Source organism: Cannabis sativa, chromosome 1 (genome assembly GCF_029168945.1).
Source record: "Cannabis sativa cultivar Pink pepper isolate KNU-18-1 chromosome 1, ASM2916894v1, whole genome shotgun sequence".
In the NCBI taxonomy this organism is placed as follows: Eukaryota; Viridiplantae; Streptophyta; class Magnoliopsida; order Rosales; family Cannabaceae; genus Cannabis; species Cannabis sativa.
The window spans coordinates 14,576,551-14,641,603 of record NC_083601.1 but is presented as its reverse complement, the minus strand read 5'-3'; the positions used below and the strand labels follow the sequence as shown (position 1 = coordinate 14,641,603).

Genomic DNA, 65,053 nt, shown 5'->3' with positions numbered 1-65,053 from the left:
ATTGACAATTTGTTTTTTTATAGATGATTGCATCAGAAGATATAGGGAGACAAGTCCTGACTTATGGGAAGCGGTATGACCTGATTCATAAAATAACTGGACCTGTTTGACTTTAGCACCACGTTTGCACATTAGTGCATAAAAAATTGTTGTCTTTACCTGGCTAAGCTTTATTTTGAAAAAGACATTGTGTACTGTGATAGGATGCAAGTGGAGCATTTCTTGAAGGTTGTAGATGAAGTCACTCCAAAAGATATTGCTTCAATTGCCCAAAAGCTTCTATCGTCTCCTCTCACGATGGCATCACACGGAGATGGTACTTATCCAATCTTTTAATTATCTTGCTGTTTATGATTTTATGGTTATCTGCTTTTCTTAATAGGTCTCTTTGCAATTTTATTTGATTTTTCTCATTTTATTTTTGGTAGTCATCTATTTCCCAAGCTACGATTCAGTTAGCAGCAAGTTCGGTGCAAAGTGATTCTATTGTACAACTAAACCGGACACTGGGCAGGCACCAATCTTCTGTGACTAAAGTGTTTGAGAATTGCTTATCGTGTCAAGTTCCTTTTACAGAAAAAATCTGTTTTAAATAAGGAGAAATTTCTAATTGTCAATTACTCAATAAATTGGTGGTTCTGGCAAGCAGCCCACTAGGCCCGAGTTATTGGTGGTAGGCTTTGTCAGACAATGGGTTTGAATTCCAGCTTTTGGCTTAGTGTAATTTTTTTGCCATTAGAAAAAAAGGCTTTCCTATTTTTTTGTTCAGGGTTAAATATTTCCTCAAGCCGAATTGCAGGCATAACTATATCAGTTATATACACCATTGGATTGTTACATTAAATTCCAAGAATGCCAGGAATTTTGGATGAAAGATCTCCATTGTTGGTAAGAGCATCGATATTGATGTATTGCCTTTATTTTTTTGCTGCTAGTTGCAATTATCTTATCTTTATCTTTCTTCTTCGAAAATTGATGGTGAGTAAGTAGGTTAAGACATTTTTGATCTGAGTTGAAAGTTGGATACATATTTAAGCACACACATATCTTTATATATTTATATAAATGGGTTTAGTTAAGATTTACCTAAAATGTCTGATCTGGTGGTGCTTTGATTTGTATGAAGTTGTGGGAATTGTATCACCGTGCAATATATTATTCTTATTTGATAGGTTGAATGCATTCATTTCGGAAAGGTTGGAACTTTCTAGGGCCACTGATTTTGGATAATGTATCTGAGATCTTTTCCATGTATTAGTTAAATACGTTAGGTTGGAATAATGGCAGCAAAAAGAGAAAACAAAACATAGTAGAGATTTTTTCTTTTCCTACTTTGTTCAAGTAATAAATACAAGTTCTAATCATATCTAGTGATTAGATATCTTTGGTAAAGAAGAATTTATTTTATTTTTAAAAAAACATATTATCTTATTATTATTATTATATATGATAAATGAAAAGTGATTAGATGCATGCAATAAAGTATATGCCCAAACTTTACTTCACAAGCATTTATTTCACTTGTATTAGAGTAGAGTAGGATAAACAAAATGATTAGGAGGACAGTGCTGCATCGGAACATGCTTTGTTTTGTGCTATGATTAGTAACTTGAGGAATTAATTAGTAGTCATACATACCCCATTAGAAAAGATAGAATGTTTTACTTCATACCATGCAGAAACTGCAGATACCTAAATAAATAAACAAATAGAGAATATATTAAGGCAGAGCCGTAGTACCCGTATACCTATTCAAATCTCATAAAGAAAAAATATTATGCTTCCAAGGCTTTATTTTTTTTATTTGTTGATTGATACCCTTCTCTTTAACGGCTATGGAAGAGAAGATACTCTTTTTCTTTACTTGAAATTTAAAACTAAAAAAAAAGGGTGCAAGAATATATTCTTTGTGGTTTGTTTAGTGGTGAGTTTGGCTAAACTGTTTTCAAAAATTAAAAAAAAAGAATAGAAATTCGATAGTGAAAATTCAGTCTTAGAAGCATTGGTTGTGTACCATAATTGGATATCTCTCTTGTTTTTGTTAGGACTTAATTAGAAGAGGTTGATAGGTAAGTCAAAGACAAAAAATATTGGTGAAGTAAAAGGGAAGCGATAGCAATTGGCAGATATTAGATAAACCTAACAGGCTAACATCACTTCTTCTTCTTTCTTTTAATCTTTCCCTAGTTAGCCTTACAAGTCATACCCAACTCACATGACAAACTTGAAAATCCGTACACATATCAACACTATTACTCTTTTATCACTAGTGTGATCATCACTCTTCAATTTCCAACACTACAAAATATAGAAACATAATTTTTTTTTTCTAGAGGTCATTATTATAATCATATTACTATTAGTTTTGTCATGTAAAACTATATGGATATACATATATTAATTATTATCTATGAGTACAAAGTTGACACGTTAATATGTGATTAATTAAAATACAAACATTCATTACTACAAATTATTAATATTATTATTCTTATTATTATGAAGTTGATATTTGTCACCCTAGGTTGATTAGAGGCCATAACTTTTAATTTTCTTCCAATTTATTCTTGTCTCAGCATAGCCAAGCCCCCCTAAAAGAAAAAAGAAAAAAAGAAAAAAGAAAAAAGGGGACAATCTCTTCAGTTCTTCTCTCTCACTCTACTTCACTTTGAGTTATGATTATAAACAAGTATTGCCGACCACTCATATGTGTGGTTATAAAATAACCTATTGACAGTGAGAAAATTAGTAAAACATGCACAAACACTATAATGACAAACTCATTGATGAATGTTTTTTTGGACTATACCATATGACTTCTCTCATTCTTCTTCTTCTTCAACTTCTAATTAATAGTATATTATTTTTATTATTGTTATTTTTATTTTTATTTTACTTTATTTCATTAAAAAACAGTCTTCTTTCTCATTAGAAAGCAAAAATGTACAGAATCACATTCAATTATTATTTTTTTTTTTTTGAAAGAGGAAGAATCACATTCAAATTTAGTTTCTTATTGGAACATACTTTTCTTTTCTTTGTAGTTTTTTCCCTATTTAATTTTATTTTGTGCCAGCCTTATTAATTAACAACAATTTGTATCATAGCCCCACACTTTATCAAGATACTATCTACTAAGAGAGAACAACAAATGTATATAGGATTCAACATTTTGAAAATAATTAATGGATATGTATTATAAATTAGAACATGTGCTCAAATACCATACATATATATGTTTATTATATTATTACACATAAATGGAGCAAAATTTTGAGCCGAAGAAAATACTTAAAAATTGTATATGGAAGTATCATTACATTAGCTTTAGCTGCCACGTCCTTACTTTGGTGTGGAATTGGAACCAAACTATCTATATCTAACTATCCTTTATAAATATATATAAATAAATTTCTCAATTTCTTTCTATATAGATACATCTATATTCCTATGTATGTTCAATTAATCACCACTTGAAAGTAATAATTTGACAAAAGAAATTTTTTTGTCGAGTTGATGCAACATATTCCTCATTCGATCTAGAAAATCTAAATTATGTCTCTGAATCTTAACAAAATAATTAAATGAGTACCAAGTAAGTATTATTCTCTAGCCTTGTAGAAATATTCTCGTACATATACACATTTCAACCTATTAAAATTAAAGAAGTATTTTTCCACATAATGTTCTTCCCTAGCTAGACCTATAGCTACTTGCAGTTTTGAAGTTTTCAGAATATTTAGAATTTATATACTTTCATTATTATTATTATTATTATTATTATTATTATTATTATTATTATTATTATTATTATTATTATTTTGTTCTTGATACTCATAATAATACATATAGATATATTTAATTCCCTTTCAAAAAAGGATTTTTTTGTTTTTGAATTTTTAAACTAAAAAAATAAAAGTAAATAAAAATATAGATATGATATTGTGTAACATGCCAAGAGTGGAGAGCATAAAAACAGTGCTTAAGATCTGTGGGTTCCCCTATTCATTAGTCAAAAGTAAGACTTATTGGATATAATCCAATCTCAGCAATCTGATTCTTCCATTCCTTCTTAAGGGACAAAAAGAGAAAACTAATCAAAGGTTGTTCACTATTTTTATTTATTTTTAAATATATATTTTCTTTTTTGATTTATTTTCTACTTTTTTTTTTTTTTAAAAAAAAAAGTTGATCACTAGTGAATGGTGATTTTGGTACCTAATTAATAGAGATCTCAATTCTCTCCTCCTCCCTATAAGGACATATTCCTCAATGTCAGTGCTCTATCGACCAATACTTTACACACCTATTTTTCATTTATATATATTTAGAGAACAATTACACTAAAATCAGTCTCTATCACTACTAGGGACATTAATATTTTTTATATTTGAAAACTTAATTATATGAAAGTCTACATGATTAGTTATAGTATACATGATTTAAGTTGTTAAAAATAATTAAATAATTTACAATATTAAACAGAATTTAAAATATATATAGTCAAAAACAAACGAAATACAGTATAGGTATAATATACACAATCGTATAAAAAAATTTAAATTATATTATTTGTAAATACTAAAACTAGAGATCTCCTTATTTAAAGACAAAAGTAGTGATCTTCTACAATTTTTCTATATATATATATTTATTTAAATTTTTTTTGTTTTACATAAAAAATATTAGAGAAATGAGCAGTGTAATCATGGTGAGTTACATATATACATATACAATATATTTATATATATTCTTCAAACATCATCTTGGACCATCCATCATTTTAATTTTGACTGCCGGAATGAATGTTATAAACGTGAAGCTTAGCCCATCATCAGATATGAACACACTTTAGAGAGGAGAAAGATTTCAAGTGGGCCCCCATTGCCACTGCAGCATATGGACATAACATAATCTGTGTGTGACTGAAAGTAGCCTAGTTTTCCCTCTCTATACAAAAATATAACACAACCCCCAAAAGTAGAGAAGGATACAAAACTAATACTGCATGTAAAATGAAGTCGTTTTACCCTTTTAGATATTTAGGTAATAGTTTTTTGTTTTTGTGGGGGGTGCTTCTCCCTGAAGTTTCCTAGTAGATTTATTATTATTATTATTATTTTAGATATAAAATTAAATATTTTTTTTTTCTTTCTTTAGAGATAGATAATTTTATTTTGTAGCTCTATTAATTAGAAGGGGTGGTGGTGGTCCATCAAGTATACTGCTCATTTTGCCTTGCAAATCAAGCAACCTCTCTTAATCTCTCTCTCTCTCTCTCTCTCTCTCTCTGCAACATTCATGGCAAAAGCATCATGATCAGCACTCCAGCTCAAAACCCATGTGAGCTCTTATCATTTTTTTTTTCGTGTGTGTGTTTTTTCGTTTTTCACTATTATATTTTACATCATTAATCTATCTTTAGAAAATATTATAATTCTTTATTTTTTAAATGTAAAATTATAGCTTAGGTAATTAATTACACCAATTTTTAATTTTTAGACATATATATGACCTCAATTAGTTAAATTTATAAAGAAAGAAATACAAACCCAAGAGGTGTACGTACAATAATACTTTCATTTATTTATTTTTATTTTAACTCTAATAATAATAATCAAGTATAAAATAAGTAATACAAAGATATGGGGTTTCTCTGCTTTTGAGTGTTTGTTCCATATAGTAACAGCTGTGAAGGCCGTTTCTTGCCTTTTGCTTTTGATAGTCAAGAGACTCAAACAAAGGTGTGAGAGAGAAATAGAGAACCCCCTTGAGAAGAGCTTTATTTTATTAGCCCAAAACTATTAATTTATTATAAATAAATATAAATTCCCAAGTTGGTTTTAATTTGTTTCTATCCTACTCTCTTTCTCTTTCTCTCACATAAACCGCCTACATACATATGGCCTTCTTAAATTAGCAAAGGCAGCTTATTAAAGTTGGTATGTTTGTGTAGGTTTTGTTGAGAGAGAGAAACTTTTCCTTTTTATTTTTATTATTTATTTTTTTATTTTATATATAATATATATTTTTTTCTCACTGAGAGCTTCAGTTAAAGTAGAGAGGGATTCCATGGGTTAAAGCAGGTTTATAGCTCAAATCCTACTGTGACAGTTTCCTTTTTTCCCTCTCTCTTTTCTTCTTCAATTCATTTCTCTCTCCCTCTTCTTCTCTCTTCTTCTCTCTTCTATATTCTTCTTACTAGCACTATAGCTAATATCTTATCAATTATTTCTTAGCTAGGGAGAGATTTTATTTTTAGTTTTTATTTTCTATGTTAATACTATTATATTCTCTTCTAATCTCATCTGGGCTTTGGGAAATTTCTTGGTTTTGGTCGAATTTGGCCACTGAAAGCAATCAAAAAGATTTTTGTCTTCATTAATTTAATTTTTGAAGCTGTATTCTTGCTCTTTTAACATATAATCAGTAAGTGTACTATACCACAAAACATTATCTTTTGTATGATTTGTTTGTATCCTGTTGATTTTTTTCAAGTCACAAATCTTACTATATTATGTATTAATTGATAATGATATAATTATTTCTTTATATATTTGTATACATATATTTAACCATATGAAGTTGTTTTGTGATATAGAAGAAGAAGAAGAACAAAAAGTTGGGATTATGAGTGAGCTGATTTGTGAAGATGAAGATAATCTTGTAGAGGTAGAAGGCTTATATAATAATACTACTAAGAATAATAATAAGCTGAGTAATAATAATCAGCAGTACTATATATACTTTGAATCAGAAGTAGAAATATTTTGGATATATAATATGTAAATATTGTTGTTGATCTTGTTCTTCATCATAATCAGAAGGTGGAAACATATTAAAAGCTATGAATAAGAGTAGTAATCAGCTGGGCAGCTCAATCACCAGCTCTGATCTCATAGATGCAAAGCTTGAAGAGCATCAGATGTGTGGATCCAAACACTGCCCCGGTTGTGGTCACAAGCTCGAAGGAAAACCGGTAAATTATTACTTCAAATATTATTAAAAATTAATTTCTTATAAATATTTTGATTTTCTTCTAAGCCAAATTCAAATTTCACAAAAAAAAAAAAAAGTTATTATCTCTCTCTCTCCCTCTCCCATCTCTTTTTTGTTATTTTTTTTAAAGGTGAGAATATTTTAAATTATTGAATATATATATAAAAAAGTACTAATTAATTAATATGGTATCAAATAAATATTGTGTAGGATTGGTTAGGTCTACCAGCAGGAGTGAAATTCGACCCAACAGACCAAGAACTGATCGAACACCTCGAAGCAAAAGTAGAAGATAAAGACATGAAATCTCACCCTTTGATAGATGAGTTCATTCCCACAATTGAAGGAGAAGATGGGATTTGTTATACCCATCCTGAAAAACTTCCAGGTCCTTAATTCATTTTAATTATATATATCGATCTAAATAAATATTAATATATGTATATGTATATACATACACAAACTCCACTTTTATTAACTTTCAAAGTATATGTATAACTATTATCATTCATAATAATGACAATAATTAATAACAATCATATGTACCATGCACGCTAGAGATACACAAATATGAATACAAGTCAAACCAAACATTTTGATTATTTATGTATTTATTTTTTCTTTGGCAGGAGTGACTAGAGATGGTTTAAGCAGACATTTCTTTCACAGACCCTCGAAAGCGTACACAACAGGTACAAGAAAACGAAGAAAAATCCAAACAGAATGTGACCACTTACAACAAGGAGGAGAAACGAGGTGGCACAAGACCGGGAAGACCAGACCGGTCATGGTCAACGGAAAGCAAAAAGGGTGCAAGAAAATCCTTGTTTTGTACACCAACTTCGGTAAAAACCGCAAACCCGAAAAGACCAACTGGGTCATGCACCAATACCATTTGGGTCAACACGAGGAAGAAAAAGAAGGAGAGCTTGTTGTCTCTAAGATTTTTTACCAAACTCAGCCTAGGCAATGTAATTGGTCTGACCGTGCAGCCTCGGCCGCCGCCTCCGTGGTTGTCGCGGAAGGAATTAGTAGCGACGGAGGTGGCGGCATAGGCGGCGGTGGCGGGGGTAGGAGAGACAGTACTGGGAGTGGTAGCTGCTCTTCTAAGGAGATAAGTAGTAGTGGTAATATTATTAATAATCCTCAGAGAGATCAACATCATCATCATAATCAAATGGTTGCAGCCGCAGCTGCTGTTGCTCAGTTGTCTAGTACTGCTTATAGTGGTTCCACTATGGATATTCCCATTCATCAGTTGAAATCTGATCACTTCAGCTTTGTTCCGTTTAGAAAAAGTTTTGATGAGGTAATTAAATTATACTGTATTTATTATTTTAAATTATTAGTCATGATCATCGATATAGATATATAAGCTCTCAATAATTAAGTTGTAATTAATTTATTCTCTTTCTTTCTCCCTATAACATATAAATATCCAATATTTGGTTATGCTTGCATATACAGCGTGACAATTTCCATTGACCTTAATTGACACATTACTGTCATCTAACTCTCAAATAATATATATAGGTTTGGGAACGTTACTTGAAAATGAAGGGCTAGCTTTTTCATGGGAATATATATTTGAATTAATAATGTGAATAAGTATTATTATTTATTAATTAATGCAGGTGGGAATAGGAGATCATAGTTCAACAGTAAGGGAAGTAACAGGAGGAGGAGGAGGAGGAAGCGCGTGCGAAGATCACGTGCGTGAACACCATCAACATATCAGGCCACCAGTACACCTTAATAACATGGCTCAAGAACATCATCATCATCATCACCATCAACAACAACAGCAGCAAATACATCATCAAATGGCAACGACGTCGTTTCACATAAGCAGGCCTTCACACCCTATTTCCAATATAATCTCTCCTCCTCCTCTACACCACACCTCCATCATTCTTGATCAGGACGCCTATAGAATAATGCTCCAAAATCATGACACCACCACCACCACTACTACTAGTAATACTTCTTTCCAGGTACTACATTTATATAAACTAAATTATATTTAAATACTCTTATTAATTTATTATCAGTTATCACATTAATTAATAATCACTACGTACGTACGTAGAACAAACAAATCATGCATGTGGTGTGTGTATAGTTCTTTTTAGTTTTTAATTAATAATTTTCTTTCTTCATAATAATTTTAGTTACCCTTTAATTATACATATATATATTTATTTGTATTTTTCTTATTTACATAATAATAATAATGCAATAACCCAATAATATAATATTACAGCAGCAGCAACAACAACAACAGCATCATAAAATGGGAGGAAGGTCAGCATCTGGTTTGGAAGAACTCATAATGGGCTGCACTTCAAGTAATAATAATAATATCAAAGAAGTGAGTATATATACTTTTATTTATATTACATCATATTATATATAACTAGCTAGCTAGGTTCGATTTTTTTTGACCCTGAAATCTATGTGTATACTACTTGTTTTTTCTTGTGATCATATATATACAAATCGCCCGCTATAATACAAATAATAGCTAGGGAGCTAAAAGAAAAAGGTCAAGCAAAGAATTAAAAAGGATGAAAGAAAGAGAAATGATTATTTCTTTATTACTATTAGTTTGAATTAAAGATTGAAGCCCCAACCCAAGTAGAGAACCATCTTTTTTCTCCTTTTTCTCTTTTCCTCTCTTTGAATTTTTTCCTTTACATTATTTTAAATACATATATGGGAGTTTAGTTTGGTGGATTTTCAAGTGATATCGAATATATGGATATTGTTATAGAATATTTTAGACTCGAATATTTTTTGTCACTAACTGGAAAGACAACATTGTCGAAGAATTTTAAGGGAATAATATTTGAGCTCACTAATATATAACCATTATAACCAAGCTTTTGCAAATACTACACTTTAGTGTCATTCTTTTTTTCTTTTCTTTGGAGATACGGTAATTAATTAACTAGTTAGATCGACTATAGGTCAGATAAATTATTTATACTTCGTGGATAAGTAATGATCGTACGTATTATTGTACAAGAACATATATATATATAAGCGTCGCTATAGAGCAGCCCACAATTAATTGACGACTTATTATAGGATATGAAGTGTGAGTAGGAAAGCTTTTTTTGTTTTCTCACTCTGTAAGTTCTACTCTTTAAGAAAAGAATATTAATTGGTTAAAATGCTATTAGTTTTATTCTTTTTCTTTTCTAGTACACAATGTGAAACAACAAGCCCACAATATATTTATTTACAATACATATTGACCTCTCTTTATTTATCTTTCTCTTTCTAGAGCATTAGTTAGCCTTGTTAATATTCCTTAATAACTTGGAAAAAGAATCTTCCTTATAAGAAAATATTAGAGAATTATGAAAAGAAATAAAATTACATATAACATAAAATAAAAATATAAAAAAAAATGATCAGAAGAATTAGAAATTATAGGAATAATTAGATAACAACAACTTCTTAGTTATTATCTCTTTGATTGTGTGAACTAATTTACTGTAAAAAAATATATATAAAATTACCTCTCTATATTATTTCTTCATAGATATATACTTCAATTATTATTTTTAGATATTATGTACATGTTTTTGATTTAATTTAATTTGTTTTCAGCAGGAATCATCTATGGCAAACGTACCTCAAGAGGCAGACTGGATGAAGTACTCTTCCTTCTGGCCTGACCCTGACAATCCGGATCATCATGGGTAGGAGTGAAAAAACACAATAAAAGATTATTAAATAAAAAAGAAAAAAAAAAAGAAAAAAAGAAAGGAAGGAAAACCTCTGATAGACACCATCATCATCATCATCATCATTAGTACTTTGAAGCCTTCTCTCTCTCTTTCAACGTGAGAGGAGGCCACAATTTGCTCTTTTTCTTTCCTTTTACCCTAATAGTGATGGGGCCTTGGTTTGGACGCTCATATATATATATATATATATATATATATATACACGCCTCTCTCAACTGAACTAACTGTACAAACAGTCCATGTTGGAAAGGAAAGAGAGAAAAGAACAAAAGGGAAAGAATGAGAAAAAAAAAAGGAAGAAAAAGAAAAGAAAAGGAGAGAAAGGCTGCTCTCACTTCTGACAAAATAATATTTGAAGAAGGAGAGAACCAAAGACCCAAAACAAAGCGAAGGAAAGCAACACACCCTCCTTATGTCGATCCTTGCATGAAAATCATCACCATTATATCATTACAGTATCATATCTTTTTCTTTTTATTACATATATTATATATTATTATTTTATTTATTTTAAGAATATATATATATATAATTTATATGTCTGTATAATGTATCTCTCTTCTTTGTTGTTCTTTTTACAGAGTAAATACCAAAGAGTTTGAGCAAATTTGCAACACATGTACACTTTTGTTAAAACGTGCTGCTCTGGTTGTCAACTTATTGTGTAGTAAAAAAATCATTTATTTAGGTTCAAAAATCAGATATATATTATATACATATATGATTATTTCTCTCATTTATATAGTCTATTTATATAAGTTTGTGGTAAGGAAAAAAAAAGATATAGAAAACAAAAATTGTTCTTTCATTCTTACTTTCATGTAATTGTCAAACAAATTAATTCAAAGAATATCATGAGATCATAAATTATAATATAAATTCATCATTTCCCCATATTAAATCATGCATGTGTGTTTATACATGATTGACTGAAATTAATTTTCTGTAGATTGTATATCATAAATATCACTCAAATATATATCTAATTAACGATTTTTCTTTTATTTATGGTATAAATTGTTGGTACTCCTACAGCATATATATGTGGAAGCTGTTTTTCTTTCATTTTATATCTTTTATCTTGAATTGCTGTAACTTATCAAATTCTCTTTATAATTCAAACCATGGAATCTATACTTTTTTTTTGTCTTTTCTTTCTTTTCATGATCCTTTGGAAATGATTAAAAATCAATGAGATTTTGTTTGCTAGTTCGTTCCAATAATTAATATATTAAATACTATATGATAAATTGTTACACATGAAAAAGACAAATATATGTGTATTTATATACATAGTAAAATAAAGTTTCGTTCCTATTACCGAAACGTATACAAATATATAAACTACTAGACTTCGGTTTTATATATGTACAAATTTTCTTGTAATTTATAAGTTCTATATTATGAAACATGTATCGCTATTTGTACTTATAGTACGTGTGTCCTAAAATTACATATTATTATAAAACTGCTGTTTGACTAAATTCCTTGCTTCGAAAAAATCAACAAGTTATAAATATATGTATATATTCTTTTTATAATATTTCAAACAAATGGGACAAACTTTCCGGCTCAAATGATCAGATATTCATTGTAAATTGTGATATAAATATATGAAAAGCAAATTAGCTTTAGATTGTTACCAAAAAAAAAAAGACCTATATAGTTTCGATGGAACCCGGCAACTGTTTTCAAAATTATTAGTCGTTCACCCAAAAGAGGTCCCATGCTAAATGGACCCTATTTCTGCATGACTTTACATTAGGGAAATTTGATTTTCTATGCTTAGAAAATCAAAAAATTTGATTTCTAAACCAATAATTAAAACCCTAAAAAAACTATACCTTTTTTTTCAAAACCCCAAAAATACCCCCAAACTAAAACTATCTCTCTTTCTCTCTCTATCTAGCCGGTCCCAATAATCCCACACCCCAGGTCCGATGGTCGGACCATGGGGTCCGATGGGGTCCGACCAATCGGACCCATCGGACCCCAAGGTCCGACCATCGGACCTCTCTCTTCCCCTCTCTCTCAAATCGCAGGAAAAAAAAAAAAATTAAAGCCGGTCGGACCTTCTGGTCCGATGGGTCCGACCATCGGACCCTTTCTTCCTCTCTCTCCAAAATCGCAGAAAAAAAAAAAAAAAAAAAAAATTCAAAGGTCCGATGGTCGGACCTTGGGGGTCCGATGGGTCCGACCATCGGACCCCCAAGGTCCGACCATCGGACCTTTGTCTTCTTCCCTCTCTCAAATCGCAGGAAAAAAAAAAAAAAAGTTTCAGAGAAAATCGCAGGAAGTGGGTGGGGGCGGTCAAGAGTGGGTGGGTGCGATCTAGGGTGGGTGGGTGCGGTCTACCGTCGGTGGGTGGGTGCGGTCTACCGTGGGTGCGGTGGTTCACCGTGGGTGGTGGTCGATCGGCGTTTTGGGTGGAACGCCGGAAGTGGATCGGTTGGATTTGGTGCTTTCTTAGTTGGGTTTCGGGTGGGATTGCTTTGAGAGAGAAAGGAGGAAGAGAGAGAGATGGTTGAGAATAATGAGAGGGGTATTTTTGGGGTTTTGAAAAAAAAAGTATAGTTTTTTTAGGGTTTTAATTATTGGTTTAGAAATCAAATTTTTTGATTTTCTAAGCATAAAAAATCAAATTTCCCTTACATTATATCTTAATCATCCATGCATACACACATATACACACATTCATATTCATATAATATATACAACTTATCTAAAGAGTGTAACGATCGAACGAGCTCTCTATAGAAGTTAGTGAGTCTTTTTTTAAGGTTAAACCTCAAATCATAGTTGATGACTTTTTAGAAGTGGCTTGGCTTTCATACTTTCAAATCATTATTATTTATAGTACAGTTAAGTAATTAATTTCAATTGTTAGTATAAATAAATCTGGCTATATATATAGTCAACCATTATTAATAATTCAAAAAAGGAAGTGGAAAGTGGGGTACGTACGATACTCACAGCTTAAGTTAATAGATTTTTAATTATTGGAGAGACTGCGATAATATCTATCGAATCTTCATATAAATGCACTTGTGATCTGCCAACACATTTTTTTTTTCTTTTCAATGTTAGCTATGGTCATTTCTCTTTAATTTGAGATTTGTTACTTAAGAGAGCCTTTCTTTTTTTACTGCTTTATTCTATTCAAGATTCGATCTTTTTCTTCTGAATTTTATAGAGTATACTATAAAGATATTTATATGCTCTTAAATTCTAATCTCTCTCTAGAGTAACGTGCGTATTATCTTTTTGGTTCATGTCATGGGGACGTGCATGATATAAAGTTATATACCAACATGTAAAACTAGGCAGCTTCATCGTTATTTCGTATAAATATAAAGAGAGACAACACAGAAATTAATGATATGATAGGACAAGAATAAACTTTACCTAATGTACTTGAAATGACCAGCATTTATTAATTGCTCGCTCTATATACTATATGTACATATATACATATTGTATATGTAATAATTCTGGAACATACCTCTCTACATTCCGAATAAAATTATACAATTAAATATATGATTGAATTCTATGAGTTGCACGTAATTACAATTGCTTTTTGAAATTTCAACTACTAGTACGGACAATAAACGGACATTATATATTAGTATCTGGAGCAAAGATATATATCCATATATATTTTAATTCAAACATATTAAAACAAAGAATATTAATATGAAAACAAATACATTATATAATTATACGTACACACGCTTTATTACAAGAAAGGTGATTTTACGTAGGATAGAATATTGCGTTTCCCGATGATATAATATATTATATATATACACAAAAACTAAGGATAATTACAACAAAAAAAAGATGGACTTTACTTAATTGGGTCATTTTTATGAAGTATGCGGTAGACGAATCTTATACCTAGACATGCATATGTGGTCTGGTGCATTAATGCATGCATAATAATATATAAATATTTATGGTTCATATATAAAGAGATGCTTAATTTAAATATATTTATAGCTTGACATGCATATGTATGCATACAGTATGAGGTGCATAATATATAATTAAATATATTTTATATGTGACCAATATATATAAAACCTATAAAACAAATAATTAAAAGGAAGATCCAATAAGGGATAGTGTGAAAGGGTATAATAATAAATGAGAGTGGGAAGGAGGAAGTGTCTCTTTCCACATGGAATAGAAAAATAAAAAGGAATGACATGTACCTGTTCAACCTAAAAAGGTGATATTCAATTCTTTCTTCACTTTTTATAAGAAGATTTTGGTTGCTTTTAAAAGTTAGCTAAGGTAATATATAAGAGAGAAGAAGTATACACACACATATAGATATACAAGTAGTAGTAGTAGTAATAGAAGTAAATATATGGAAGACTTTTTTGTGGGGTTATTATAGATTAATTTGCATGATGTGCAGATTTGGTCCCATAAAGAAGTTGCAGAAGGAATTATTGTGGTAATGCGAGGAGAATATCACAACATGGCAACACTACGTACGAACCCTTTTTGGGATTCTTCCACGCACGCAAAACAATACCCAACCCTAATCTTAATTAATTAATAATTAGGCTCTCATCAACTACTCTCGCATATTTCAGCCGCTTTTCGTTTTTACCATATAATATATAAATTATAAATGTATAATATATATATATATATAGAGAGTATAAATGACAGTTAAAATTTCAACATGATGTAATTTTATATGCCGTTTTTCTTTTCTGTAAATATATATTAGGTAATGTTTCAATAATATGTTTCTGTCTAAAGTTATATACTTAGGTAGCTAGGGCATTTCGGCGCGGTCGCCAAAACATATGAAAAATATTTTTGTATAAATATCAAAACAAATTCGAGTGCAATTCATATTTAAATACTTTGGACATATAACCGCATAATCCATGATAGGGTTTGTTAAGACAGAATTAACATAGCTAATACAAGGGTCTTATTACTAATGGTGCTTAGTCATGAAAGATTCATTTTTCTGTTTTGCTATTTTGTCCCAACTAATTTTATTATACCTTTTTGTATGGGCTTTTTAACAAAAACAACATAATTACAAAAAATGTGCAAAAAAAAAAAATTATTTTAAAAACTTATACATTTTGAAAACTTATTACATGAAACTATACATTTTAATCATTAAATAATAAATGTGTTTTTTAAAACTCAAAATAAACAATTTCATAAAATTAATTAAGTAGTTTTATAAAAATAAACAAGTTAAATATTTTTTATTAAAATATAAATATTTATTATCTATTTTAGTATAAATTATTATTATTTGACAATTTTTTTTAATAAAATAGAACATCAAAATTATAAACATTAATGTATATAAATATAAATTAATACTTAAAATTACTAAAAATAAACATGACACATAGAGTGATATAATAAACATATGTGAATATTATTATTTTGTTTATTAAATTAGTATGTTTAATAAATAGAAAACAAAATAAACATATATATACAAAGTATTTTATATTATTAGTATGTTTATTATAATTGTAAACATAAAAATAGACATAACTAATTTATACTATACTAAAATAAGTATATTTTCTTTCTATTGTTCTATATATTGATTATTTTCTAATGAGTTAGTGAACGAATTTTCTATTGAAGTATAATTCTTACATCAAAAAATAAATAAACAAACATAACTTTATAAACTCAAAAAATTATTTAATTAGAAAAAATAAACACGACACAATAAACAAAGAAAAGATGAAGATAAACAATTTTTTATATATATACTATTTATTTTCTAAAAAATTACTGAAAAAATAAACATAACACACATAGAGTGATATAATAAATCTATGTGAATATTATTATTTTGTTTATTAAATCAGTATGTTTAATTAATAGAAAATAAAATAAACACATATATAAGATATTTTATATTATTAGTATGTTTATTATAATTGTAAACATAAAAATAAACATAACCAATATTACCATATATATAATAATCAATAATTATTACCATATATATTATAAAAAAAATTGAAAAAAGCTTTTAATTATATATAAAAATGTATGAGAAAATGATAATATGTTTTTTTTGCACATATTTTGTAATTAATTAATATAATGCATACACAATTGTAAAATTACCTCTAGAATGTACGGTCCCACCTTTATTATTCTTTGCTGTAATCATTTGGGCATTACGCCATTTCTATAAATGAAGTTGTCTCCCTCAATCTCGCCTTGAGCTAGCTAAGATTATTCTACAATTTACATTTTCAACTTTTCCACTTAGTATCAGAGCCAGCAAAAGTAAACGCCATGTCTATTGGAGACAATTAGACTCCACTTAAAGGAGATCAACGTGCAGGTGTAGGAGGTGATAGAGTAAACAGTACAGAATAATAGGAGTTGTTGACAAGAAGCTGACTTGTAACCATAGAAGGGCAACATCTGCTTGAGTAATGGCAAACACCCGAGCTGGAGTAAGTTTCACCTCTTATTTTTACTCTTCCTTCTTCAATTGGGAAAATCTTTCTTGAAATTCCCAACCAGACCACATTAAAAACATATTTTTTTGTTGCACTTACCAAGGTGGTGCTTCTTCCATTGACGACATTCAGGGTAGCTATGAATTTGACGACCACCTCTGCCTTGGTTCCCATGGAACCTCTTACTCTGATTTGAGCCACATGGCATCAGAAAAGTCTTCCTCTTCTGATAAATATTAGAATCACCACCATCCCTACCAAATCCTGAAGTAGGAAGAGTGGCAGTCCCACCAACACTATGAGTCCCTCGCGACTCCAATAGAAACTCAACCACACTCTTGGCTCGAAGAGCCTTTCCAACCATTTTAGTGTTTGTAGTAGTATCATTAGTAGTGATAGCCAAATCCTGTTTGATCTTAGCATTCAAACCCGCATAATATTTCTCTTTTTACTGAAATTCGTGGGTACTATACCCGAAGCCAACTCAGTGAGTCGGTCAAATTTTGTGGTATACTCTATCACTAACATAGTCTTTTGTTGAACCAACTCAGTGAACTCTTTTCTTTTTGTACTACAAACTGCCTCATTATAGTACTTGACATTGAACAAATCCTGAAATTCTTCCCAAATCATTCTAGTAACGTCCTGAGTAAGGGATACCATTTCTATTTACACCAGAGCGTCTTCCTAGAATTGAAACGTAGCACAGGTCACCCCGATCATTACCGGTGAAGCCCATAAAATTTAAGATCCTTTCAATAACTGTCAGCCACTTCTTTGCCTTTGTTAGGTTATTTTTAGTATTAATTTTAGATTAAGTTTAATATATTTTTAATTTAGTTCTACTCTTGTTTGGAGTAATTCTACGTTTTTTATCTTTTATTTTTGCATATTTAAAATAGAAGAAGATTAGAAAATATCAAAGGAATAAGATGAAAAAAAGATAAAAAAATCTCACAAAAAGATTATATATAAAATAGAGAAAATTGTGCAAGAAAATAAAGCTGAAAATTTCAAGCCTGAATTCGACTATCTTTTGATTAGATTTTGGAAAAATTTAAAACGTAAAGTTCTATATCTCTCTTTTATCTTTCCAGAACATCTTGAATCATCTAATTCCGAGCAATATCAAGAGAGTTATGGCCAAAATACTATCAGTTAACGCAATAGAAAAATCACCATCGAAACGAAGCCATGTAGGGAAACTCCAACACGAGCCCCGGCCCAGCCCTTGTGGGGCCGCGGACCGCCCCCCTAAACTCCACAAGAATTGTTTTATTCTCTCACGTGGGTTTTGGTGGTTTTCCAATTCGAATAGGCATTTAACATGTGCATTTTTATATCTTTTTAGTCTCTGAAAGCCTATATAAAAGGTGAACTGGAGTTAATTTCAGTGAAGCAATTCAAAAAGAAACAAGAGTACGAATTTCAGAGACCGAAGTCAGTACTGGAGGCATTCTACAGAGTGTTTTCAGCATTATTGTATTCTCTATCTTCTTCTATTTTCTAAAGTTAATATGTGTGATTTTGCTTTCCATGAACATGTGTAGCTAAACACTTGATTAGGGTCTAGATGGATGTTGTTTGACACTGCTTTATGATTTATTTTCCCAATAATTTCTATGTATTCTATTTTATTCGTGCTTAATTATTTTTAATTGTCTGGCCATCAATTAACTGTTTTATGATTTCGATACGAGATCTGAGAAGTGAGTGTCGATTATGCTATAGTGAAATAGAACTAAATTTTGATATAAAACGAGAGTACCTATATAGTTTAGATAGCTTATAGGATTTCTATGTTTAATGCATGTTGCATGTTAATAAATTTATCACGAGAGTAGAAAGTTTGCATGTGATTGAGATTTATATATTTGAGAAGACTATAAATTACTTTAGTAAACCTGTTATATCATAGAAATTAATAATAAGAAGATAATCATATTAAGCCATATTCAATAAATGCAATTGAAATCGAAGCCCTAGTTTTTATTAACTGTTAATTTCCTTAAATTGTTTCTCCTTTCACTGTTTTTATTATTTTCTAGTTTTAACCTATTCTTAATTTTTATTTAACCAAATAGAAAAAAAAGTTTAATTTTAACATACTTAACTACAATCCTCGTGGGATCGACCTTACTCTTAGTGAGTCTATTACTTGTAAAAGATACCATGACATCATGACCTCCCAAAAAGGCTGGAGGTGCTTGCTTACAGAACCGTTCATATAAAGGCTCCACGCGGTTACCAGCAACAAGTTGTTTTGCTTGCTCCACTAAAACCAAAGTGGTTGGCACTTACTGAGGATGCATAGAAGGAAGACCATGTTGCCTTAGCCTCTGAATCTCTTCATCTTAGGAGCATGTGGTGGATTTTCATAAACACCTCTTTTGAATCTACATCGACCTCTTTTAAGTTCACGGGGATGTGGGAGATTTTAACCTCCCTGACCCCCTCTGGTGTCAACCATATTGCCCTAACTTCTTATGTTTTATCGGGCGTCCATATTAAAAGACTTAACCTCGAACCCATAAGTCAGGTAGGTGTAACACCTTAACTAGAATAGACGTGTTACGTGATTTTTAAACGTACTGTGCAGCTCGTTGCTAATCAACGAGGTTTATGGAAATCGTGATTAATTAAAATTTTTGCTTATTTAATTAAATACTTATAACATTTCATACAAAATACTTTGGGATCCCATTTACAAAATACTTTACAAAAAGTTTACTGTTCATTACAAAATACTTGTCGCCCAGCGACTAACTACAGAAGCCCTGATGTCCCGAGGATCGTACGCTCCAGGCCTAACTGCCCCGACATGTACAACCTTCATCTGCTCGTCCTCACGGTTCCTCAGCTTTGGCCTTGCCCTTACCTACACATAAACATAGCACTGTGAGTCGACAGACTCAGTAAGAAAAGCATAAATCATAAAACATACATATATCCCGGGTTATGATCAGACGCCCATACCCCTGACCACAACCCTAATCCCCGTGTCCCACACGATACTGAGTCTCGAACGCTCGTACGACGGTACTTTTAACAGAGTAACAGCCTATACTCGATATGCTAGTCATACTCTAGCCTTACCGATTTGTTACAGTATCAGCCTATACTCGGTACGCTAGTCATACTCTAGCTGCTAGTCATACTCTAGCCTTACCGATGTGATATAGTCAAACAGTACAGTACCATCGACTATAATATCAGCCTATACTCGGTACGCTAGTCATAGTCTAGCCGTACCGATGTGATACTGTCAGATGGTACGAAGCCAACATACATATCTAATGTAATCTAACAGGCTTCCTAACATGCACGCTAAATATGTAAATACATATGCATACTGTTATACTAATCTTACCTCGATTCTGAATTCAGGTGTGCCGGTCAACCTGAGTGGAACGAACTGCTCGGCGAATTACAGGCTCCTAAACCATAATAATCACAACACTGATAAGAGACACGCTAAATCACTTCTCGGGGACTTAAACTAGAAACTAAAAGTTTTCCTATCGATAAAAAGCATGGCAATACCCTAAACAACTCAAAAATGGGAAGAACTAGGGTTCCCAATTTTTCCCCAACCGGCAGACCGGTTCTACAACCGGAATTATCCGGTTCTGGGAGGAACCTAGAACACCAACTGGAATTCGGGTTCCTACAGGCCATACTGAACCGGAATTCCGGTTCAGTGCAGGAAACCTTAAAAATTTCATTTCTCAACCAAATCAACCCCAAACTTCATGCAACCTTCCAGACCTGCTCTAAATACCCCAAATAACATAACCTAAGTAATAAAACCAAGCTTCATACACAGAAATGCATTTCACCATTAAAGGTTCAAGATTGAGTTCAAAAACTCAAAACTTGACTAACCCCTCAAACAACCACTACTTCATGCATAAATCAACCTATTCCAACATAATTCAACTTCAGAAAACATAATTAAACAATAACAATGTTGGAAATTATTTTACCAGGATCTTAGATCTACTCACAAGTATGTTGATTAACATCCTAAATATGAACTTTCTAAAACGATGAAATAAACACATATAAAGTTAAAGAAACCTTACATTGGGTGTAGCGGAATAATATGACTCCTTCCGTTCAGATATCTAGCCCTTGATTCCTTTCTGTAGCAGAGCATTATCAATATCTGAACCTGGATCTCTTTCTCTGAATCTTTGATGCTGAAACCTCCTTCTTGCTGAAAGTCTTTCTTCACGATCTTCCTCACTATGATTGAGGTATCACTTGCTGTGTGTGGGCACTACTCATACACTAAGATTTTCGAAATTGAAGGAAGAAGAAAGAGAGAGTGGGTTCGGCCAAAGATAGGGAGAGAGAAGGCTCAGGTTTTTCTGATTCAGAAAGTGTCAGAAGAAAAGTGTGATTTTCCTGAAGCCTTCACTATCTATTTATAGCATTCCACTAGGGTTAGGTTTGAATTATTTGGCATTAAAATAATGAAAATATCAGAGGGAAAACCCTACAAAAGTGGCCGGCCATGCAAGGTGGATTTGGGCCTCACTTTTGCAATTTTGCAGTTTTATCTTTTCTGCATCTGATTTTCTCAAAAACGCCAATTTTCTAATTCAACCATTTAAATGCCAATTCTAAATATTTAATAACTATAAATAATTATTAAATAATATTGTCATTTATCATATTTATTAATTGAACCATACAAAGTATCATAATTAACAAATATGCCCCTAAAACTCTTTCTTTACAATTTCGCCCATACTTAGTGAAAAATTCACAAATAGACATAGTCTAATTTGAGAATTATAATTGATTAATCAAAACCAATTACATGAGTCTTACAAGCAATATTATCTCAACTAGTGGGGGGACCATGGGTCTATATAACCGAGCTTCCAATAAGTAGATCAAGAATTTAGCACTAAAATTCACTAACTTATTAATTCTTCGTTGAATCCACGCATAGAACTTAGAATTGCACTCTCAGTATATAGAATGCTCTATATGTTCCACCATATAGACACATCATTAGTTATCCATTGTTATAATCCTAATGTGATCAATGATCCTCTATATGAATGATCTACACTGTAAAGGGATTAAATTACCGTTACACCCTACAATGCATTTTATCCTTAAAACACTTGACCACGTATAAATGATATTTCAGCTTATGTGAAATGAGTACTCCACCATTTATGTTCGTTTGGTCAAGCTCGAAGGAGATCATCCTTTGCTTACTATTCGCCAGATAGAAGCTATAGATTCCATGTTTATGCTAGTGCTCCCACTCAATTGCACTACCGTGTTCCCAAAATGTACGTATCACCCTGACCTAAAAGTAGGCTTAACTAACAAATCAAAGAACACGAATAGCCTTTCAAGATTGAGCCTAATCATAACAGGATTAAGAACATTTGATCTAGGATCAACTTGGCGATATTGACTTGAATAGATTTTACGGTAAGTTTAATTAAATCTAAGTCAAAGTTCAATATCGATCCCTTCCGATGCATACTCCATGCATCCAACCTGAGCTTTACTTTAACCAATGCTCTGGAAAGAACATAGCACTTCTCCAAATGCAAGTAAACTCTGTTGTAGATTATCATATCAGTAAAACCCCATGTATGATAAATCTAGGAAACTTTATTCACATAGTCATGTTTACTTTCCAATGTGTTGACGGCACAATAAACAGGATCAAGTATGTGAAAAGGGTTTCAGATGAATTTATACATTATGTACATATAATCATGAAATAAATCATGTGAACCATGCAACATTAAATGTTATTTCTGATCTATATTAATAAGTAAATCTGATTATATTGAAATGAGTTTTATTTAGGGCATAAAACCCAACAAACAACACCCACAGCAACAAAATTCATCATTTTACCTTGAAAACCAAAGTTTTGGGTTCAAAACTCCATACTAAGTTAAAATCAACAAACCACAACAAAATCTTGCTTGAATCAACATATTAAAACATAATTAAGCGGTCTTTACAACTATCCCCCCTTAAAAGGATTTCGTCTCCGAAATCTAACCTGAACAACTCTGGATATTGAGCTCTCATGTCTGATTCTAGTTTCCAGGTGGCTTCCTCCACCTTGCTGTTTCTCCAGAGTACCTTGACCAACGCTATGGTCTTATTCCGAAGGACTTTATCCTTTCATTCAAGGATCTGCAGTGGCTGTTCTTCATATGTCATGTCTGGCTGCAGCTCAAGGTTCTCATAACTAAGTATATGAGTAGGATCTGAAACGTATTTTCTCAACATAGAGACATGGAATACGTTGTGAACTGCTGAAAGAGCTGGAGGCAACGCTAACCGATATGCCACTTGACCAACCTTCTCGAGAATCTCGAAAGGTCCTATAAACCTAGGGCATAACTTGCCTATTTTCCCGAAACGTTTGAGCCCCCTCATTGGAGACACCCGTAAAAACACATGGTCCCCTACTTGGAACTCAACATCTCTGCGTTTCGGATCTGCATAACTCTTTTGTCTACTCTGAGAGGCAAGCATTCTAGCTTTAATTTTCTCAATTGCCTCATTGGTCCGCTGTACTGACTCTGGACCAAGGTATTTCTTTTCTCCTGTCTCATCCCAATGAATGGGAGACCTACACTTCCTACCGTATAACAACTCATGGGGAGCCATCCCTATCGTACTCTGGTAACTGTTGTTGTATGAAAATTCTATCAACGGTAGATATTTACTCCAAGAGCCTTCAAAATCCATAACACAGGCTCGTAACATGTCCTCCAATATCTGAATCGTCCTTTCAGACTGCCCATTTGTCTGAGGATGGAATGCTGTACTGAATTTCAGTTTTGTACCCATTGCTCGCTGCAAACTCTACCAAAATTTGGAGGTAAACTTCGGATCTCTATTCGAAACTATAGACTTTTGTACCCCGTGAAGCCTTACTATCTCTTTAACATACAATTCTGCCAACTGGTCCACTGAGTAGGTTGTTTTAACAGGCAGAAAATGAGCAGACTTCGAGAATCGATCCACCACAACCCAGATGGAATCGAACAAACCTGTGGTTCTAGGTAACCCAACCATGAAGTCCATCGTGATATCCTCCCACTTCCATTCAGGTAGGGTTAAAGGCTGTAACAACCTTACTGGTCTCTGATGTTCAGCCTTAATCTGCTGTCAGGTTAGGCATCTCGATACGAATTCTACCAAATTCTTCTTCATACCGCTCCACCAGAAGTAAGGTTTAAGATCTTGATACATCTTGGTGGTGCCGGGATGTAGGGAATAAGGGGTAGAATGAGCCTCTTCGAAGATTTTATTTTTGAGTTCCACACTATCTGGAACACAAACTCTAGATTTAAATAATAGCATCCCGTTGTGTGACACTGAAAAATCTCTGGCTTGACCAGCTGAAACCTCTTCTCTGAGTTTTACTAACTCTGGATCAGTCATCTGAACGACTTTAATTCTTTCTAGCAGATCAGATTGCAGCGTCAAGTTGTGAAGCTTGCCTACCACAAACTCAATGCTAGATTTGACCATGTCCTCTGCTAATTGGGGTGAGATCTGAATCATACTAGCTATCTGCCCGGGACCTTTCCTGCTCAAGGCATCGGCCACTACATTGGCCTTCCCGGGGTGATAAAGAATCTCACAATCGTAATCCTTTACTAACTCCAACCAATGCCTCTGTCTCATATTCAAGTCTTTCTGAGTAAAGAAGTATTTGAGACTTTTGTGGTCGGTATAAATTTCACACCTTTCTTCATAAAGATAATGCCGCCAGATTTTCAAAGAAAATACTACAGCGGCCAATTCTAAGTCATGTGTCGGGTATCGCTGTTCATAATCCTTCAACTGACGGGAGGCATAAGCGATAACTCGGTCGGCTTGCATCAGTACACACCCCAGACCCTGTCTGGATGCATCACAATAAACCATGAACTTTTCTTTGTTAGAAGGCAAAGCTAGTACTGGAGTTGTAATCAATCTCTGTTTCAGCTCCTGAAAACTAGCCTCACATTTGTCTGACCATACAAACTGCTGATTCTTTTTAGTAAGCTCGGTTAAGGGTGTTGAGATCTTATAAAATCCTTCCACAAACCGACGATAATAACCGGCTAGACCCAAGAAGCTTCTAATTTCTGTCACTGTTTTCGGTCTAGGCCAATCCCTGACGGATTCTATCTTCCCTGGATCCACCTTAATCCCATCCTTGCTAACAATGTGCCCTTAGAAAGACACCTGAGATAGCCAAAATTCACATTTCTTGAATTTGGCGTAAAGTTTGTGTTCTCGAAGCCGCTGCAGAACCATTCGAAGGTGTAACTCATGTTCCTCTTCTGATTGAGAGTACACAAGGATGTCATCGATAAATACAATTACACAAATATCGAGGAAATCCTTGAATACTCTATTCATTAAATCCATAAATGCTACAGGAGCATTGGTTAGTCCAAACGACATAACCAAGAATTCGTAATGTCCATACCTAGTACGAAAAGCCATCTTCGGAATGTCCTCCTCTCGAATTTTCAACTGATGATAGCCAGATCGGAGATCAATCTTGGAGAAGACCGTCTTCCCCTGAAGTTGATCAAAAAGATCATCGATCCTAGGTAATGGATATTTATTCTTAACTGTTAACTTGTTTAACTCCTGATAGTCGATGCACATTCTCATAGACCCATCCTTCTTCTTGACGAATAATATCGGAGCTCCCCAGGGTGACACACTAGGCCGAATAAACCCTATGTCAAGCAACCCTTGAAGCTGAATTTTTGATTCTTTAAGCTCAGCTAGAGCTATTCTATAAGGAGCCTTGGAAACCAGTTCCACTCCGGGTGCTAAATCTATTAAAAAGTCAATTTCCAGCTGAGTTGGTAAACCTGGAAGTTCTTCAGGAAAAACATCTAGAAATTCCCGAACCACTTTGATATTCTCTGGTCGAATGGTGTCTGGCCGAGTGGTGTCCACCACCACGGCCAGAAACCCTAGACAACCACCACACAATAATTCCCTAGCTGAAAGGGCCAAAATCACCGGGATCCGAGATCCCTGAACCGAACCGACAAAAACAAACGGTTCCTCACATTCTGGTTGGAAGATTACCATCTTCTTCTTACAGTCAATACTGGCTGAGTACTTGGATAGGAAATCCATTCCCAGTATGATATCAAAATCTACTAAACTCATCTCTATTAGGTCAGCACTTAACTCCCTATCATCAATTTTGATCGGCATAGACCTAATCCACCTTTTGGAGATAACTAACTCTCCGCCAGGTAATAGGGTTCCAAACCCTGATTCATATCTATCATGCGGTCTATCCAATTTACTAAAGATTCTGGCTGCCACATAAGAATGTGTGGCCCCAGAATCAAACAATACGGAGTAAAAAGAGTTGTTAACTGAGAGCTGACCTGTCACCATTAAAGGGCTGGCTTCTGCATCAGCCTGAGTTATGGCGAACACCCTAGCTGGAGTGGGTCTCGCCGGAGCCTTTGGTGCTTCTACTCTAAGTTGAGGGCAATCCCTCTTGTAGTGTCCTGGCATGCCATAGTTGAAGCACCCCTGCCCTCTACACTCACCCAGATGGTACCTTTTACAGCTGGGGCACTCTGGGTAGGTATACCGGGTCTCAGAACTACCCTGACGACTGCCTCGACTCTGGTTCCCTCGGAACCTCTTGTTCTGACCCGAGCCACCATTAGCAGTGGATACTTTCCTTTTCTGGTCCAATGCCGAATCACTACCTCCCTTGCTATAGCCTGATGCAGGAGGGGTAGGAGCCCTGCCAACCACTGGAGTCTTAGCTAACTCAGTCATGCACCCAACTGCGCCCTCAGCTCGCAGTGCTTTTTCCACCATCTCAACATAGGTGGTTTTGTCGTCTGTAGTAATCATCAGGTCATGTTTAATCTTCACATTCAGTCCATCCAAATACTTTTCCTTTTCACTGAAATCGGTTGGCACAATTCCCGAGGCCAACCTCGCCAACCGATCAAACTGCATTGTGTACTCAGTAACGCTCATATTTTCTTTCTGGGTTAGATTGCTGAACTCTTTTCTCTTGGCACTTCCGACGGCCTCATTGTAGTATTTGGCATTGAAAAGTTCTTGGAACTTTTCCCAGGTCATCATGGTGACATTGTGTATCATAGACACCATGTCCCACCATACCAATGCATCCTCTTGAAACTGAAATGTGGCACACACCACTCTGTCATTTCCGGTGACGCCCATGAAATTCAATATCTTGGTGATCACAGTTAGCCACTGTTCGACTTTCATGACCTCCGGACCTCCCAGAAAAACCGGAGGTGCCTGCTTGCGAAACCTTTCATACAGAGGTTCCATTCTATTCGCTGCTAACACTGGTTCGACCTGGACAATAGGGGCAGGTGCCACTGGAACTTCTGGAACAGTCACTGCAGGAGCACCCTGCTGTCTCAATCGCTGGATCTCATTATCTTGTTCCTCAATTCTGGCTTGCATGTCTGCAAACCTATTTTCCCAATTCTGGGCTTCTTGAGTAGCTTGGGCAGCCTGTGGGGGGTCAGAATCACCCCGACCAGGAGCCCTGCCCCTAGGTCCTCTACCTCGGCCCCGAGCATTTGGGGGAAACTAAGCTCCTTGACCTTCATTTGACTCGACTGAATTGTCTTGACTCCTAGTATTTCGCCTGGCGTCCATCTAGTCTGAACAACCTGCGTAACCAAGATTTGGCATATCAGATCATGATCAACGAGAGCTTACTAATGCCGCTTAATTTGGAAATTAAAAACATGTGCCTATTCTACTATCAGGCTACTAACATGCTTCCTAACAGGCTTTTCTTAATTCATAATAATTAAAATAAACTACTAAAGCAATAAAAGCTTATTGAACCGTAGAACGAGCTAACTGCTGATGATGATTGTACATGTTGTGACGATCTTCGGAAGACAACCTGGCGGCTCTGATACCAAATTGTAACACCCTAAATAGCATAGGCGTGTTACGTGATTTTTAAACGTACTGTGCAGCTCGTTGCTAATCAACGAGGTTTATGAAAATCGTGATTAATTAAAATTTTTGCTTATTTAATTAAATACTTATAACATTTCATACAAAATACTTTGGGATCCCATTTACAAAATACTTTACAAAAAGTTTACTGTTCATCTGCTCGTTCTCACGGTTCCTCAGCTTTGGCCTTGCCCTTACCTACACATAAACATAGCACTGTGAGTCGACAAACTCAGTAAGAAAAGCATAAATCATAAAACATACATATATCCCGGGTTATGATCAGACGCCCATACCCCTGACCACAACCCTAATCCCCGTGTCCCACACGGTACTGAGTCTCAAACGCTCATACGACGGTACTTTTGACAGAGTAACAGCCTATACTCGATACGCTAGTCATACTCTAGCCTTACCGATTTGTTACAGTATCAGCCTATACTCGGTACGCTAGTCATACTCTAGCCTTACCGATGTGATATAGTCAAACAGTACAGTACCATCAACTATAATATCAGCCTATACTCGGTACGCTAGTCATACTCTAGCCGTACCGATGTGATACTGTCAGATGGTAGGAAGCCAACATACATATCTAATGTAATCTAACAGACTTCCTAACATGCACGCTAAATATGTATATACATATGCATACTGTTATACTAATCTTACCTCGATTCCGAATTCAGGTGTGCCAGTCAACCTGAGTGGAACGAACTGCTCGGCGAATTACAGGCTCCTAAACCATACTAATCACAACACTGATAAGAGACACGCTAAATCACTTCTCGGGGACTTAAACTAGAAACTAAAAGTTTCCCTATCGATAAAAAGCATGGCAATACCCTAAACAACTCAAAAATGGGAAGAACTAGGGTTCCCAATTTTTCCCCAACCGGCAGACCGGTTCTACAACCGAAATTCCGGTTCTGGGAGGAACCCAGAACACCAACTAGAATTGACCTCTTCGGTTGTGTCCAAACAACAGAGGCAGTGCGATCATCATATGTCAAATAAGATGATAGAACACTTTTGGAATCAAGAAAAAAATATCTCCTATATTTTCTACTTTATTTTCAGACTTAGTCATTTTTCTTAGAAAAGTTGTATTTGTTTAAACAAACACTTTCTTATCTATTGACTATGGGATGGTCCACCCCTAATCACTTAGAATAGCTGACAAACATGCAAACCATGGTTAACAGTTCTAGCTTTTCTTAAGATTTTGATTAGGTCATCCATGAATCTAGTAATGATTTACTTTAAGTATACAACCATTGCATCATTCTGAAATTGTATTACCATAGAAGGACTTAGGCAACGACTAGTAACTAATCATCAATATGCAAATCGAAATTTCTGGGGAGGTAAGTTTGGATATAATTCAAAAATCAATTTAATGATCTTTGAACTGCATATCTACTAACTATTTCTCCACCCCTATCAGTTCGCAAGATCTTTAACCACTTACCTTAATGGTTTTTACCATTGCTAGAAATTTCTTTGCATAAGGTATAATCTAGAGTGATTGTTTTAAGAATACAACGAAAAACTCATATCCACCCCTGAATGTACATCCATCTGAGATGAATTTACTTTCAGTGGATATAGGCATATTAACTCTTTGCAGAGATTGATCTTGTAAAATCCACTATGAACAAGATACAAATGCCTTAGATTAATAAAATTGTGGTTGTGTCTTTTTGATGACTTAGGTTTAGTTACATCAAAGAGTTCTTAGAATAGTGCAAGCGGATCCTGGTCACAGAATACTAAACTCATATTCCATACAGTTTGAATCCATAGATAGAAAATGGTTATTAAACACTTGTGAAAGTGTAACTGTATTGTATTATGGAATTAGAAATATAAGAAAATTTCTATTTGGAATCTAAAATTAAAGTCAAAGACTTAAATTTATACCAAATATAATGAGTAATTCTATCTTGGACCACCACTACTAATTTAACTCTAAGTCATATTTGCCCATACAAGTAGGAGATTTTAAGATTGAGGATTTATATCATTTTGGGATAGAATTTCGAGAATATAATCATATGCGTCATTGAATTTCTTAAGATAAAATAGAATGACATGAAATGATTTATAGACCATTCATCCAATGATATGTTATTGAGCTAATTCGAAATGAATAAGCTAAGAGGAATTAGGATAATTTCGTTTATAAATAAGAATCCAACGATGCTTCGATTAGCGAGAGTCAAAGTAATCTTATTTATACAATCTTCTTGTTTCATATTGTAAAAATACTAGTCTAAGGTGTCATCAATTGATGAACAGGTAGATGTTGCATATACAATATTTATCTTTTGAGATCTAACACTATTATGTATGTCTAATGGTGAAAATCCATTAGGGATTTGTCCCATTAAAACAACAAAACATGTTAGACCAACAATCAAGATTCGAAATTAAACTACAATTTAATAACAGAAAATAACATGGTTCAATATAAATTCATACACAATTCAGAAATTATCAAACATATAGCAAATAACAAAGACACGTGAAAATACAAAACAGACACATCTTAAATAATTTCTAAGGTTTCCAACAAACTGATACAGTGTCCCGGTAGGCGAGAGTCAAAGTATCATTCATTGAATAGACTTGTCAGCTCATCTAAAATGCAAACCATTTTCGCAACCTTTTATTCGATCAAAATAAGAATCCAACGTTGTCCCAGTAGGCAAGAGTCAAGGTTATTCTCATTTTATGAGCTTCCACCATTGTTTCATGTTTTATAAGTTTATCTCTAAGTAGTCACCGTAGGGGAGAGTCTAATAGAGACGAAAACTTACAAAACACTTATCAAATGAGATCTTACGGTGTTAAATGCGTTCAACGAATAACCATCCATAAGGGGGACGAAGTCTAGCGTCTCGAGGTTATATTGAAAACATTTAACTATTGTAAGAATGGAGATCGAATGTCATAATAATAATAAAACTCATTATTTTTTTTTTTTTTAAAAAAAGATGTATTTTCTTCTAATATTTATTTTAATCAATTTATTTTAAATATATATTTATTTAATTAAAATTTCCAATTTAGAATGAAAAATTCTAAATATAAATTTTAATTTAATATTTATAAATTATACTTAGATGGATATGAAAATAAGATGAATTATTTCCATCTTAGTAATAATTTCCACTAAATATTTAGAAAAATATTCAATTTAAGTTGTTACAAAATTAATTTAAATTAATTTACAACTCAAATTTAATTTTCTATAAATATATATTGCATTTCAAAAAATTAAAGTATTTAAGAATACAATTTTCGAAATTACTTGTTAAAATAAAATAAAAATAAATCCTGGAAAAAATTATTCTAATTTAATGTTGGCCCAAAATTAATTAATAGAATTAATTTACAACAAAAAATATAATTTTCCTATTTAATTAAATATATAAGAAAAATTTCAAATATTTAAGTATCATGATGAAAATCAACTTAAATATTAATTTTCTATTTAATTAAATATATTAGAAAAATACTTCAAGCAAAACAGATAATATCTATCTAGACTTTCATTGACTAATTAATTCATTTTCTAATTAAATATATTTTACTTCATTTATTTTAATTAATCATTAAATAAAAAAATTATTGATTTAAGTTGGTCCAAAATTAAAATAAATAATTTACAACTTTAATCTATTTTTCAAATAAAATTCGAAATTAATGCATTTAAGAAATGCAATTTCGAAATTGTGGAAAAAGATTAATAAAATAAAATAAAATATATTTTGAAAATTATTCAAATTTAAGTCATATGAAATAAGATTTCAAACTTAAAATAATTTTCAATTTTAATTAAATAACATGAAAATAATAATATTTAAGTATCATGATGAAAATCAACTTAAATATTTAAATTTTCAATTTAATTAAATGTATTAAATTCAATAAATAAATAATTAAGTATAGAGGAGACTTAATTATTAATTCTAGTTTAATACTATGAAAAATATACTTTAAATTAGATTGTACCAAAATTAATTATTAAACAATTAATTTCACAATCTATAATATTTTCCTAATTAAATATTAGAAAAAATAACTAGTTCTAGAAATAACTATCTAGAATAGTTTTATTTACTAAGTGTTTTTCTAAAAAATTAACTTTAAAATATTAAATGAAAAAATAAATTTCATATATTTTAAAAGTTAATTATGTTGCTAAAGGTTAGACTAATATAATTAACCTAATACAATTATTTAAATAAGGCAAATGGGCCTTCACAATTGGGGTAGTTCATGTGAGGGGGAGTTGGGTTCAGTATGTCGTACCCACTTCTATTGGCCCCCAACTCTCACACAAGGCCCAAAAGAGAGGAATTTAACCTTTAAATAAACAATTGTTATTCATTGAATAAGCCCAAATCTAATTGGGCCTAAATAAATTTACTTATGTCAAAATTTATTTTAGCAACCTAGTCCATTTACTTAGTAAAACTTAAATGGGCTTCCTATATGCATCTAAGCCCAATAGCAAACATATAGGCTCACACATGTCAAAAGATTTGGATGGGCCCTATCATGTTACTAGGTTTACACAGATGAAAGAAATTGCAAAATTTACCTGTTACAAATTATTTATAAGATCTATTGATAATTGAACTATGATTAAAATCAGATCATTGGATCTGTCAATAAGTTAATCATAGCAATTTAGATCAAATAAATAATAGGTTTGTAAATTTTTTTTGAATACATCATAATATAATCAAACAATACAAACAATAATAACTGATCTGGAATATCTGGAAAGTAAGCTAAAATATCTCAATTTTAAAATTTAAAATAAAATTAAATTTTAAAATAAATATCTTAACTAGAATTCAAATTTATGTTGTTAGAGAATATTTGAAAAAAAAAATTCAAAATTCAACAAACTCCTAAATTTCTTAAATTCTAACAAAAAATAAAAAATATCTAACCAATTTTTCAAGTATCAAGTTTATTCAAAATTGAAATTTATTTAAAATTTCTAATAAGATAAAATAATATAATATCTTGAATTTTAAATTTAGATATTTTATTATATTCTGAGTCTTATAATTTAATAAATTTAAATATTACATAAATAAACTAATTGAAAAATAAGATATTTTATATGGTTAGAATATTTTAAAAAATAAAATAATAAGTTTGAAAAATTTATGGTTTGAAACCCTAAAATATCTATTCAAACTAAATTAACCAATTTTTCAAATCTTCATGTTATTTTTGCCAAAATATAATTTTAATAAAAAGTGTCTAATAAGATAAAATGTTAAACCTAACATATTCCTAATCTTATAATTTTAATTAATAAAATATATTTTGAAAATAACAAATTTGAAAAAGATATGATATGGTTAGCAAATTTTGAAATTAGTACAAGATTATTTTTAAAAGATAATATTTTAATATCAAAGTAAGATCATTTAAAATTTAAAATAATATCTGATCTTATAATTAAAATAAATAAAATAATCTAAAATTTCAAAAATAACCATAAGGCTCCTTTGTGAGAAATCAAATTTTCAAAATTCAAAGCCTACTAATATCATAAACTAATTTTAATTAATTAAAAAATTAATAAAAATTAATTTTCTTTTGAAAATTAGATTTTTAATTGAAAATTTAGATTCTACACAAAATTCTACCAAAATTTGGCTTTTGTTTCAATGAAAAACGATTTTTGAATCAAAAGTTATGACGAAAACAAGTTTGAGGCACAGGGGTATGCATTGCATACCCCTACGCGCGCGGAATGGGGAGTATGGCCGAGGAACGAGGCTGCAAGCAGCCTCATTTGACCGAGGATCTTGGGTGCGAGCTACCCTTTAGACAGCAGCGTGTCCGAGCAGATCCAAGGCTCGTGCGCGCGAGTGACATTCAAATCCCGATATTTTCGTTCAAATTCAAAAAATCATAACTAATTCATAAAAAATCCAAATTAGGTTCTGTAAAAGCCTAAATTTATTAATTTTTCGTCTACTTTCCAGAAAAAATAATTCCAGATCAAAATAAAAAATATTTTAGTAATATATATTGCGATTTCTAAACTATCATCAAATAGGGAAATTTACACAAAATAACAAATTTCATTTATTTTTTACATTTTTACTGTTATATAGCAGTTTTTTCTTTGAAATTTTTACATCAAAAATCCAATTTACACAATTTATTACAAAAAAACCTCTACACGCTTACATTATCATTTTTACCTTTCCTCTTTCTTTTATTACAATTATACCACTTACACATTAATTCCATGCATGCAGCCACACACGTCATTGATTGATGACTTATATCAATCACACCTTACATCATTCACTTATCTTTTTTTTTTTTTATTATTATTTTCAATTTCTTTTCAGTTTTTTTTTTTTTTTTTTTTTTTTTTTTAAAAAAATAAAACCTTCATAGCTGAACTCTTCTCCTCCCCCTTTGCCAAAGAAAAGTTCTAAAATGGGGTTGAAATCTGTAGCTAATAGGAATAAGACGATGACTCCGATTTTGCTTCTCAATTGTCGAAACGTGAGCGAGCTCCTCCTAAAAAAAATCAAAGGTTGGTGCCCAGGAAAAAATTCATCAAGATAATGCTCAAAAAATGATTAAGATGGAGCTGGTCTTCGATCTCATGTTTATTTTCGTTTTCTTTTTCGTTTCCCCCCTTTTTGAAATTTTTTTTCGTATTTGACATTAGTGTGTTTTGTGTTTATCGATTTTAATATTTTAGGTTTTTCATTTTAACATTTCTTTTAGTTTGTTTGGTTTTTTAGGGCTTCTATTTTTTTAGTTTAATTTATTTGTTCTTTTTATGAGTTTTTCATTTTCGTTTGTTTAGTCTTAATTTCTGTTTTATTTTGTTTTTTTTTCTGTTTTTTTTTTCGAGATGTTTTATTATTTTTCATTTCAGTTTCTTCATTTGATTATTTCTCATTTTGTAATAGTTTTTTCATAGTTTTTTAATAGTGTAAACACCTTCTGTATGTATTTTTTTTAATATGTTTTTTGTCTAGTTGTTTTCTGTCCATTTTTATATCATCAATGGGTAACAATGAGATTTATCATGGATGTTGATGTTCAAAGAGTTTTTCCTATATTTTAGTTTGTATACAGTTGTTTTCTAGTTTTATTATAGTTTTTCTACTTGCATATGTTATTTCATTATAAAACTAATATGCGACTATTTGCAAAAAATTTACTATGTATAACTACTATTTCTGAGTTCTCGTCAAATTAAATTCCTGCATAATATATAAACTATCATAAAACGATAATGCAACTATAAGGCAACCAAAACAAAAAATAAGCAGACTTATACGTAACTGGTTGTACCTTAATTAGAATTTGCTCTTCTTATTGTGTTTTAAAAAAATATATTCCATATTGGAAACCAGTAATCAATCAAAATACAACTGTATATAACGTAGATCTATTATTCATGAGATTTTTTACAAAAAAAAAAAATTCACAACATATTGTTTTGGATTCAGTGCATGGGAGCTCCAGATCTGTTTGTTACAGATCTACATTTCATGAATTTGGATTTCGATATTAGGGGGAGTTGTTTTGATCGAATAAAACAGAAAACAAATGTGTAATTTCAGTTTCTTCACAGTTTTTCTGATTTTTTTTTCGTCATTTTCTGTTTAGATCATTGCAAGTCTTCTTTTCCAGTTGATTTCGCCAGAATTAATGGTTGTATTTTTCTCGTTTTGGTTTTATTTTGGTTGTTTTGCGGTTTTGAAACGATCGAGGCATGTTCACCTTCAACGTTCGCTCTGTACAGCTGAAGGCTTAGTGCATGTGGTATTTTTGTAAATATTTGTATGTGGACTGTATAAATGTTTAATGGGCCGGCCCATAGTATTTTTTGTAATTTTTTTTCCTTTTTTGTATTTTTCTGTTTTTTTTCCCATTTATTATACTTTTTGCTTTCAATTATACATTTTATAAGTTATGAAATTACATTTATACGGTTTACACATAATTTTCTAGCTCTCTTTCTCTCTTCTCCTCATCCTCACGAGCCTATCTCCAAACTTTTGTTCCTCAATCGCAATACTGCGCCTCAAGCAAAACTCATCTATGCCCTCCACTGTTGCTCAAGGCCCATCTCCAACCACTCACTCTCCATCTCCATGTAATTTACTATTCATTTTCTTTTCTTTTATTTGTTTGATTTTTGGAAATAGATGCTTAGATTTAGATGTTATTGTTGTTTGTTTTGTGTAAATTAGTGAATCGTTTCAAATTCTATTTATACATATATTATTGTGGGAGTTTAGATTTTTTTTTTTGTATATGTATATATATAACAAATTTATACATCTGCCATCTATTTGATAAAATGTCTAAGAGAGTTAAACTTTTATTATATAAATTAATGAATGGTTGTAAACTCTGTTCTACACATATATTATATTGGGAGTTTGAATCTTTTGTGTGTGTATATGTATATAAATAAAGATATTATATATGTATATAAAGACACGCATACTATATATTTGATGAAATATCCAAAAGAGTTGGGTTTTCATTAGTCTAATGAAAGAGGACATCTATAATAGTATTTTTTTCTTGTTGAATTGAGCTTTTAGTATTGTTGTTATGGTGTTATTTTGGTTGCTCTAAGTCCATAACTATTAGTGAGTTTTATGTACATATTTTTAATCATTATGTTGATATATCGTTTTTTATTAGTTGTTTATAAATGCTATTATTTTTTTGTGGTATTGTGTTTGCTGCAGCTAAATATAAAAAATTGATTCCTATTGCTAATGAACTTTAAAGCTCATTGGAATACTTTTTGGTCATTTCTATTCTTTCGGTAGAATGAAGCAAGTCAAGTACATTAAAAGTGTATAAGAAAATGTCTCAAGTTTCTAAAGAATGGTGAAGCTAATGTACAAGGATTAATGATTGAATAGTCAGTTTGGTTTTGATTTTATACGCTGAAGAGCAACAATTGAAAAACGTTACTTTTATATTTTGTTAAACTTTTATTTAGTTAACAACACATAAATCTTGTATAAGATATTGAACATTATATATAATTTGTTTATATTTTAGTCAATTGAGCAGCAATTTTATTATATTTTAATTTTTGCATCAAGTATTGATAAAAATTAAGAAACTTTTAAATTTCAAAAATTAAAATTCAACGTAAAAACAACATAAATACAACATGTTTTAAAAGTAAAGGAAACAAACAACATCTTTGCAACTTTACAACAACTGCAAAACAACACAAAATGTTATTATTAAATATTTATTTTCAATTGTATTCATAACATGAGACATTAGTGTCATCATCGATATTCAGTAGCCAGTAGCATTTTCTTACTTAATAGTGTAGTTGTATGTATATTGATGCATGATTATAATTTAGTGGTTGTATCAATATAAATAAATTTTCTTTATATTTACAAAGTTTTTCCTATCAATGCCCTCTTGATTCAAACTCTTGATTCAAAATCAATATAATTTTTGTAATCATATTATTTCTCGTGTCTCTATACCAATTTTAAATGTAAAAGATGAGATGAGATTTAATTTTAAGATGTAATATTCTAAATTTTTTATATGTTGAACATATAGTGTAGTATATAAAAAACTCATAACAAACTTTACAATAACATGAAAATATTTTGTTTTGATATAATATTTTTAAGTTGACCTTAAAATATTGCAAAAACAACCGAAAAAGAAGCTTCATAACAACATAAAAACAACTTATTTATTCTTTTTAAACATTTAATAGATTTTGTTTTTGTTGACTTTTCAACTATTTCGATTTTTTGTTTCCCTTTTTAACGTTAAAAATTATGAAAATATTGATCATACTGCTTAAAAATAACTTATTCTTTTTAAATTTAGATGGGATGAGTCAAGATATTGTTGGCGACACAATGTTCTTTCTCTCTCTCTCTCTTTATTATTCTCTTGGCCAACACACTCGTCTCTTTAATCTATTTTTTATTACTCATATGAAAATATGACATTCCTTGATTTTGTGTTGTGATTTGGTTGCCTGAGCATCTTTTTATTTCATAAATGTAGAGAACAACGTAAACGAAACATGATAACAACGTGAAAACAACATAGTAATATATTAAAATTTTATCACACTCATTGTTCTCATTATACTACTCTAAAATTCAATTTAGTGGTTTTCTTTCAAGATTTTTCATAAAATTATTGGAAAACACTAAAAAATATATGTGAATCAACAAAACAACAACAATTGATGAATAAAATAATTAAAGCAAAGGAAAGATCAATTTTGTTCCTAAAATGTTTGGGCAAGTCAGTGTTCATGGAAATCTCCCATTTGCTCATCTTCTCTTGTCGGTGTTCATGGAGGCCCTCCATTAGATTTTACATGTTGAAATGATAGTATGATGTAAACAACTCATAACGAACTTTACAACAACATAAAAATAACTTAGTTTAACATAGTATTTTCAAGTTGAACATGAAATGTTGCAAAAACAACGCAAACAAAGCTTCACAACAATATGAAAATAACTTATTTACTCCTTTAAAAAAATTTTGTAATTTTTATTTATTTTTTTTTTCAACTTTTTAGTTTTTCATTTTCTTTTTCAATGTTGAATTGTGGAAAGATGGATCCTACTAGTAAATGAACAATTTTACCATTTTTTAGATTAGATGAGTCAAGATGTTGTTGATGATACAAATATTCTTTTTTTCCTCGTGGTCAACACATTTATCTCTTTATTTCATTTTTTATTATTCTAAATGAAAAAATCACACTCCTCATTGTATTTGTCTTTGTTATTGTTGTTGGGTTTTGTGCCCTAAATAAAACCCTTTACAATCTGATTAGTTATAAATATAAGAAATATGAAGTGATTTATGTTTGCATGAATTTTACATGCTAATGGTTTAATATGTTTATTACATTTACACACAAAATCAGTTAAATCCAGATCATATGTTTATTCACAATTACAGTATCGTCAACACAGTGGAATGTGATTGTGATCATATGAATCAAAAGACTAAGTCCCTGTTTCATCAGTGTTTTGGATTTACACTAATGTGATAATCAGCGATGATGTGTACTTACACTTGGAGTAAGTGTTATGTTCTTTCCAGAACATTAGTAAAGTATACTAGTTTCGAATGTATGGAGTATACATTGGACTGGACCGATATTGCAACTTATAAGATATTATAAACTTACCGTTATATCTTTCCAAATCAATATCAGTAGTTGATCTTAAGATTAAAAGAATCTAAATCCTGATATGCTTAGGCTCAACTCAGGAGTACTATTCATGTTCTTTGATTTATTAGTTAAGCCTATTTTTGGGTCAGGGTGATACGTATATTTTGGGAACATGATAGTATGATTGAGTGGGAGTGCTGAACATAAATATGGAATCTATAGCTTCTACTGGTGTATAGAAGTTAAGTGATGATTCCCTTCGAGCTTAGCAAATAGAAGTAAATGGACGAGCTCTTGTTTAAGTGACTAATTCTTAGATCACTAAACATCATTTACAGGTAGCTAAGTGTTTTAAGAGGAAAAATACATTGAGGGGTGAGAACGGTAAAATTATCCCATCTCGATGTAAATCATCTATATAGGGGATCTTTGATCACAATAAGATTATAACAATGGTTAAATGAGATAGCATATCTATATCGTGGAACATATAATATGCTCTATATAAGTCTGAGAGTGCAATTCTAAGTTCTAAGAGTGGATTCAACGAAGAATTAATAAGTAGGAATTTACTTAGTAAATTCGGTTCACTTATTGGAAGCTCAGCATATAGATCCATGGTCCCCATTCTAGTTGAGAATATACTGCTTGTAAGACTCAATAATTGATTTGTGATTAATCAATTATAATTCTAAAGTTAGACTATGTCTGATTTGTGAATTTTCACTAAGCAGGGGCGAAATTGTAAAGAAAAGAGATTCTAGGTTTATTTATTTATTAATAGACTTTATATGTCTAATTAATAATTAAATTAAATGACAATATTATTTAATAGTCTATTTTGGTTATTAAATAATTAGTTTTGGCATTTAAATGGTTAGAATTAGAAAATTGGCGTTTTTGATAAAATAGAAATAAAATTTGTGAAAACTACAAAACCAAGTGGGGCCCATTACACACACCATGGCCGGCTACTTAAAGTGGTTTTTCAAATTGATATTTTCATTATTTTAATGCCAAATAATTCCTAACCTAAACCTAGTAGTTGCCTATAAATAGAAAGTGATGGCTCAGTCAAAATAACACACTTTCATTAGTTTTCTGTCAAAAAATTTTCTCTTCAAAAAACTGAGCCTTCCCTTTTTCTCTATAGCCGAAATCAACTCTCTCTCTTTTCTTCTCCATAAATTTCGAACCTTAGTGATAGAGTAAGTGTCCACACACAGCAAGTGGTAACTCAATCATAGATTGGAAGACTGTGAAGGATCACACACAAAGAGAAGGACATTCGGGCTCAGATCTTGATAATACTCTGCGACAGAAAGGATAAAAGGGTTAGAGATCTGAGTGGAAGGAGACATTAATTCCGCTGCATCAATGTAAGGTTTTCTTAACTTTATATGTGTTTATTTATCATTTTAGAAAGTTCATATTTAGGGTGTTAAACAACATACTTGTGAGTAGATCTAAGATTCTGGTAAAATAAATTCCAACAATTGGTATCAGAGCCATGGTAATTGATTTTCTTGCAAGAAATTTGGACTTTAAAATGATTGTTTGTTATTTGGATGGTTTCATGTTGTATTGAGTGTTATATGATGATTGATTGATGTTTGTGAATTTTCGTGAAAAATAATTAAAATTTTGTTTCTGGAATTATTTTTATTGGATAGTATGGAAAAAATTAAGCAATTTACTTTTTTACAGAACTCAATTTAGATTTAATTTGAATTAGTTATGATTTTTTGAAGAATCGAAAACAATCAGGGGTGATGCATTTACGCGCGCGGACGAGGGAGACACCCTCGGACAGCACGCTTTCAGACACGACTCGACCGAGCTGCTTGTCTGAACCCACCCCATCCGCGCACAGAAATCATGCAAAAACCCCCCTGCACCGAGTTTTCTCGGCAGGCAACCCCAAGACGCGCGCACGGATAGTATGTTGTACTGTCCGTACAGCTCGCATTTTTTTTTTTCTCGTTTTTCTTCGTTTTTTCATGCTATTTCATGGATTTAACTTCCGATTTTTTGTGTAGTTTTGTATTTAGACATTTACTATTTCTATTTCAATTCTAAATATCATAATTAAATTAATTAATATTTTTTTTTAATTTAATTCATGATATTAGTGTAATTTAAATTTGAAAATAGTAAATATCTATCTTCTTGCTTAATAATCTATCTTATTTTTAAATTTGATTATATCTTATCTTATTTTTAAATTTAAGGTCAGATATTAAATTTTTTAAATTAAATATATTTTTTTTAAATAATTTGACATTATTTAAATTTAAAATAAGATAACTATAATCATGATATTTTAAATAGATGTAAGATATTTTGCTAACTTTTAAATTTTGTTATTTTATTTATTTAAATTAAATCATAAAATCTAAAAAAGATATTTATTTATTTATTTTTTATTTTTTATTTATAAAATAACATTAAATTTTGAAAAGTAGTTAGCAAATTTTGAAATGATATTTAGGTTAGTAGAAACCTAATTTTTCAAAATTGTAGGTTTAATTTTAAATATTATTTTATTTATTATTAATTTCGAAAATATGTATATAAATATTTTATTTTTTATAATTCAAAATAATTATTTTTTTATTTAATTATTTTTTCGAAATTTAATTATTTAAAATTAAATAAATCATACATCCAACTATCCAACTAACCTTGTTGCATGAGTATGTGTTTTAGCTTGTTTGTAAAATTTTTAAAACCTATTATTGCTTGATTGCAAATAGCCATGGTTAACTTGTTGACAGATCCAATGATTTGATTTTAACTCATGGCTCCCTTGGTCAAGTAAATAATTTGTAACAGGTAAATTTTACAATCTTCTTTCATCTGTGTATGACCTAGCAACATGATAGGATCCATCCAAATGTGTGCCTGTGTGAGCCTATATGTTTATTTTATTATATAGATGCATATAGGTTGTTGCTAAATAAAATGTCACACCATGATAGATTTTATTTAAGGTCCATTTAGTTATTGGACCTATTCAATTAATAACAGTTATTTATTTTAAGGTTAGATTCCTCTCTTTTGGGCCTTGTGTGAGAGTTGGGAGCCAATAGAAGTGGGTACGACATACTGAACCCAACTCCCCCTCACATGAACTACCCCAATTGTGAAGGCTCATTTGCCTGATTTGAATAACTGTGCTAGGTTAATTATATTAGTTTGACCTAATAAAATTGAATTAGCAACATAATTAACTTTTAAAATATATGAAAATTTATTTTCATTTTAATATTTTAAAGTTAATTTTAAGAAAAACACTTTTAGTTTTAGATATTATTTCTAGACAAACTATTTGTATTTTTTTGTATTTAATTAAATAAAGAATTTTAACTAACTAGATTCTTTCTGGAGCTTATTTAATTAAATATTCCTATTTAAGTTATAAATTAGTTATATCAACTGATTTTTCACATCTAACTTAAATTTGAATATTTTATTTAAATTTAAAATTAAGTTGAGGAATTCTAGACATTAGTTATTAAAGATTCTTAATATATTTTTTAAGTTAGTTTTAAACTTAAAATGGAATATTTTTCAAATTAAGTGGTTACAACTTAATTTTTGATATTTAATTAAATCTAAATTTGAAAATATTTAAGTTCTAGATTTTTTTTCTCGCAACTTAAATTAGATATTATTTCAAATTTTTGTTGAAAAGATACTTAGTCAAATAAGATATTTTCTAGATAGTTATTTCTAGACTACTTATTATTTTTAATATTCAATAGGAAAATATTATACATTGTGAAATTAATTATTTAAATAATTAATTTTGGTACAATTTTATTTAAGTATATTTTCCTAGTATTAAACTAGATTTGAATAATTAAGCTTTCTCTACACTTAATTATTTATTTCTTGAATTTAATACATTTAATTAAATTGAAAAATTAAATATCTAAGTTCATTTTTATCATGATACATAAATATTTATTTTCCATGACACTTAATTAAATAGAAAATTATTTTTAGGTTGAAATTTAATTTTTCAACTTAAATTTAAATAATTTTCAAAATATATTTTTTCTTTATTTTATTAATCAATTTCGAAATTGTATTTTAATTATGCAAGATGATTTTGAATTTATCTTGAAAAGTAGATTAAGTTGTAAATTAATTATTTATTTTAATTAATTCTTGGACCAACTTAAATCAATGATTTTTTCATTTATTGATTAATTTTAAAATAAATGAATTAAAGTATATTATTAGAAATTGAATTAATTTTGCAAATAAAAATCTAGATAAGTGATACTTTTGCTTGAAGTATTTTTTCTAAGTATTTATTATTTAGTATTTCGAAAATTAAGTTTTTATACTTTCTTTTTCAAAATACAATAAATATATTCTTATGAAAATTTATTTTAAGTTGCTAATTAATTTAAATTAATACAACTTAAATTAATTTTTCTTAATATTTATATACCAAATTACTACTAAGATGGAAATAATTCATTTTATTTTAATCACCATCTAAGTATAATTTTATAAATATTAAATTAAATTCTTATTTAGAATTTTTAATTCTAAGTTCGAAATTTAATGAATATATTTTATTAGAATAATAAAGAAAATACATTTTAAAGAATGAGCTTTATTATTATTAAGATATTCGATCTCCATTGTTGTTTTTACATCGCGTTTGTTTTAGTGAGTAATCCTCCCTAATGGAGGAACGTTCATTAGCAATTTCGCACCGTTTAATCTCGAAAGATAAGTAGTTTGTAAGTGTTTTATATGGTATGGATCATCCTAATGGTGGCGACCATATTTGACTTGCAAAATATGAAACAATGGTAGAAGCTCATAAGATAGAATAGCCTTGACTCTCGCCTAAACGGGATAACGCTGGATTCCAATCTTGATCGAATAAAAGGTTGCTAGAATGTTTCACATTTTAGATGAGCTGACAACTCTATTCAATGGATGGTAGCTTTGACTCTCGCCTAAACGGGACACTGATATCAGTTTGTTGAAAAACTTTGGAAATTATTTAGGATTGTATTTTTTTTTAGTATTTTCTCATATCATTCCTACATGTTATGTGCTTATAATTTCTGAATTGATTTTGTGTTAAACCATTATTGATTTCTATTTTATTGATTTCTATTATTTTGTAGTATCATGTATAACCATGATGAATTCCATGTTATCACTATTGACTGAAAATAAGCTAAATGGATCTAACTTTCCTAAATGGAATGAGAACATTAATATTGCTCTCATAGGAGAAAGTGCCTTGTTTGTGTTAACTGAGCCGTCTCCTGAAGTGCCGGGGGATAATGCATCCAAAGCTGTGAAAGAAAATGTAAAGCCCGCTTAGTTAATTTGGAAATTAGCAGTTATTTATGTTAATCAGGAAATTATTTATAGATATTTAAATAATTTATTATTGATATTTATGGAATTCAGATATGCATAATTATGTCATCAGCAGTTTTTATATTTCGCATTTCCGATTGTCCGTATTTTGGAACTCGGCGTTTGGCTCAGTAGAAATCACAACTTAGTATGTTAGTATTTTGGGGACGGGTTTTAGACATTGGGAATGTCGGGAATGGCCGGGAATTTAGAATGTCCCAAAAATACCCCTTTAGTATGATTTTTGTGATTTTATGGTGGAGGGGCAAAATGGTCTTTTTGCCCCATTAGTGTTTTGTCTTATATGAGTTTATTAAATGAAATAAATGTTTATTTATTTAATTGCTTTTGGCTGAAATGGGTTTAATAAAATGGCATTATTCTTCATTTCTTTCTTTTTTTCCAACACTTAGTCATTTTGAAAAGAAAATTCCAAAAATAGAAAAAACTCTCTCTCTCTCTCTTTTCCTCTCTTTTCGGCTGAGCTTGGGGGTTCAAAGCTGGGATTTTTGGTTGTGAATTCAAGTCATTTTAGCAAGATCAAAGTGAATTTTCTTTAAGGTAATTCTTGGCTTTAATCTCTTACTTGTTTTTCTTGAAAAAAATGATGAAAATGGATGAAAATGCATGTAGTTTTGGATGTTGTTGGCTGCTGTGTTTTGTGATTATTTTGTGTGATTCAAGCATGTTAAATTGATAGGAATTAAGCTATGTTGAAGCATGTAGGTTAGATTGTTAAGCTTTTAGTTTTCATGTGAAAAAGTATGAATTTTGGAAGGAAAATGTTGTGATTATTTTCTGTGTTGTTGCTGTTGTTCTTGTTAGTTTGCAGAGGTGATATTATGCTTAGTTATGTTGAATTAAGTTGGTTTGCATGCTTGTTTAGGTGGTTTGCTCAAGCTTGAGTTTCGAACTCAAAGCTTGAGCTCCAATGGCAAATTTTGTATTTGTGGTTTCTGGGTAGGTTTGTTGCCTTGGATTTGTTCTTTAGGGTATTTAGAACAGTGTCCGGAAAGTTTGGGACCAATTGGGGTCGAATTGGTCAAGTTATGAGATTTTATGGTTGCTGCCTGCGCGGAACCGGAATTCGGCTGAGCATCCGAATTCGGATGGGGGTTCAGAATTTCCCGCAACTGCATTCCGGTTGGGCAACCTGGTCTGCCGGTTGGGGATTTTTCGTAACCCTAGTTTTCCTCGTTTGTGGGTTTTTAGGGGTATTGCCATGCTTTTTATCGATGGGGAAACTTTTAGTTTCAAGTTTTAGTCCCCGGAAGTGATTTAGCGTGTCACTTATAGCGTTGTGATTTTTATGGTTTAGGAGCCGTAATCCGCCGTTCGCTTCGGCCTAGTCAGTTGACCGCACACCTAAAATCGGAATCCGGGTAAGATTAGTATAACAAGATGCATATGTAGATTACATGTTTAGCGTGCATGTAGGAAGCCCGCTAGATTACATTAGATATGTATTTAGGCTTCGAACCACCCAACCCCGTCACGTCGGTTCAGCCGGAGTATGACCAAGAATGAGTATGACCGGCTCGACCGATCAGCCGACACTTGGTTGGTGGTTCAAGCTATTGACCTATCCCGCTCTGGGACAGCCGGAGTATGACCAAGAATGAGTATGACCCGTTCGACCGATCGGGAGGATACTTGTCAATAGTACCGTCCCCCGAACGTTCAAAACTCCGCACCATGTTGGACATGGCGGTAGTGCTCGGCACCATGTTGGACATGGCGCAGCGGGACTCGGTATCGTGTTGGACCCGGCAATCGGTTTTATGTATGATATTATTATGCTTTTCTTACCGAGTCCGTCGACTCACGCTTACGTTCATGTGTAGGTAAAGGCAAGGTCAGAGCCGATGGACCGTGACCGAGCATATGAGATTGTACATGCTCGGGGCGGTTAGGCCTGGAGCGTACGATCCTCGGGACGCCAGGCCGAGATTTTTGTAATCGTCGTTAGACAACTTTCATTTTGATGTAAAAGTTAAACAGTTAAAACGTTTGTAAATATTTTTATAAATCGGGATCCCGAGACTTTTGTAAAATGGTTTATAAGTTAATGAAAAAGCAAAATTTTAATTAATCACGTTTTCCCATAAACCTCGTTGATTAGCAACGAGCTGCACAGTACGTTTAAAAATCACGTAATACGCCTAAGATAGTTAGGGTGTTACAATTTGGTATCAGAGCCGCCAGGTTGTCTTCCGAAGATCGTCACGACATGTACAATCATCATCAGCAGCTAGCTCGGTTCACGGTTCAGTAAGCCTTTATTGCTTTAGTAGTTTATTTTATTCAGTTATGAAAAAGAAAAGCCTGTTAGGAAGCATGTTAGTAGCCTGATAGTAGAATAGGCGCATGTTTCATTTTCTAATTTCCAAATTAAGCGGCATTAGTAAGCTCGCCTTGAATACGACCTGATATGCCAACTCTTGGTTTCGCAGGCGGTTCTAACTAGATGGACGCCAGGCGGACTACCGGAGAGCTCGGGGCAACTCCGTGGGGTCGAATCGGTGAGAGGGAGCTCGGTTTCCCCCACCGCTGGGGGCCGAGGTAGAGGTCCCCGAGGCAGGCTCGTGGTCGGGGTGTTGAGGACCCGCCACGGACCGCCTGTGCTCCCCGCCCGATCGTGGAGCCCCGAACCGGGAGTTGCGGTTTGCGGAGATGCAAGCCCGGATCGAAGAACAAGACCTCGAGATTCGTAGGTTGAGACGGCGGGGTGCTCCCGCAGCCCGGTGCCGCAGTTCCGGGCACCGCCCCCGCCGCCCAGCCGAGATAGTGGTGGCGGCCCATAGATTGGAACCATTGTATGAGCGATTCCGAAGCAAGCACCTCCGTATTCCTGGGAGGACCAGATGTATCGAAAGCCGAACAGTGGCTGACGGTGATCACCAGAATCTTGAACTTCATGGGTGTCACCGGTAATGACAGAGTGGTGTGCGCCACATTTCAGTTCCAGGAGGATGCCCTGGTATGGTGGGACATGGTGTCTCAGATTCACGATGTCACCACCATGTCTTGGGAAAGGTTCCAAGAACTCTTCAACGCGAAATACTATAATGAGGCGGTCAGAAGCGCCAAGAGGAAAGAGTTCGTTCACCTGACCCAGCGGGAGAACATGAGTGTCACTGAGTATACCACTCAGTTTGACCGGTTGGCGAGGTTAGCCTCGGGAATTGTGCCGACCGACTTCAGCAGGAAGGAGAAGTATCTGGACGGGTTGAGTCCCAAGATCAGGCATGACCTGATGATTACCACTGACGACAGCACCACCTATGCTCAGATGGTGGAGAAGGCACTGCGAGCTGAGGGCGCAAAGGGGGTGTATGTCGGGACCGCCCAAGATACTCCGGTTAGTGGCGGAGCTCCTACCCTTCCTGCATCAGGCTTTAGCAGGGGGAGTAGTGGTTCGGCCATTGATCAGAGGAAGAGGGCACCCACTGCTTCCGGCGGCTCGAGTCAGAACAAGAGGTTCCGGGGGAACCAGAACAGAGGGAGTCGTCCTGGTGGTAATGAGACCCGATTCTCCTATCCCGAGTGCCCTAGCTGCAAGAGGCACCATCGGGGTGAGTGCAAGGGACAGGGATGCTTTCATTGTGGCATGCCCGGGCACTTCAAGAGGGAATGTCCCCAGCTCCGGCCAGAGGCACCGAGAGCTCCAGCGATACCCACTCCAGCCAGGGTATTCGCCATCACGCAGGCTGATGCAGATGCCAGCCCATCAGTTGTTACAGGTCAGCTTTTTATTAACAACTCGCTTTATTCAGTGCTGTTTGATTCTGGGGCTACACGTTCTTATGTGGCGGCCAGAGTCTTTAGTAAGTTGGGTAGACCCTTTGATAGATATGAATCAGGGTTTGGAACCCTGTTACCTGGCGGAGAATTGGTTATCTCCAATAGGTGGATTAGGTCTATGCCGATCAGGATAGATGGTAGAGAGTTAAGCGCTGATCTGATAGAGATGAGCTTAGTCGAATTTGATATTATTTTAGGAATGGATTTCCTATCTAAATATTCGGCGAGCATTGATTGTAAGAGGAAGATGGTGGTCTTCCAACCGGAAAGTGAAGAACCGTTCGTATTTGTGGGTTCGGTTCAGGGATCTCGGATCCCGGTGATCTCGGCTATGTCAGCGAGAGAATTATTGCACGGTGGGTGCTTAGGGTTTCTGGCCGTGGTGGTGGACACCACTCGGCCAGACACCATTCGGCCAGAGGACATCAGAGTGGTTCGGGAATTTTTGGACGTTTTTCCCGAAGAACTTCCAGGGTTACCACCTCATCGGGAGATTGACTTCGTGATTGACTTGGCACCAGGGGTGGATCCGGTTTCTAAAGCCCCGTATAGGATGGCTCCACTCGAACTTAAGGAATTGAAGATTCAGCTCCAGGGGTTGCTTGACATAGGGTTCATTCGGCCCAGTGTGTCACCTTGGGGAGCCCCGGTTTTGTTCGTCAAGAAGAAGGATGGATCTATGAGGATGTGCATCGACTACAGAGAGTTGAACAAGCTGACGGTGAAGAATAAATATCCATTACCTAGGATCGATGACTTGTTCGATCAGCTTCAGGGGAAAACGGTCTTTTCTAAGATTGATCTTCGTTCGGGTTATCATCAGTTGAGGATCCGAGAGGAGGACATTCCAAAGACGGCTTTCCGCACTAGGTATGGACACTACGAGTTCCTGGTTATGTCATTCGGACTAACCAATGCTCCTGCAGCATTCATGGACCTGATGAATAGAGTATTCAAGGATTTCCTCGATATCTGTGTGATTGTGTTTATCGACGACATCCTCGTGTACTCTCAGTCAGAAGAGGAGCATGAGTTACATCTTCAAATGGTACTGCAACGACTTCGAGAACATAGACTCTACGCCAAGTTCAAGAAATGTGAGTTCTGGTTGTCTCAGGTGTCCTTCCTAGGACACATTGTGGGTGAAGACGGGATCAAGGTGGATCCCGGGAAGATCGAATCCGTCAGGGATTGGCCGAGACCGAAGACAAGGATGACAGATCGAAGCTTCTTGGGGTTAGCCGGGTACTACCGTAGGTTCGTGGAGGGGTTCTCCAAAATTTCAATGCCCCTAACCGAGCTTACAAAGAAGAATCGCCGATTTATCCGGTCGTATAAATGCGAAGCTAGTTTTCGGTGAGCCGAAACGAGAGGTTGATTACCGCTCCGTACTAGCTTTGCCTTCGGACGAGGAGAAGTTCGTGGTCTATTGTGACGCATCCAAACAGGTTTGGGGTGCGTATTGATGCAAGCCGACGGTTATCGCTTACGCCTCCCGTCGGCTAAAGGATTATGAACGGCGATACCCGACTCATGATTTAGAATTGGCCGCAGTGGTTTTTGCACTGAAGATTTGGCGGCATTACTTGTATGGTGAAAAGTGCGAGATCTATACCGACCATAAAAGTCTCAAGTATTTCTTTACTCAGAAAGATTTGAACATGAGACAAAGGCGTTGGTTGGAATTAGTGAAGGATTATGATTGCGAGATCCTCTATCATCCCGGAAAAGCCAATGTAGTGGCCGACGCCCTGAGCAGAAAGGGTCCCGGGCAGGTAGCTAGCATGGTTCAGATCTCACCCCAGCTAGCTGAGGATATGGTTAGATCCAGCATTGAGTTTGTGGTAGGTCAGCTTCACAACTTAACGCTGCAATCCGATCTCGCTAGAAAGAATAAAGGTTGCTCGACAACAGATCCGGAGTTAGTGAAGATCCGAGATGAGGTATTGGCTGGTCAAGCCAAAGACTTTTCAGTGTCAGATAGTGGGATGTTTTTGTATAAAGCCAGGGTTTGTGTCCCGAACAGTGTGGACTTGAGAAACGAGATCTTTGAGGAGGCTCATTCTACTCCATATTCTCTGCATCCCGACACCACCAATATGTACCAAGACTTGAAACCGTACTTCTGGTGGAACGGTATGAAGAAGAATTTGGTAGAATTCGTATCGAGATGCCTCACGTGTCAGCAGATCAAGGCTGAACATCAGAGACCAGCAGGGTTGTTGCAGCCTCTAACCCTACCAGAATGGAAATGGGAGGATATTACGATGGATTTTGTGGTCGGGTTACCTAGGACCACGGGTATGTATGACTCCATCTGGGTAGTGGTGGATCGATTTACGAAATCTGCTCATTTTCTGCCGGTTAGAACGACATTTTCGGGGATCGGTTGGCGAGTTATATGTCAGGGAGATAGTGAGACTTCACGGGGTACCGAAATCTATCGTTTCGGACAGGGATCCGAAATTCACCTCCAAATTTTGGCAGAGTTTGCAACGGGCAATGGGTACGAAGCTAAAATTCAAGTACGGCATTTCATCCTCGGTACGGATGGTCAGTCCGAAAGGACAATTCAGATATTGGAGGATATGCTGAGAGCCTGTGTTATGGACTTTGAGGGTTCATGGAGTAAATATCTACCGTTGATAGAGTTCTCTTACAACAACAGTTATCAGAGTACGATAGGGATGGCTCCCTATGAATTGTTGTACGGTAGGAAGTGCAGATCCCCTATCCACTGGGATGAGACAGGGGAGAGGAAATATTTAGGTCCAGAGTCAGTTCAGCGGACCAATGAGGCAATAGAGAAAATAAAAGCTAGAATGCTTGCCTCACAGAGCAGACAGAAGAGTTACGCAGATCCGAAACGTAGAGATGTTGAGTTCCGAGTAGGGGACCATGTGTTTTTGCGAGTGTCTCCGATGAAGGGGATTAAACGTTTCGGGAAAAGAGGCAAGTTATGCCCTAGATTTACAGGACCTTTCGAGATTCTCGAGAAGATAGGTCAAGTGGCATATCGGTTAGCATTGCCTCCAGCTTTATCAGCAAAGGCACAACGTATTTCATGTCTCAATGTTGAGAAAATACGTTTCGTACCCCTCTCATATACTCGCTATGAGAGTCTTCGCCCGATCCGATATGTCTTATGAGGAACAACGGTGCGGATCCCGGATAGAAAGGATAAATTCCTTCGGAATAAGACTATAGCGTTGGTCAAGGTTCTCTGGAGAAACAGTAAGGTGGAAGAAGCCACCTGGGAGCTAGAATCAGATATGCGAGCTTAATTTCCAGAGTTATTCAGGTTAGATTTCGGGGACGAAATCCTTTTAAGGGGGGGATAGTTGTAAAGCCCGCTTAGTTAATTTGGAAATTAGCAGTTATTTATGTTAATCAGGAAATTATTTATAGATATTTAAATAATTTATTATTGATATTTATGGAATTTAGATATGCATAATTATGTCATCAGCAGTTTTTATATTTCGCATTTCCGGTGTCCGGTATTTTGGAACTCGGCGTTTGGCTCAGTAGAAATCACAACTTAGTATGTTAGTATTTTGGGGACGGGTTTTAGACATTGGGAATGTCGGGAATGGCCGGGAATTTAGAATGTCCCAAAAATACCCCTTTAGTATGATTTTTGTGATTTTATGGTGGAGGGGCAAAATGGTCTTTTTGCCCCATTAGTGTTTTGTCTTATATGAGTTTATTAAATGAAATAAATGTTTATTTATTTAATTGCTTTTGGCTGAAATGGGTTTAATAAAATGGAATTATTCTTCATTTCTTTCTTTTTTTCCAACACTTAGTCATTTTGAAAAGAAAATTCCAAAAATAGAAAAAACTCTCTCTCTCTCTTTTCCTCTCTTTTCGGCTGAGCTTGGGGGTTCAAAGCTGGGATTTTTGGTTGTGAATTCAAGTCATTTTAGCAAGATCAAAGTGAATTTTCTTTAAGGTAATTCTTGGCTTTAATCTCTTACTTGTTTTTCTTGAAAAAAATGATGAAAATGGATGAAAATGCATGTAGTTTTGGATGTTGTTGGCTGCTGTGTTTTGTGATTATTTTGTGTGATTCAAGCATGTTAAATTGATAGGAATTAAGCTATGTTGAAGCATGTAGGTTAGATTGTTAAGCTTTTAGTTTTTATGTGAAAAAGTATGAATTTTGGAAGGAAAATGTTGTGATTATTTTCTGTGTTGTTGCTGTTGTTCTTGTTAGTTTGCAGAGGTGATATTATGCTTAGTTATGTTGAATTAAGTTGGTTTGCATGCTTGTTTAGGTGGTTTGCTCAAGCTTGAGTTTGGAACTCAAAGCTTGAGCTCCAATGGCAAATTTTGTATTTGTGGTTTCTGGGTAGGTTTGTTGCCTTGGATTTGTTCTTTAGGGTATTTAGAACAGGTCTGGAAAGTTTGGGACCAATTGGGGTCGAATTGGTCAAGTTATGAGATTTTATGGTTGCTGCCTGCGAGGAACCGGAATTCCGGTTGAGCATCCGGAATTCCGGATGGGGGTTCAGAATTTCCCAGAACCGGAATTCCGGTTGGGGATTTTTCAGAACCCTAGTTTTCCTCGTTTGTGGGTTTTTAGGGGTATTGCCATGCTTTTTATCGATGGGGAAACTTTTAGTTTCAAGTTTTAGTCCCCGGGAAGTGATTTAGCGTGTCACTTATAGCGTTGTGATTTTTATGGTTTAGGAGCCGCATCCGCCGTTCGGCCTTCGGGCCTACCAACAAAGTTGACGCACACCCGAAATCGAATCCGTAAGATTAGTATAACAAGATGCATATGTAGATTACATGTTTAGCGTGCATGTAGGAAGCCCGCTAGATTACATTAGATATGTATTTAGGCTTCGAACCACCCAACCCCGTCACGTCGGTACAGCCGGAGTATGACCAGCGGCGGAGTATGACCGGCTCGACCGATCGGGCCGACACTTGGTTGGTGGTTCGGTGCTATTGACCTATCCCGTCGGTACAGGCTGGAGTATGACCAGCGGCGGAGTATGACCGGTTCGACCGATCGTGAGGATACTTGTCAATAGTACCGTCCCCCGAACGTTCAAAACTCGGCACCATGTTGGACCTGGCGGTAGTGCTCAGTACCATGTTGGACATGGCAGTAGCGGGACTCGCATCGTGTTGGACCCGGCATCGGTTTTATGTATGATATTATTATGCTTTTCTTACCGAGTCCGTCGACTCACGCTTACGTTCATGTGTAGGTAAAGGCAAGGCTGTAGCTGATGGACCGTGACCGAGCATATGAGATTGTACATGTCGGGGCGGTTAGGCCTGGAGCGTACGATCCTCGGGACAGCAGGGCTGAGATTTTTGTAACTGTCGTTAGACAACTTTCATTTTGATGTAAAAGTTAAACAGTTAAAACGTTTGTAAATATTTTTATAAATCGGGATCCCGAGACTTTTGTAAAATGGTTTATAAGTTAATGAAAAAGCAAAATTTTAATTAATCACGTTTTTCCATAAACCTCGTTGATTAGCAACGAGCTGCACAGTACGTTTAAAAATCACGTAATACGCCTAAGATAGTTAGGGTGTTACAGAAAAGTATGAGTGTAAAGACCGCTTAGTTTAATTTGGAAATTAGCAGTTAATTATGTTTAATTATGGAAAATTCTTTATAGCTATTTAAATAATTATTTATACTGTTATTATTGAATTCTGAAATGCATTTTATGTCATATAGTGATTTTCATAAGTTTGCATTTCCGGTGCCCGGTAACATGGAACTCGGTGTTTGGCTCAGTAAAATCACAACTTAGTATGTTAGTATTGTGGGACGGTTTATTAGACATTGGGAATGTCGGGTTTGGCCGAGAATTTAGAATTTCCCAAAATACCCCTTTAGTGTTATTTTTGTTATTTTAACATGGAGGGGAAAATTGGTCATTTTGCCCCATTGTTATTTTGTCCTTTAGTGGACTTAATAATTGGAAAATATGTGTTTTATTATGTTATTTGTTGGCTGAAGTAAAAGGTTGTTTAGTTGCATTTCTTTCATTTATTAAAAAAATTTCAAAGGTTAGAAAAAGTTAGAAAGAAAAGCTCTCTCTCTTTTCCTCTCTATTCAACCCTCCTTGAGCAGCAAGGAATTGGAATTTTTCTTGGTGATTCAAGCTCTTTTAGCCAAGTTTTGTGATCTCTTGTTGTTGGTATGTTCCCTCTAGCTTTCTTTTAAGTTTTCTTGAAATTTTGATGAAAAAGAAGTGATGTTTGCATGCTTGTTTGAGTTGTTCTTGCTGCTGGGTTTTTGATGTTGTTTCTGAAGTTAAAGCATGATAAATTGAGGGTAATGAAGCTGCTTGTGATGCATGATAGTTAGATTGTTTAGAGTTGTGGAATTTTTAGCTCAAAAGTTTAGTTTTCAAAGTGAAAATTGAGAAATTGGTGGCTGTGATTGTTGCATGAGTTTGTGTATGTTTTCTGCAGTTTCTAAATGTTGGAAATTATTTTACCAGGATCTTAGATCTACTCACAAGTATGTTTATTAACATCCTAAATAAGAACTTTCTAAAACGATAAATTAAACACATATAAAGTTTAAGAAACCTTACATTGGGTGCAGCGGAATAATATGACTCCTTCCGTTCAGATATCTAGCCCTTGATTCCTTTCTGTAGCAGAGCATTATAAATATCTGAACCTGGATCTCTTTCTCTGAATCTTTGATGCTGAAACTCCTTTTGTTGAATGTCTTTCTTCACGATCTTCCTCACTATGATTGAGGTATCACTTGCTGTGTGTGGGCACTACTCTAATCACTAAGGATTTCGAAATTCAAAGGAAGAAGAAAGAAGAAGTGGTAGCTAAAGATAGGGAGAGAGAGGCTCAGTTTTTCTGAATCAGAAGAAGTGTTTTTCCTGAAGCCTTCACTATCTATTTATAGCATTCCACTAGGGTTAGATTTGAATTATATGGCATTAAAATAATGAAAAAATCAACTTAAAATACTACAATAGGTGGCCGGCCATACACTTAGTGGATTGGGCCTTGCTTTTTGCAATTTTACAATTTTAACACCTTTTGTATCTAATTTTCTCAAAAATGCCAATTTCCTAATTCAACCATTTAAATGCCAATTCTAACTATTTAATAACTATAAATAATTATTAAATAATATTGTCATTTATCATATTTATTAATTGAACCATACAAAGTATCATAATTAACAAATATGCCCCTATAAACTCTTTCTTTACAATTTCGCCCTTACTTAGTGAAAATTTCACAAATAGACATAGTCTAATTTGAGAATTATAATTGATTAATCAAAACCAATTACATGAGTCTTACAAGCAATATTATCTCAACTAGTGGGGGGACCATGGATCTATATAACCGAGCTTCCAATAAGTAGATCAAGAATTTAGCACTAAAATTCACTAACTTATTAATTCTTCGTTGAATCCACGCATAGAACTTAGAATTGCACTCTCAGTATATAGAATGCTCTATATGTTCCACCATATAGACACATTATTAGTTATCCATTGTTATAATCCTAATGTGATCAATGATCCTCTATATGAATGATCTACACAGTAAAGGGATTAAATTACCGTAACACCCTACTATGTATTTTATCCTTAAAACACTTGACCCCGTATAAATGATATTTCAGCTTATGTGAAATGAGATCTCCACCATTTATTTTCGTTTGGTCAAGCTCGAAGGAAATCATCCTTTGCTTACTATTCGCTAGATAGAAGTTATAGATTCCATGTTTATGCTAGCGCTCCCACTCAATTGCACTACCGTGTTCCCAAAAAGTACGTTTCACCCTGACCTAAAAGTAGGCTTAACTAACAATTCAAGGAACACGAATAGCCTTTCAAGATTGAGCCTAATCATAACAGGATTAAGATCATTTGATCTAGGATCAACTAGGCGATATTGACTTGAATAGATTTTACGGTAAGTTTAATTAAATCTAAGTCAAAGTTCAATATCGGTCCCATCCGATGCATACTCCATGCATCCAACCTGAGCTTTACTTTAACCAATGTTCTGGAAAGAACATAGTATTTCTCCAAATACAAGTAAACTCTTGTTGTAGATTATCATATCAGTAAAACCCTGTGTCTGATAAATCTAGGAAACTTTATTCACATAGTCATGTTTACTTTCCAATGTGTTGACGGCACAATAAACAGGATCAAGTATGTGAAAAGGGTTTTAGATGAATCTATACATTATGTACATATAATCATGAAATAAATCATGTGAACCATGCAACATTAAATGTTATTTCTGATCTATATTAATAAGTAAATCTGATTATATTGAAATGAGTTTTATTTAGGGCATAAAACCCAACACTAAATGCATGAATATGTAATTTTAATAAGGGTTTGATGCATGATAGGGTTGTTTAACCAAGTTTGAGTTTTGAACTCAAAGCTTGGAGCTTTAATGGCATTTTTGATATCTGTGTGTTCTGGACTGTGTAGATGCTTTAGAAATGTTCTTTGGGGTATTTAGAACAGGTTTGGAAGGTTTGGGGTAAATTGGATTTGATTTGAGCAATTGTGATTTTTTGAAAGTTTCCTGCGAGGAACCGAAATTCCGGTTGTGCATCTGGACTCCCGGATGGGGTTCAAGAATTTCCAGAACCGAAATTCTGGTTGTGCAACCGGTCTGCCGGTTGGGAAATTTTCTGGGACCCTAGACTTTCTCGTTTTTATGTTATTTGGGGTATTGCCATGCTTTTTATCGATAGGAAAACTTTTAGTTCTTAGTTTAAGTCCCCGGGAAGTGATTTAGCGTATCACTTATAGTGTTGTGATTGTTATGGTTTAGGAGCCTGTAAACCGCCGTGCAGTTCGTTCCAGTCAGGTTGACTGGCACACCTGAATTCGGAATTGAGGTAAGATTAGTATACAATATGCATATATATTACATGTTTAGCGTGCATGTAGGAAGCCTGTTAGATTACATTAGATATGTATGTTGGCTTCGAACCATCCGACTGTGTTACATCGGTACAGGCTAGAGTATGACTAGCAACTGGAGTATGACCAGTGTACCGAGTATAGGCTGACACTGTATCACATCGGTACAGGCTGGAGTATGACTAGCAGCTGGAGTATGACCAGTGTACCGAGTATAGGCTGATACTAGGGTTGGTGGTTCTGTACTATTTGACGTATCACATCAGTACAGGCTAGAGTATGACTAGCAGCTGGAGTATGACCAGTGTACTGAGTATAGGCTGATACTGTAACACATCGGTATAGGCTAGAGTATGACTAGCAGCTGGATTATGACTAGTGTACCGAGTATAGGCTGTTACTTGTCAATAGTACCGTCTTATGAACGTTCATGACTCAGTATCGTGTGGGACACGGCAGTTAGGGTTAGGGTCAGGGGTATGGGTGTCTGATCATAACTCGGGATTTATGTAGGATATTTGATTATGCTTTTCTTACTGAGTCTGTCGACTGACAGTGTTATGTTTATGTAGGTAAGGGCAAGGCTAAGGCTGAAGGACCGTGAGAGCGAGCCGGTGAAGATTGTACATGTCGGTGCGGTTAGGCCTAGAGCGTACGATCCTCGGGACAGCAAGGCTATTTTTGTAATTAGTCGCTAGGCGACAAGTATTTTGATTAGTCAGTAAACTTTTGTAAATTGTTTTGTAATCGGGATCCTGAGTATTTTTGTATAAATATTTTATAAGTTTAATTAAAAAGCAAAAATTTTAATTAATCACAATTTCCATAAACCTCGTTGATTAGCAACGAGCTGCACAGTATGTTTAAAAATCACGTAATACGCCTATGCTAGTTAGGGTGTTACAATGAGGGTTGGCAGAAAGCAAATGACAAAGCTCTATACTTTATGCTTTCCAGCATGGTTGACACCCTCAAAACTCGGTTTTCTAAAACCGAAAAGGCTGCTGAAGTAATGACAAAGTTAACTGAGCTATTCGGTACGGCATCTCTTCAATCTCGCTTTGACGCGACTAAGAAGTACATCAATGCACGGATGGAACCCCATCAAAACGTGCGTGATCATGTTCTCCTCATGGCAAGTTATTTCCAAGAAGCCCAGGATCATGGTGCTGAAATGGATCACACTACTCAAGTGAGCCTTATCTTGAATAGTCTGACTCCAGCAATTCTGCCCTATACATCAAATTATGTCATGAATAAGAAGGACATAGACTTTCATGAGTTAGTCAATGACCTTCAGACTTATGAAAATTTGATTGGAGGACCCAAGAAGGAAGGGAGCAAGCCTCAAAATTCTGGGAATGGTAATGGAACGGTCAAACCTGAAGCAAATGTTGCATCTACTTCTAAACCCAAATCGAAGAAGAAGTGGAAAAACACCAAGAAGCGTGCAAAAGCCATGAAAAACAAAAAGGTTGCTGCTTCTGGTGAGACACTCAAAGGAAAGTGTTTCTATTGCAATGAGAAAGGTCATTGGAAACCCCAGTGTCCTAAACTTCTTGCAAAGAAACAAGGTATTTCTTTTTATAAACTTTAAGAGTTTTAGTGAATTATTATCCATTTGGATTATTGATTCTGGACTAACTTTGTTTATTTGTTTCTTCTTCTTATAGGCCAAACTACTTGAACTTAAATGAGTTGGATCAGAAAGCTGGATAAAGGGTGAAGATCGTCCAAGATGAAGATGAAGCTCTTTTATCTAATTTTGAATTAATTATTTAAGTTTAAAGACAATTTGGATTTCGAATTTTAGTTAGGAATTTTTATCCCTGTTTTTCTCATATTGTTGCAATATTTTTTTTTATTATTAATAAAGTTTATTTTATTTTCTATTCAAACAAATTGCAATTTATGAGATTGAGCTTTATTTACTTTATCTTAAACAACAATTACCACATTATATTTATATATTTGTATGTGTAAGTGTTTTTATTATTGATGCAAATTCTATAATATTTACAACTCTTCATAGAGTTATATTTAAATAAACACTAGAAATTATTTCTATGTTCATTAATAATTGTTAATCCTAATACAATTATTAAGAATTTGTTTAATAAAATGATCTTTTGATCTGATAGGGGTGGAGAAAAGTTAAGAAAACTATGCAGTTCAACGATCTTTTATATCTAATGAACTCTGGATTGTATTCAACTCCACATAAACTCTATCACACTTAAAGAATCATGATCTTTACAACCTTTAGGGGTGGATCATAATCTCTTTATACTTAGGGGTGGAGTTTACTCCACAATACCTTATGTAACACATATTTTCTGTAAACATGGAAGTAATATAATGACTTAGCTATTATCAATATAAATCCTTAATCTTGATTGTACGTTCCAATTTAGTTTTACTGTTGTAGTAAAAATTTTGATACCTATAAAAGTTCTTTGATAATATTTCACACTACCTTAATTGAGTGGGAGAATTTTAAAATTCTATACCCATCTTCATTAGGTTGACACTTGTGATAGGAACTTAAGAACACTGCTGAAAAGCAAATCTAACCATTCATGTGGATAGACATAACTTATCAGAATTATGAGAATAAGATAAAAGAACTCTAGTTCAGTCTATTCAAATGACTTGAACCAAGAATTCTTAATCCTCATAAAATTTTATGGTATCTTAATTTTGATTACTTAATCTCTAGTAAGTATTTTTCACTTCAAATACTAGTCTGCTATGTTAATGACTTAGTCTTAACTTAAAGTTTCAGACTAATACAAAAGTCACAACTAGATAACTCTCCAAACAATAAAGAGGTTAAATGCATTATTTAACCAGACATCTGCTATTGAGTGGGAGCTATCTGAGATGTAATCAAATAAGGAACATTAGAAGATATTCAAGAAAGATTTATGAAAGTGATCTATATGTTAGATATTAAGGAACTGTATATCAGTTTTCCTTGTATCTTCACCAATTCATTCGAAAATTATGAGATGCTAGTTACTTTGGGGGTGGAGGAGTTATTCTACAATAATTCAAGCTCTACCAGAGAAGATTTATAACTTTGTAAATTCGAAATTACCAGAAAGTTATATTACTGAAGAAAAGTCTACGCTGTATTATCTCAATTACATATTTTAAAATATGAGAGATATGTCTTCTGTTTATTCAGATGTACTTTAAAACAGTAAGGATTGCAGTGTCCCTTGATGAGTAATGCATATAATAAAGGATGTTTCGTAAATGTTTTTATGAACTAGTTTCCAGAAGTTTGGGTGGATTCAAATATACTACACTTGATCTGAAGATCAAGACATCAGATTAACTTATTTGCACACTTTGTTTTATGTTAGTGCAAGTGGGAGTTTGTTGGGTTTTGTTCCCTAAATAAAACCCTTTACAATATGATTAGTTATCAATATAAGAAATATGAAGTGATTTATGTTTGCATGAATTTTTCATGCCAATGGTTTAATATGTTTATTACATTTACACAAAAAATCAGTTAAATCCAGATCATATGTTTATTCACAATTACAGTATCGTCAACACAGTGGAATGTGATTGTGATCATATGAATCAAAAGACTAAGTCCCTGTTTCATCAGTATTTTGGATTTACACTAATTTGATAATCAGCGATGATGTGTACTTACACTTGGAGTAAGTGTTATGTTCTTTCCAGAACATTAGTAAAGTATACTAGTTTCGAATGTATGGAGTATACATTGGACTGGACCGATATTGTAACTTAGTTAAGATATTATAAACTTACCGTTATGTCTTTCGAAGTCAATATCAGTAGTTGATCTTAAGATTAAAAGAATCTAAATCCTGATATGCTTAGGCTCAACTCAGGAGTACTATTTATGTTCTTTGATTTATTAGTTAAGCCTACTTTTGGGTCAGGGTGATACGTATATTTTGGGAACATGATAGTATGATTGAGTGGGAGTGCTGAACATAAATATGGAATCTATAGCTTCTACTGGTGTATAGAAGTTAAGTGATGATTCCCTTCGAGCTTAGCAAATAGAAGTAAATGGATGAGCTCTTGTTTAACTGACTAATTCTTGGATCACTAAACATCATTTACAGGTAGCTAAGTGTTTTAAGGGGCAAAATACATTGAGGGGTGAGAACGGTAAAATTATCCCATCTCGATGTAAATCATCTATATAGAGGATCTTTGATCACAATAAGATTATAACAATGGTTAAATGAGATAGCATATCTATATCATGGAACATATAATATGCTCTATATAAGTCTGAGAGTGCAATTCTATGTTCTAAGAGTGGATTCAACGACGAATTAATATGTAGGAATTTACTTAGTAAATTTGGTTCACTTATTGGAAGCTCAGCATATAGATCCATGGTCCCCATTCTAGTTGAGAATATACTGCTTGTAAGACTCAATAATTGATTTGTGATTAATCAATTATAATTCTAAAGTTAGACTATGTCTGATTTGTGAATTTTCACTAAGCACGGGCGAAATTGTAAAGAAAAGAGATTCTAGGTTTATTTATTTATTAATAGACTTTATATGTCTAATTAATAATTAAATTAAATGACAATATTATTTAATAGTCTATTTTGGTTATTAAATAATTAGTTTTGGCATTTAAATGGTTAGAATTGGAAAATTGGCGTTTTTGAGAAAATAAAAATAAAATTTGTGAAAACTGCAAAACCAAGTGGGGCCCATTCCACACACCATGGCCGGCCACTTAAAGTGGTTTTTCAAATTGATATTTTTATTATTTTAATGTCAAATAATTCCTAACCTAAACCTAGTAGTTTCCTATAAATAGAAAGTGATGGCTCAGTCAAAATAACACACTTTCATTAGTTTTCCGTCAGAAAATTTTCTCTTCAGAAAACTGAGCCTTCCCTTTCTGTCTATAGCCCAAATCAACTCTCTCTATTTTCTTCTTCATAAATTTCGAACCTTAGTGATAGAGTAAGTGCCCACACACAGTAAGTGGTAACTCAATCATAGATTGGAAGACTGTGAAGGATCACACACAACGAGAACGACATTCGGGCTCAGATCTTGATAATACTCTGCGACAGAAAGGATACAAGGGTTAGAGATCTGAGTGGAAGGAGACATTAATTCCGCTGCATCAATGTAAGTTTTTCTTAACTTTATATGTGTTTATTTATCGTTTTAGAAAGTTCATATTTAGTGTGTTAAACAACATACTTGTGAGTAGATCTAAGATCCTGGTAAAATAAATTCCAACAATTGTGTACCTTGTATAATTTTTATTCTGCGATTATGGACAACTACCAAAAGCAAACATGACAGCAACGTTAAAACAACATAATTTATTTTGAAATTTTAACACGCATTTACTGTTCAGATTATACTACCCAGAAAATTTAATTTACTGGTTTTCATTTGAGATTTTCCAAAATACTAAAAAATACTGAAAATACATGAACAAACACAAGTATATGTGAAGCAACTAAATAACAAGAACTAAGTAAGAAAATAACTAAATCAAACACACTAAATAACATTAGATTTGTTTTTTTTTTATTTAAAAAAAAAACTGATTTTTTGGGCAAGTAAGCATTGAAGGAGATCTCTCCTTAATAGTTGATCTTTTCTCTCTTCGACTTTTATGGAGATCTCTCATTGTTGGTAGCTCTTACCATGGCTAAATATTGAAGCAAAGCTTCTCATTGACATCCATGGAGATTGAAAAAGCTTCTCATCAGCATTCATGGTGATCGGCAAAGCTTCTACATCGTTGGTGGTGGTGTTGGTTTCAGATCTAGGATTGTTTGGAGAAGCTACCGATTATGGAGGAGCTAACTTATTTTGAAGGAGAAGAAATCATTCTGGGAAGGTTTGTAGATACCGTATTTTTGAAAAAGAAAGTTTTTGTTTTCTAATTTTGTTTATTTTTCTAAATAGCAATAAAAAAGTAAACTTTAGACCTAATAAGTGTATAATAGAAAAAATCCCCATCAAATAAGCACATAAACCACATGAAACCATCCAAATCAACACATAACATCAATTTAATTCATATTTCATGAAAGTAAATCATTACCATGGCTCTGAGGCCAGTTATTGGATATTATTTTACCAGGATCTAGATTTACTAACAAGTATGTTTCATTAACATCCTAATATGAATTCTAAAATAATGAAATAAACACATATAAAGTTTAGTAAACCTTACATTGAGTGCAGCGGAATATAATGACTCCTTCCGTTCAGATATCTAGCCCTTGATTCCTTTCTGTAGCAGAGCATCATCAATATCTGAACCTGGATCTCTTTCTCTCCTTCATTTGATGCTGAATCTCCTTCTTGTTGGTTGATTTTCCACAGTCTTACACACTATGATTGAGATACCACTTGATGTGTGTGGGCACTCACTCATTCACTCAAGGAATTCAAAATTTAGAGAAGAAAAGAAGAGGGAAGAGGTTCGGCCTATAGAGAAAAGATAGAGGCTCAGTTTTCATCTGACAGAAGTTCAAGTGTGAATGAGAGCCATCACTATCTATTTATAGGTAACCACCTAGGTTTAGGTTAGAATTATTTGGCATTAAAATAATGAAAAAAAAATAAATGATAAAACCCATAAAATGTGGCCGGCCATGGGCTTGGATAATGGGCCTTACTTATGCAATTTTGCTGTTTTATCATTCCTGCATCTGATTTTCTCAAAAACGCCAATTTTCAAATTCAACCATTTAAATGCCAATTCTAATTATTTAATAACTAAAATAAATTATTAAATAATATTGTCATTTAATTTAATTATTAATTAGACATATAAAGTCTCTTAATTAATAAATAAACCTAGAATCTCTTTTCTTTACAATTTCGCCCTTACTTAGTGAAAATTCACAAAGTAGACATAGTCTAACTTTAGAATTATAATTGATAAATCAAAATCAATTAACTGAGTCTTACAAGCAGTATGGTCTCAACTAGAATGGGGACCATGGGTCTATATATTCGAGCTTCCAATAAGTAGATCAAGAATTTATATCTTAAATTCACTTGACCCATTCAAATCACTTCGGGATCTGGTTCATAATAATACTCCTAGTTATTATTGTTATAACCATTATTCTCAAGATCATCGTTTTATTCATCATGTTCCTCCTCATTAATGGGATCCTCATCAAAAATTTATCATGTTGTTAATTCTTCTTGGCAGGGCGGCTATCCACTTCTGACGTCTCTCCATCCCCAACAACTCCCATCTTTGCGTGTGTGGTGGGACAAGGATTAACATAATTCTTGGTGGTATTCCCATCACGAGCGAAAAGTTTGTTAATGGTGGTTCTAGTGGTTAGCATTGTTGTAGTGTACAATGTCGGTATAAACTTTTTCTTCAACTCTCAATGAAAGCACTAAAATATATGTCGAATTTTTTGGAAACTGATTTAAAATATAATAAATTTAAAGAA

The 65,053-nt window shown here is 33.3% G+C and overlaps 2 protein-coding genes and 1 long non-coding RNA gene across 13 annotated transcripts in view; all 3 read left to right on the top strand.

Moving 5' to 3' along the window:
- Positions 1-874, top strand: part of LOC115704985 (mitochondrial-processing peptidase subunit alpha) — a 4,484-nt gene extending 3,610 nt beyond the window's left edge. The window contains exons 11-13 of the mRNA XM_030632213.2: positions 24-73; positions 204-316; positions 429-874. Coding sequence (XP_030488073.2) covers positions 24-73; positions 204-316; positions 429-481 — 216 coding nt within the window. The 3' untranslated portion in view covers positions 482-874. The remainder of the gene's footprint in view (positions 1-23; positions 74-203; positions 317-428) is intronic.
- A 4,111-nt stretch (positions 875-4,985) lies between these two features.
- On the top strand, positions 4,986-11,373 carry LOC115704983 (NAC domain-containing protein 75). Of its 11 annotated transcripts, none has more exons than XM_061104524.1 (8): positions 4,986-5,343; positions 6,602-6,672; positions 6,828-6,979; positions 7,210-7,387; positions 7,629-8,308; positions 8,634-8,993; positions 9,263-9,370; positions 10,618-11,373. In XM_061104524.1, exons 3-8 carry the CDS (start codon positions 6,848-6,850, stop codon positions 10,711-10,713), a joined length of 1,554 nt encoding a protein of 517 aa, XP_060960507.1. In that variant the 5' UTR covers positions 4,986-5,343; positions 6,602-6,672; positions 6,828-6,847; the 3' UTR covers positions 10,714-11,373. The 11 variants fall into 11 exon arrangements, with proteins under 11 accessions (XP_060960507.1, XP_030488067.1, XP_060960513.1 ...); XM_030632207.2 differs by having other exon boundaries at positions 4,987-5,343; positions 6,825-6,979; XM_061104530.1 differs by lacking the exon at positions 4,986-5,343 and adding an exon at positions 5,622-6,429 and having other exon boundaries at positions 9,266-9,370; positions 10,621-11,373.
- A 959-nt stretch (positions 11,374-12,332) lies between these two features.
- On the top strand, positions 12,333-13,058 carry LOC133031142 (uncharacterized). The gene is made up of 2 exons (XR_009684635.1): positions 12,333-12,917; positions 12,971-13,058. It is a non-coding gene; the product is annotated as an uncharacterized LOC133031142 (long non-coding RNA).
- The last annotated feature ends 51,995 nt before the right edge of the window (positions 13,059-65,053 follow it).

What these genes read in the sequence shown, in the direction of transcription:
- LOC115704983 (XM_061104524.1), top strand. Translation starts at nt 6,848, where the DNA reads ATGAATAAGAGTAGTAATCAGCTGGGCAGCTCAATCACCAGCTCTGAT. An exon ending in CCATCCTGAAAAACTTCCAG is followed by an intron (nt 7,388 to 7,628) that starts GTCCTTAATTCA and finishes TTTCTTTGGCAG; the next exon opens with GAGTGACTAGAGATGGTTTA. An exon ending in TTAGAAAAAGTTTTGATGAG is followed by an intron (nt 8,309 to 8,633) that starts GTAATTAAATTA and finishes TAATTAATGCAG; the next exon opens with GTGGGAATAGGAGATCATAG.